The following is a 72089-nucleotide window of genomic DNA, read 5'->3' as shown; positions in this document are numbered from 1 at the left end:
TGCTTGTTATGCAAGAATCGTTGCACTTATGATATTAAAGGAAGAATTTGACTAACTAATCAGCTGGTCTTTTCTCTTACCAGAATCTTTCCGTTGCTTGAATCCTCACCATACTCCAAAGCAGTGTTCATCTCTGAGGTCAGCAATAGCACTTGACATATTTACACAGCATTTGGAAACACTATCCTTCATTTCAGAGTCACAGAGCAAGAGATGTGGAAAAGCATTGCTCTGGGGTCACGAGAGCAGATGTTTAAGGTTAAGGGCTATATATTGTCCATGCTGAGTGCCTATCCTTGAAAAACTCACTTGCCAACCTAATGTTGAAAGTGCCAAAGAATCAAAAAATGTATGTTTTGTTGTTGTTTCTGTTGTTGCACTTGTCATATGTGGGCTCCCTAAAACACAGGACTCAAAGCCTGGGTCCCTCTTGCCCAGGTCTAAGGGATGTCTGGGTTATATGGATTAAATATGCAGATACTAGAGCATATCAGGTATGTAGCAAGTATTCACTAGATGGTAGTCATTGTAATGATGAGTTTTGTCAAGTTTAAAGTGTTTACTCGGACTGAATACTGTATGTGTGCAATATTTTGTGAAACTTAATCAGACTATATCTTAAACATCCATAGTAGAATTAGGAGAAGCTTTTATTTCTATAATAATAATGATTAATTTTGAGATTTCCATTCATTCATTCTTTCATTAAACTAAAACTTACTAGGTACCTACTATATGCAAGGTGCTGTGTTTGGGATTCTGGTAATACAAAGATGTGGCCCCTGATCTGAACATGTTCACAATTTAGAGGAGTGGTTTTCAACCAGAGGCAGTATGGGCCTTCAGGGGACACTTGGCAATGTCTGAAGACATTATTGTTTGTCACAACTGGGGAGAGATTAGAGGATGCTACTGGCATCTAGTGGGTAGAGCCCTGGGATGCTGCTAATTTCCTGTAGTACACAGGTCAGCTCCCAATGCTGACAATAATGAATTATCTGGCTCAAAATATCAATAGTGCCAAGAATGAGAAACACTCGTCTAGTGTGAGAAATAAACTATGTGGTAAGATATAATAGATATGTATACAATGTGCATCTAAAATAAAGTTAAGGTAGCTCTAGGTTTCTCACTGAAGAGCTGTATTCAGTCTTTAACTTACTGGGTCTTCTTGGGCCTGTGTCTGAAGCATGATAGTTTCAGAGTATCATTCAGTCCATTTGAATAATCGTATCTGTAGGTGTGTTGGTAAAATAATGGCACTTCAAAGATGTTCATGTCCGAAACTCTACAGTCTGCAAATATATTATTTAATATGGCATTGGGGAATTAAGATTGCCAATCAGCTGACCTTAAAATAGGAAGATTATCCTGGTTTACCTGTGTGTCACAATGTAATCAAAAAGGTCCTGAAATGTGGAGGGGGAGGCAGAAGAGTCAGTGTCAGAGTGATGTTATGGGAGAAATACTAGACAGACATTATTGGTTTTAAAGATGGAAGGGGGCCATAAGTCAAAGAATGCAGGCAGCCTCAAGAAAGTGGAAAAGGTAAGAAAAAGGATTCTCCCCTCTAGCCTCTAGCAAAGAACTCAGCCCCACTGACACCTTGATTTTAGAAATAGTAAGACGCATTTCAGACTTCTGACTGCCAGAGCTGTTAAGATAATAAATTTGTGCTCTTTTGAGCCACTAAGTTTGTGGAAATTTGTTAGCAGCAAAAAACAAAAAAAAAACAAAAACCCCACAGAATAAAAAACTGACCAAACAACAACAACAAAAAACTAATACAGAAAAACATCTATATATCAATAGAATTTGAGAGAATAGAACACCAGTTAGAACACCAGTTATAATAGAACACCAGTTATCATGTGGGATGTTATTCATTCATTTGGTTATTCATTAAATTGGAATTTGTTGAACCATCCTCCTCATTCTGCCAGCCTGGGTAATGTAAAAACTCTACTGACTGGTACCATTTGGTAGCAGAATGGCTAATTGCATATACCTAATCTATGGGAGGTCATGAAAAAGAGAATGAGCCTATGTGCTTCTTCTATCTCCCTGAACGGAGGAGACATGTGTTAGAGTTCTCACCACTCTGTTAACTGTCTGTATTACCTTGAATGAGTCTCATTACCTCTCTGGACATTGGTTTTCTCAGCTGTAAATTAGCTGGTTGGACTGGTCAGTGAGCTTCTTGAGGAAAAGACCCACTTCCTGACCATATCAGTGTCAATCACAGTAGCCAACACAAAGAAAGTATATAATATTTGTTGAATAAATAAACCATCTTTATGTGTCCATAGTCATCATGTTATCTCTTCCAAAAATACTGCAGTGGAGGGAGATCAAGCCTTGACATTTCTGAAAAAGAGCTAGTCTAGGAAATTTTAATTCCATGGTTTGCCACCAATCACCCACAAATACTCACTGTTTAAGTGACCCTCACAAGGAGTCAAAAAAAATCACAAGATTTTAGAAAGGTAAATGGAATTCTGCAACCCATTTTAAAGACATAAGAAAATGTAGATTTTTGCCTAGAAGTAAAAGGTAAACCCATTTTGATATGGATCTAATCCCTGACATATCGTTTTAATAGAGAAAGAGAAATATCAACTATGTCCCAACAGAGAAAAATCAGTTGGAAAACAAAATAAAGCAAAACAGAAACACTAAATTGTGGAAATATCCATTACAAATATTAACTCCTATTTTTTTTAATCCTTCAATTAAATCCTAACTTATAATGAATGGTACAATTAAAACCCTTCAAAAAGCCTCCTTTGCTATTCAAACTCCAACTGAGCTTCTCTTTGAGTATTCTATATTAGGATCTGAGTTTTGAGGACTAAATATTTTGGCCATTAACTGTATTCTGTTTTCAAATTGCTCCAAATGCTCTGAATGAAAAATTTTAACTCCCTGATGCAGTTCTCTTTTCTTACATTTTTTACAAATTTCCTACAAAACTTTCCATAGCCCTAAGCACATGAAAAATACCTTTTGGTTTAAAGGGAATATTAGTTAAACTGAGCACAGAGGCTTCTCAATATTTTTATCAGATAGGCTTGGAGATTTGATTCCAATTCAGGTGAAACAGTAACAAATATTGAAAATTCAGAGAAAAATAAAATGTCTACAAATCCATTAGTCACTTTAAAGCAACCAAAACAAGTATCAGTGCAAACAAGATGAAAAAAAAGAAAGAAAGAAGAAAGGACCAAATTTCTAGTCTGTGTAAAGAGGAAAAACCTGCTAAAAGGCATCCCCTGTAGATGAGTGTGTCAGATTTGGTGTCACTGTACAGGTCCCACTGCCCTTGGTCTACACAGATGTCATAGATGTAAGAGCTGATGAATAATCCTTTAAACAATAAAGAAAGGCCATTCAGAAGCACATGCTTTCTGTGTTAGGCATTGTACAATTGAAAGCTTCTCTTAAGAGAGCCCTGAAACTTGAAAATAAACATGACCTGCATGTATACTGAAATAGATCTTATTTTAAAACATTTTACAGCCTATGTTCACCAACTCTAACTGCCTTTTCTCCATAATACGTGCCCACATTCATATGATATTGCTCTTAGGAATTTCAACTTAAATCCGGCATGAATTGGTAACTCTTCGTACTGTTAATCCAAATATCATCTAGAGACTGCAGTCATTAGCACTCCTGGTGCTAATGCTAACTCAGCAAATGCTAACTTGTTAGCTTAATGCTAACTCTGAGCCATGCTAACTTGTTTTTGAGAAGCAAAGAAGATGATCTCAATTTATTTCATCTCATTTTGGGATGGTAAGTAGGAAATCAAATATATCAAATCTTTTTACAATCTTTAACTCTTAAAGTAATTGTACTTAAAGCTTGAGGAATTTTCAAATCCAATAAATATATTTTAATCCATGGTTTCCAAATATTGCCCTAAGTCTTTAATTCCTAGCTAAAATGAGAAAGAGAATGCATTTTATATCCTCTAAATTTCATAAAAAATGACAGTTTGCCTTCCCCCTTTATTTCCATTCATTCCTAAAAGTCTTCAAAGTACATTTGGTACTCTGGTTGATTTGGTACACATTTAATGTTTTTACAAAAATTACTTTGTAAAATTCTGCCAAGTTCATAAAACAATGGCAAATTAAGCATAACGTTGCAATGCAACAAAGTTACATAAAAATCAGTGAGCCACTAAGTATCTAGTATTTACTCAGTAATGCTTGAAAGTGTTTAGAAATAATTATTATTGTCTTATATTCTTACCTGGTTTTAACATTTGTAATGTACCTGCAACCAACTTCCAAACATATTATAGAAGAATAATCTGCTAAAATATTAATTTTTGTCCTGTTCTCTTTATTGTATGTAACTCAACTCACTAAAAACAATTTTTTCCCTTATCCTCCATCCTGGAAGAATAGTCAAGCTTTCATTTCCTATATTCCTAAGATTTCCTGGTCCCAAGGGAATTAGGTTTCCAAAGTGAAGAGATCCAAACTGTCTAAAAGGTGAGAGATCCAAGGTTTGAGGGAGGAGGATTTGCCCAAATATAGAGAGCAGGAATGTGATATTTTTTTTCATTTCAAGAGACATAGAGCAAATTCACACCTTCACAATAAGATATTCACTTCTACCTCAATGCACATTTACAACCACAACTCTATTTCTAGGAAACAGTCCATTATTTTCTCTAAGACAGATAATTAAGTGATTCTGACTATACAAATGCTCAAACTCACTGTACTCAAGGTTTCTCTGCCTTGGTCCTGATTGCAATTAATGGCTCAGGTTATGCCTTCTAAAATAAGTTCACTAACTTCAGTATTATTTTACAAGGAGAAATTATTTTCTGATAAATTTATTTTTTATTACCTAACTTTTAAATAGATATACAGAGGCAGTAGCCTTCTTACAACCTCTATCCACAATATAAATATCTTATTTTCTTCCTGGGATGAATACTCAAAAACAAAGAACAGGAATGAAATACATTCAGGTTTTTAGAAATCTCCTACATGGGTGGGATTTCTTATAAGAAAGACAATTTTTTCAATGGGCATATTTCCTAGCATAAGACAATATTCCATAAAGCAAAATGGTACATGACAGCCCAAAGGAAAAAAAAATATTTACTTGGAAAACCACAAATTAGCATTAATCATCTACCTCCTAGGTAAAGCATGTCATTCAGGAAGAATTTAATGAGGACAAACGTAGGGTGCTGAGAAATGCCCTTTTACAAATATCTACACAACAAACATCTTTTGTGCTATCCTAATTTTTTCCCCTAACTTTTCCTTATTTCCAAATAATGACCAATAACTGCCCTTGTTTTCCAGTGTTGAAACTGGATTAACTGATTCAACTGAATCAATTTTTACAAATAAATATATTTTTATTGTCTTCATTATTTCAAGAGAGAAGTCCAAATTTCCCTTCTATTTCTCAATTATCTAAACTGCATCAGTAAAGGCTGGCCTTTGCTAAATATAAATAGACCCAAATATACAGTTAAGGAATTTTGTTAAACAAAGGCCGTTTATTTTTTAGATTTGAGGCAGCTTCTACTTAAAAGCTAAAGACCATATCAGCAAAACCAAAGTAATATGGCATTACTTTCCTTCCCAAATGGATCTAATTTATAAATTTATATGACTTTCCTCATAGCTCACAAACTTTTTAGACAAAATCTGTACCACAAATTCTCTCTGAAATAAAGGACAGCACGTGATGATTTATCATATCTCCTCAGGCTACAATGTGTGGGTTTTACATGTTATATGATGTTCTTAGCTTAAGTAAAATATGTACACTGATTGAACACACTATCTGAACTCCTCATACAACCTTATCAATTCACCACAAGTTATGTATTTTTAAAGAGAGTCATTTTATTTTTTAAGAATGTAGGAATTTTAAGGTTAAGAATGCCAAAAGACAAAGTTAAATATTCATTCAAACCATACTTTTTCCATGTCTCCACTCCACTCCAAAGTACATTCTTGGAGTACCCATTCTGAGAATTGCATAGTGCCTAAGTGCTTAGAGGTTTTTAATTCTAGGAAAACAAGTTGCTAACCTCACTGGTGTATGGTTTTAAATCGTCACCTTATGTATTAATTTACTGCATTAAATTCACACAAGAGGGATGTATGATGTGATGTGAAATATAGAATTTAAAATTTAAAAGTTCCTCATTTATGTACATAAAATCATAAGCAATGTTTAACAAACAAAGGGGAGTTCATGTACTTAATTAAATTGACAGTCAAAAGCTTTATATATTGAGGTTGTCATTATATCTTTTTTATTTTAAAAGATATTCTTCCAGCAATAAATTCTAGTATTCTTTAGCACTACTTCACCCTTTCCAATAAGTGAAGTCTATAAAGAAATCTGAAGGATCTATTTGTTGCTAAATATTACAGAGACATTCTATTTAGCAAAATATCCATTATATTCATGCTTTGCATCCAAGACTTCTTACTTGAATCCTCTCTGCATTGAGAAGTGAACAGCACTTGTTATCTCTTCATCTATAGTGGGTGTTTAACAGTAGGAGTTCATCACTACCCAATTGTGTTAGCCTTTATTCACTCTCCTCTGCAGGTATAGCTATCATCAGCAGAAAGTAGTGGATGGTGGGGAGAAGGGGAATCAGATTTTCGGTGACATTTATTCCCTAAAAATAAAAATATTAATAAGAAAAACAATGCTTACCTATACTGTATATTCAGGAAATTGTTCAGTTTCTTTACTTGGTAGGGGGCTTTCTCTTTGCCTTCAAGAAAAGGATGAGAGACAGAAGTTTACTATGTGATATGACATCACAAAAAAGAGAGAGAGAGAGAAATAGAAGCTTTGGGTATTCTAGTTATTCCTAGAAACAAACAAATAATTTTGAATATATTCTAACTCAATAGCCAAATCTTCCAACACTAGAGATATGAGGCCAGAACAAAACAAAACTACCATTTAGTCAAATCAATATTAAGAAATATTAAGATTCCAAAACCACTCAGCTTTACTTATAGGATGTGTAACATGTAAACATAAGAAAATATTTTAACATTATTTCACCTGTTATCTTTTAAATCATATATTTCATATAGAACCATTTGGATTGATCTTTATTAAACAAAGTTATTTTTAACTTTAAATGGAAAGTAGATTTTAAGAAGAGAACTATCCTGTAATCTCACTGTGAAATTGTGAAAAACCCTAAGTCACATTGGTCATAATCAGAATTGATAAAAATAGAAAATATTTTTCCTGGATCCAAGCTTGTAATACTGTTATAGCCTTCATTTTTTTATATTAAACTTTTATATAAAAAGTTCCCAGATTGGATTCCCATTTAAGATACTGGGATCTTGGGGAGTAGAAAAGTAGAGGTTATAATCAAATAATGCCAGATTTTGAGGACCCAGGAGATAGAAAAATCTACAGTTTGAAGAGGACAAATAAACAAGCAAACAAAAAAAACAAGAGATCAGCAATAAAACAGGTTGTTTTTAAAAATACATGATTAGAAGAAGCTGTAACCACACACCTATGGTCAATTAATCTTCAGCAAAGGAGGCAAGAATATAAAATGGGAAAAAGACAGTCTCTTGAGCAAGTGGTGTTCAGAAAGTTAGACAGCTGCATGTAAATCAATGAAGTCAGAACACACCCTCACACCATGCACAAAAATAAACTCAAAATGGCTTAAAGATTTAAACATAAGGCATGATACCATAAAACTCCTAGAAGAGATCATAGGCAAAACATTCTTTGACATAAATCATACCAGTGTTTTCTTAGGTCAGTCTCCCAAGGCAATAGAAATAAAAAAAAAATAATAAACAAATGGGACCCAATCAAATTTACAAGCTTTTGCACAGCAAAGGAAGCCATAAACAAAACAAAAAGACAATGTACGGAATGGGAGAAAATATTTGCAAATGATGGGACAGACAAAGCTTAATTTCCAAAAAATACAAAGAGCTCATACAGCTCAACAACAAAAAACCAAAACACCCAATTGAAAAATGGGCAGAAGAACAAAATAGACACTTCTTCAAAGAAGACATACAGATGGCCATTAGGTACATGTAAACATTCTCAACATTGCTAATTATTAAAGAAATGCAAATCAAAACTACAGTGAGGTACCACCTCACACTGGTCAGAATGGCCATCATTAAAAAGTCTACAAATAACAAATGCTGGAGAGGGTGTGGAGAAAAGGGAACCCTCCTACACTGTTGGTGAGAATATAAATTGGTGCAGCCATTATGGAAGACAGTATGGAGATTCCTCAAAAACCTAAAAATAGAGTTGCCATATGATCCAGCAGTCCCACTTCTGGGCATATATCCACACAAAACTATAATTCAAAAAGATACATGCACCGCTATGTTCATAGCAGCACTATTTATAATAGGTAAGACATGGAAACAACCTAAATGCCCATCAACATGAATGGATAAAGAAGATGTGGTATATACATATAATGGAACACTACTCAGCCATTAACAAGAAAGAAATAATGCCGTTTGCAGCAACATGGATGGACCTAGAGATTATCACACTAAGTGAAGTAAGTCAGAAATAGAAAGATAAATACCATATGATAGCACTTATATGTGGAATCTAAAATATGACAAAAATGAACTTATCTACAAAACAGAAACAGACTCACAGACATAGTGAACAGACTTGTGGTTGCCAAGGCGGGGGGGAGGGGAGTAAGGGATTGGGGATTTGGGATTAGCAGACGTAAACTATTATATATAGAATTGATAAACAATAAAGTCCTACTGTATAGCACAGGGAACTATATTCAACATCCTGTGATAAGCCATAATGGAAAAGAATATGAAAAAGAATGTATATATATTTATAACTGAATCACTTTGCTGTATAGCAGAAATTAACACAACATTGTAAATCAACTATACTTCAATAAAATTTTAAAAATTAAAAAGAAAAAGTCAAAGGTAGCATCAATGGAATAAATAAATAAATAGAGAGCATTATAAGGCCTATGCAACTGAACTAAAATCAAAGGAAAGTTGTAGTTGACAGCAGCGTCATTTTTCTGCTTCCTCTTTCCATGTTTTGGTTCTACTATTTTCTACACCTTACACAATGTATCCATTCCAGCCAAACAGAAGGAGAAGAGAACATGGAGGGTTGTGCACAGTAGTTTAAAATGGTGCACATTACTTTCATCCACATTCCATTGGCCAGAAATTAGTCACATGGTCACATCAAACTGCAAGGGAACCTGGGATGTGTTGCTAGTTCCATGCCCCAAATGAAGAGAATATAGGTTTTGATAAATGCAAAACAGCTTCTTCCACAAGTCTATATTAAGAACAGCTAAGCCAGTCACACCTCTCCCCTACTCATTACCAAACAGTTTGAATGTCTTTTACTCTATGATATAATCCAATAAATACCTTCTAAATATAAACCATTTGCCTGAGAGGAAACAATGTTCTAATGATATAAGAGCAAATGAAGGTAAAGCCAAGAGATATTAATAGGAAAAGACAGAAAGGAAAACTAGCTTCGCCCAGAAGAGAAATACTCCAAATAGAGCTGAGCTCATCTTAGCAGGCAAGAAAAGCAGGAGGGCGGGGGTAGTTTGGTGCTTGCTTCTCTCCCTCACGTATATCCTAAAAGTTAAACCTTTCTATTTACACATTCTTCTCACACAACTTCATAAAAACACTTAACTAATTTTAGATAGGCAAACAGATAGATATAGATAGATAGATAGATAGATAGATAGATAGATAGATAGATAGATGATAGATAGGTAGATACGCAGGCAGACAGGCATAATTTGGGGATATTCTGTATCTCAATTCTCCAAATTGCTTTGGAGATTTTCCTTCTTGTGAGTCTAGGTGGAAGTTAAAATTTGAAGATGAAAATTTATAAAACTCAATTTTTAAAACTCTTTATATCTATGAGGTAGTTGCAGTATGACCAGATGTCCAAGCAGAATAGCAGTGTTGAGAACAGCAGTATCTAGCATCCTGTGGCAGAAGTGCTCTGAGTGAGCTCTGCTGAGTGATTTTTTTTTTCCTGAATATGTCACTGAAGCTAACTTTCTGCTCTCCTAGTATTTATATGAGCTTTCTAGCACCTTTTAATAAATTTCATTTTAACATATATTAGCCAGAGTCAATTTCTATCTTGTAACTAAGAGCATCAATACAAAAATTGCTTGTAGATGTAGTTGTAAGTACAAACATTGAGATATTATTTGGGGTGGGAAGGACAAGATGTGATTGGTAGATGGAAATCTCGGATTGGTTATCTAGCCAAATTTGGATAAAGTGAAAAATGCCAAATATTAAGAGATGAGACTCTGTTACAGATGGCATGAAGCTGTAAAACTTTTAGTATATTATCATCTGTGCAAAACTTTGGAGGGAACAAGGCCCACTGCCATAGAATAGCAGATACAGGCTGGAGAATCCAATGACTGGAATAAGGTGGTCACTAATAGTACTGATAGCATAACATATAATATGAGTGATAATACTGAAGTTTTAAATTATCAGCTTAAGGTAAAGAGTAAAACTAGAGACTCTGTGTTAAAAGAATCTCTTATTTGCTGTAGCTGAAAGTTGAAATGAAGGAAAAGAAACATAAAACTTGGTCAAATAGATTACTTAATTAAAAGCCTTGACCAGGCTCTTCTATGAAAGTAAGGACATCAGTCAAGAAAAAGTGGAATGCTAAAAATTAAAATGGGGATATATTGAAGGGTTCACAAGCCTCAGACTAAATTCACATGCCCAACCTCACTATGCCTCCCTAGCCAGTTGAAGCAGTTCCTCATCTCCTGCCTATAGAAGCACTTTCTGCATTATTTAAGTTATATATTAACTTTAGTCTGGGAGAGTTGTTTTGTGCAGGGATGTCATTTTTATTATATTTATTTCCACTCTTTTTAAGAATATTTTCATATTCCTTAATGTCTTCAAATCTTTAACTATAGTGAGATACTCGTACACATAGTGGCCAAATGCAAAGGCAGACCTCGAATAAAAAAGGCTTGCACACCAAAATAATTGCAAGATTTTGCTAATTTATATCAATAATATAATAAATTTGGGAGAGGGAGGGAGGACCAAAGGAGAAAATAAAGTAATTTTAGATAGTGCTGAAAATATCACTATATTATATATAAATATAAATATATTTTTATATCTGTGTAAATATGTAAAGAGAGAAATATGTAAACAATGAATATAAAAGATTCTGATTTCAGTGTGCTAGCTGAAGCAGCTGGGAGTGATTGTAACTGTCTGCTTGCTTGGTTGACTGAAATACGGACTCAATGGTGGCCCATACTAAATGAAGTTGAAATGGCAGAAATTTCTTCATATCATATAGAGAAAGCAATCCCAAGACACAGAAAATAAAAATTTTGGAGTTTATTTATCAAGTGTGCTCCTCTTATGCATCCCTTAACCAAGTTCCCCAAGGGCCCATCAAGGGTTTGAGAAAACCATTAGTCAAAGGAGTGTCAATATCTCTGTGAAAACTCTAATGGGTGTACTCCGGGTGCCAGTAAAAGAAAATGCAGTAGAAATGGTTTTCCATGATTTCAGTGGTATACCAGAATCCAGTTTGGCAGAGATCAATTAGCAATACATAACTTCCTGAAGCAAAATGGACATGATTGCTATCCATAATGTACTAGACCACAAAGACAGTGTGGTAGTCAGAATAATGTGAAACTTCAGAATCTGAACCAACAGGTATTTGGTATGGAGTGACTAGGTCTAAAAGAGATGGGCAACCCACTAATGATCTATTTGACATGTACAACTGAGTAAACTTTATTTCTGGGGGACAGACAAGTGACCTTGGCTGCCACAATGTAAAGTCATATTAAATCTCTATTCTAATTCCCATACTTAAGTGAATTCATAAACTCATAGACTCTTAAAGCAGAAGCCAAGGATCCCTCAGGAAGTACCTCCTTACTTTCTCCAAGAGTACCTGTAGCCAATTACAAGGATAGCTATACTTATAAATGGTAAATATCTAAATATTTAGGGATTATTCAGCATTAGCTACAAACCAACAATAATTCCTGGACATACAGAATACAAACAAGTCCATGGGTCAGAGGGAAGTTCATGAGGGTCAGTTATGAAATGGTCATCTTTTATAATTAGAATATTCATGATAGGATCCCCATACCATACTTTTGTTATTTACCCAGATCCTAAATGTCTAGTTAGAATATATGTGTCCCAACAACTAGAAGTATCCCCATTCTTGACCCATGGACAAGTAATATGACGCATGAGACATGACATTTAGTGTTTAGTACCTTGGAGCTACTCTGTTTACCAAAATAGTAAATAACAAAACAAAAAATACTGCATCCCTAAGAAAATCACAAAGAATAGTTCCATCATGAAAGACAAATAATAAATTACACACCCAAAGGAATTAGAAAAAGAAGAACAACAGCAATAAAAAAAAAAAAGCCTAGAGTTAGTTGAAGGAAGGAAATAATAAAATTCAGAGCAGATATAAATAAAATAGAGATTAAAAAACAATAGAAAAGAGTAATTAAACTAAGAGCTGGTTCTCTGAAAACATAAACAAAATTGACAAACTTTAGCTAGACTCACAAAAAGAGAGGGGAGGGGTGAGGGCTCAAATTAATAAAATCAGAAATAAAATGAAAGAAGAGAAATTACAAATGATGCCAAAGAAATCAAAGAATTTTGATTCTTTGACAACAAAGAATCATGAGACTACTATGAACAATTATACTCCAACAAATTGGACAATCTAGAAGAAATGGATAAATTTCTAGAAACATACAATATTCCAACACTGAATCATTAAGAAATAGCAAACAAATAGACCAATTACTAGTAAGGTCATTGAATCAGTAATCAAAAAATCCCCCCCCAATAAAAATCCAGGACCAGAAAGTTTCACTGGTGAATACTACCAAAGATTCAAGGAAGATTTAATACCTACCTTCTAAAACGCTTTCAAAAACTTGAAAGAATGTACCCAAACTCATTTTATAAGGTCAACATTGCCCTAATACCAAAACCAGACAAGGATACCACAAAAAATAGAATTATAGGACAATATCCCCAATGAACATAAATGCAAAAATCCTCAACAAAATATTAGTATCAAGGCATTAAAAGGATCACACACCATGATCGAATAGGATTTATTCCAGGAGTCCAAGGATGGTTCAACATCTGCAAATCAATGTGATACACCATATTAACAAAATGAAGTGTAAAAATCACATGGTCATCTCAATAGATGCATAAAAAGCATGTGACAAAATTCAACACCTATTTATATTAAAAAAAAAACCTCTCAACAAAGTTAATATAGATGAAATGTACCTTAAAATAATAAAGGCCATATATGATAAGCCCACAGGTAACCCACAGGTAACATCATACTCAACGGCAAAAGGCTGAAAGCTCTTCTTTTAAGATCAGGAATAAGACAGTGATGCCACTTTTATTCAACGTGGAATTGAAAGTGCTAGCCTGAGCAATTAGGGAGTAAAAATAAATAAAATTATCCAAATTAGAAAGGAAGAAATAAAACTATCACTATTTGCAGAAAACATGATTATATATATAGAAAACCCTAGAGACTCCACCAAAAACTCCACCTTATAACTAATAAGGGAATTCAGTAAAGTTGCAGAGTACAAAATCAATATACAAAAATCTGTTTCATTTTTATACACTAACAATGAACCACCAGAAAGAGAAATTAAGAGAATCCCATGTACAACTGCATCAAAAAGAATAAAATATCAATATCTAGGAATAAATTTAACCAAGGAGGTAAAAGACTTGTACACTGAAATCTATAAGACATTGACAAAAATATTGAAGACACAAATAAATAGAAAGGTATTTGCACTCTTGGATCGGAAAAGTTAATACTGTAAAAATGTTCATGTCCATACTACCCACAGCAATCTACAGATTTGATGTGATCCCTATCAAAATACCAATGGCATTTTTTCACAGAAATAGAAAAAACAATCCTAAAATTTGTATGGAACCACAAAAGATCCTGAATAGCCAAAGCAATCTTGAGAAAGAAAAACAAATCTAGAGGAATCATACTCTCTGATTTCAAACTATATTACAAAGCTACAGTAATCAAATATTGGCAAAAGAACTGTAACATAGATCAAAGAAACAGAATATAGAGCCCTGAAATAAACCCAGGTGTATATGGTCAATGAATTTATGACAAAGGAGGCAAGAAGAAAAAACAGGGAAAGGACAGTCTCTTCAATATATGATATTGGAAAAACTGGACAGCCACATGCAAAAGAATAAAACTAAACCACTATCTTACACCATAAACAAAAATTAACTCAAAATGAATTAAAGATGTATGTAAGACCAAAAACCATAGAACTCCTAAAAGAAATCATAGGCAGTAAGCTCCTTGACATCACTCTTGGAAATAATTTTTTTCAATCTAACTCCAAAGGCAATGGCAACAAAAGCAAAAATAAACAAATGGGACTACATCAAACTAAAAAAACTTCTGCACAGCAAGCCATCAACAGAATAAAAAGGCAACCTACTGAAGGGGAGAAGATATTTAATAATTATATATATGACAAGGGGCTAATAGCCAAAATATATAAAGAACACATACAAGATGGCAGAGTAGGAGGACTCTGAGCTCATCTCCTCTCTCCCCCCAAAACACATCAGAAATACATCTACATGTGGAGCAATTCTCACTGAAAACAAACTGGAGACTCGCAAAAAGACTCTTATACAACCAAGGATGTAAAGAAGGATCCAAACACAGTTGGGTAAGAATGGAAAAGAAGCAATCAGGTCAGAACCTGTGCCCCTAGGAGGGGATACAGAAGAGAAGGGAAGTTACAGGGGCTTGGAGATAACTCCCTGGTAAGTAAGCAGTGCAAATCACATATTGGGTACCCCAGCCTGGTGTCCGACACCAGGAAGATGAGTCCCCTTAGCTGGTTTGAAAACCAATGGGCTATAAGAAACCTAGACTCCATTCATGAAGAGTATGCATATGCTTACTTACTCCTGGGAATAAGGTGGAAGAAGCAGATTGGAAATGCCCAAGACTCTAGCCAGTTTCCCACAACTGCCCCAGTACTCACCCAGCCTATGCCCAGTGTCTGCTCTGGCCCCTCTAGCTCCAGCACAACTCCACGCTAGGACAAAAGCTGCTGCTGCAGAGGAGAACACACAGATGGGGGTACAGAGCTGGCTCACAACCAGCACTGCATCTGAATGTGGGCTTGCAGAGGTGGCAGATCAAAAGTAGTCTGGAGCTCTGACTGGTGTGCCAGGACCACCCCAGGGCACACCCTGGCCCACACAAGGAGCCCACTTGCTCCAGTGCTACCTTCCTGGGGCAAAGGTGCCATTGCTGAGAAGAGGGAGAACACATACTCAGAGGGAATGGAACCAGTTTGGACCCAAATTTCAGGGTTTCTGCTCCAACACCTTAGGATCCAATCTCAACCCCAATAGGGTGGTGACAGTCACTGAGCACAGGAGAAGCCCCGGCTCACCCATGGCTTTGGCTCCAGCCCCTCCATCTCCAGCCCCACTTCCCACAAAGGGAACACCCTTGGGGAAGACGTGACCCATGCTCACTTCAAATCCAGCATCCATCAATAGATAAATATATATATATATATATATACACACACACATACACACACACATATATACATATATATGTGTGTGTGTGTATATATGCATACAAACATACAATGAAGTATTTCTCAGCCATAAAAAAAAGGAGGAAATTCTGCTATTTGCAACAACATGGATGGACCTGGAAGGTATTACGCTTAGTGAAATAAGTCAGACGGAGAAAGACAAATACTGTATGTTATCACTTACATGTGAAATCTGAAAAATAAAACAAATGAATGAATATAACAAAGCAGAAAGAGAGTCACAGATATATAGAACAAATAATGGTTACCAGTGGGGAGAGGGAAGTGGAGAGAAGCAAGATAGGAGTAGGAAATTAAGAGATAAAAACTACTATGTATAAAATAAATAAGCTACAAGGATATATTGTACAGAACAGGGAATATAGCCAATATTTTATAACACCTTTAAATGGAGTGCAATCTATAAAAATATTGAATCACTATGGTATATGCCTGAAACTAATATAATATTTTAAATCATCTATACTGCAAATAATAAATTTTTTAAAGTATAAATATTATCCCAGAGCCATAAAAATCTTTTATATAAATAAATACATAAAAATAATGAACTCATACAGCTCAATAACAATAAAACAAACAATCTGATTTTAAAATGGGTAGAGGATCTGAACAGATATTTTTCCAAAAAGACCTACAGGTGGCCGACAGGAACATGAGAAAAATGCTTAACATCACTAATTATCAGGGAAATGCAAATTAAAACCATAATACAATTTCACCTCACACTTATCAGAATGTTTGTTATCAAAAAAACAAGAAATAACAAGTGTTGGTGAGGATGTAGAGAAAAGACAACCCTTGTCACTGCTGGTGGGAATGTAAATTGGTACATCCACTATGGAAAACAGTATGGAAGCTCCTTAAAATGTTAAGGACCATTCCTGCCATATGGTCCTGCAATTCTATTTCTGCATATTTACCTTAAGAAAATGAAAACACTAATTTGAAAAGATATGTGTATCCTTATATTCATTGCATTATTATTTACAATAGCCAAGATACAGAAACAACTAAAGTGTCTGCTGATAGATGAACAGACAAAGAAGATGTGAGATAGATAGATGATAGATAGATAGATAGATAGATAGACATGTACACACACACACACACACACACACACACACACAGAGTGCAGTACTACTCAGCCATAAAAAAGAATGAATCTTACCATTTACAACAACATGGGTTGACATTAAGGCTATTATGCTAAATGAAATAAGTCAGAGAAAGACAATTACTGTATGCTTTCACTCATATGTAATCTATAAAACAAAACAAAGAAAAGAAAAAACTCATAGATACAAAAAATAGAATGGCGGTTGCCAGAGTGGAGAGGGGTTTGGGCGGTGGGTGAAATGGGTGAGATGGGTGAAAGGGATCAAGAGGTACAGACTTCCAGATATAAAATAAGTAAGTCGGGCTTTCCTGCTTGCGCAGTGGTTGAGAGACCGCCTGCCGATGCAGGGGACACGGGTTCGTGCCCCGGTCCGGGAAGATCCCACATACGGAGCAGCTGGGCCCATGAGCCATGGCTGCTGAGCCTGTACGTCTGGAACCTGTGCTCCACAACGGGAGAGGCCACAACAGTGAGAGGTCCGCGAAAGTAAGTCACTGGGATGTAATGTAATCACAGTGACTATAGTCAATAATACTGCATTTCAAATTTAAAAGTTGCTAAGAAAGCAAATCTTAAAAGGTCTCATCATAAGAAAAAAAATAATTTGTGTGACTTTGTATGGTGACAGATGGTAACTAGATTTACTGTAGTTATTTTGCAATGTATGCAAATATTGAATCATGCTGTACATCTGAAACTAATATAATGTTGTATGTCAATTATACTTCAATAAAATAAATTTAAGGTTACAAGGTCTTGCATTGTTCATATCACATCCCCATTTAATTCTCCAGTTTGACAAGTATAGAAAAGAAACAGGATTTGGGGAGTACTGGCACATTATATGAAATATAATCAGATTAGGATTCCAATAAACTGTTCAACATAGGGTTCCATCAATTGTTCCAGATGTGATTCCTTTTGATATGGCAAATGGCCTCTTTTCCTAGTCCAAATAAACAGACAAAGCCAGAGGCAATTTGCTTTCTCTTGGTAAGATAATAGTACACTTAACCGGAATTACATCAGAATTACATCAACATGTCCTCTGTCACAAGTTAAGCTGTAGATACCATGGTATTCTCATGATCCCATCACGTATCATACAAGTCCACTACATTAGTAACATGCTACAGAACCTTGAGAGTGCTGGGTAACATTTTCCTTAGACGCCTTGGTAAAACCTATGAGGGCTAGATGGTAGTGGATCACGTGGCCGGCTATCTCAGTAAAATTTCTGGGAATCCAGGAATTTGGAGCATATTGGGACACTCTCCAAAAAATGAAATAGAAATCACTACCATCTTGAGCACTGACCAATGAGATAAAGAATACTTGTCTTCATTGGATTTTGGAGGCCAAAAATACTAAATTTGATGTGCTGCTCTGACTCTTTTGCCAGGTGGTCTCAAAGGCTGTCAGCTTGCGTGAGGCCCAAAATAAGAGAAAGAAATCTGTGTGGCCCAGTATGTAGAGAAAGCAGCTCTGCCATTTGATCTACCAGAAGCTGCAATATTGCTTGAAGTGTTGATGGGCAGAAAGGATGCTATCTGCATACTGTGAAACCCTTAATAGAAAAACCACAGAAGACCTCAAGTTTCTAAAGCAGAGGTCAGCAAACTACAGCCTGCAGGCCAAATTCACCTTGCTGCCTCCTTTTGTAAATAAAGTTTTATGGGAACATAGCCACACAGATTCACTGACATGACTGCTTTTGTGCTACAGCAGCAGTTGAGTAGTTGTGACAGAAGACCACATGGCCCTCAAAATTGAAAATATTTACAATACTCCTCTCAACAAAAAGTTTGCCAGTCCCTTTTTAGGAGCAAAGTTATGCCCTTTTTATCACACAAATATTTTCCTCTTGAAAAATAACTCTTGGCTTACAAATTGCTCCTGGTAGATACTGAATCTTGATCATTGGATACTGAATGACTCTGCAATTATACTTCCCATAATGAAACTGATTTATAGGACCTACCCGATCATAAAGTCAAGAATGCCTAACAGAATTCCATCATTAAGTAGAAGTGGGACCCATTCCAAGGAGATCCTAAAGGCACAAATAAGTTTCATAAGCAAGTAGCTCATACACTCAGTAGGTCTATGTCTACTGCACTGCCATCCTCCCTCAAACCACACCCGTGGATTTATGGAGCATTCACTTGGATCAGTACACTAAGAGAAAATCAGTTGAGCATGGTTTGAAGGTTTTTCTGCCAGAAGCCTACTGCTGTAGCATTAAGCCCTATTTGGAGTGGCTCTAAAGGACAGTAGAGAAGAAATAGCCTTAAAATGAACATAATTTCATGTGCTACATATTGACTTTGCCAGAGGGAGAATGTGCCTCTGGTTAGAATCTGCATCATTTCATGGGCAGTGGCTGATCATTGTCAAATGATTAGAGACTTGAAATTAATAATATTGGAAGATTGATGAAAAGGAAGATTGAAGAAGAAATACATGGATGATTCTTTTGGAACCAGCCCAAGTCATGAGATATTTTTTCCATACAAATGTTCACTAAAAGACTCTCACTACAAAAGGAAGTTATTAATAAGCACATGAAAAGGATAACCTCTCAGTCAACCTTCTTCCTTATCTACTCCAGCTCACTTTCTAGATGAGATTATGAATAAAGCAGTCACAGTGGAAGTTTTGGAAGCTTTGCATAGGTTCAACAACATGGACATCTCCTCACAATAGAAATAGCTAATATTTTTTAAATGCAATATTTTTGTAATAATCTTGCAATAATGAAATTCAGTATTGGTTTCCCACTCTTCTATAATAAGTTAATACAACCTGTCTTAAAATACAAATTTATTATTTTATAATTCTGGATATCAGAAGTCTGCAATGGATCTTACAGGGCTAAAGTCAAGATGTTAGCAGAGCTGTCTTCCTTCTGGAGGCTCTAGGAGAGAATTTGCTCCTTACCTTTTCCAGCTTCTGGAGGCTGCCTATATTCCTTGCATCTCATTGTCTCACATCACTAATCTCTGCTTCTGTCCTTACATCTCTGTCTCTGACTGACTCTCTTGTGTTTGTTTTATAAGGACTCTTGTCATTACATTGGGCCCACCTCATAATCCAGGACAATCTCCCTATTCCAAAATCCTTAATTTAATCACATCTGCAAAGTCTTTTACATCGTGTAAATTAATATATTCATAGCTTCCAGAGATTAAGATGTGGACATCTTTGGGAAGGGAGGACATTATTCAGCCTACCACAATAAATAATTAAAATAGGGATCACATGCAGAATATATAAAGAACATCTATAAATGAATATGCTATATTCCTGGGCAACATTATCAAGTAACTCCAAATTAATTCATAAGTGTTTGCAAACTGATAAAGTCCCAAAGTACAAAATATACACAAATCCTCTAATAATCATTAAGCAAAGGCAATTTGGGAGAAAAAAATAAGTAAAGAATGTGAACAGCAGCTCAGAGAAAAAGAATCACAAATACTGCATACCAAAGGATATTATATCTCACTGACATAACATCAGGTCATCAAGGAAATGCAAATTAAAACCACATTGCTTTTATTTTTATCCAACTGGATTGGAAAAAGTTGGTAAATGATAACACCCAGTGTCACTGAGGGTATGAAGAAACACACATGCTTCAGATGGGAGTGTAACTTGGAACTGACTTTTACAGTATAATATGGAGGTTTCTATTAAAATATATACAAAGGGTATACACATACATCTATCTACTCTTTGATTTAAGAATTCTATTCCTAGTTATCCATTTTACAGAAATACTACTAAATTCACCTCAATGATGTTCACTGCAATATTATAGATAGAAACAACCTATTAGCAGAAAGAAATAATTAAACTCCTATGAAACACCAGTACTATGGAATCCTCTGCAAAAGTTAAAAATGAGATAATCTATAGATAATGACAGAAATATCTTTAAGATATTGTAAAGTTATAAAGGAAGGTACAGAATAATAAATACATTATGAGCCTATTAAAAAAACCCGATATGATAAGTACATAGAACACATAGATATACATAAATGCTTAGATAAGGGTTAAGAAAGATACTCAGCAAACTGTTAAGACTGGTTATCTTGGGGAGGGGAGTTACACTGGAAGAAGATGGTGATTAAAGGGGAACTCATTATATATTTAAAAGTTTAACAATGATAACAACAAAAATATATTGAAGTAATACATAAATTTTTTAAAGAAAAAAATATATTTTATGTGAATCCTGTGATTGAGAAACATTTTTTGATGTGTGGAATGAGGTGCCCCAGCAAAACACAGGACACTGTCTCTCATTTTTTTTGTTTTATTTTCAGCTTTATTAAAATATAATTGACATAAAATATTGTATAAATTAAAGGTATACAATGTGTTGAGTAGATACACATATATATTACAAAATTATTACCACCATAGCATTAACTAACACCTGTATCACATCACAATTTCCTTTTTCTAGTGAGAATATTTAAGATCTACTCTCTCAGCAACTTTCAAGTATAAAATACAGCATAATCACTCTGCTGTACATTAGAGCCCCTGAACTTATTCATCTTATAACTGGAAGTTTGTACTCTTTGACCACTATCACCCCTTTACCCCCACCCCCTAGACTCTGGTAACCACCATTCTAGTCTGTTTCTTTGAGTCTGGCATTCTTATATTCCACATTAAGTGATATCATATAGCATCTGTCTTTCTTTGTTTGACTTATTTCAATCAACATAATGCTTTCAAGACCCCCCCCACATGTTGTCACAAACAACATGATGTCCTTCTTTCTCATGGCTGTATAATATATAATATTATATATAATATTTATTATGATTAACATTATAACAAGTATATAACGTAATATATATTATATATCTGTGTGTATATATATACACACACACACATACTAAATCTTCTTTACTCATTCATCCATTGACAGATACTTAGGTTGTTTCCCTACCTTAGGTGCAAATATTATCTCTCATTTCATAGGTTTCCTTTTATTTTGTTGATTATTTTCTTTATCGTGTAGAAGCTTTTTAATTTTGATGTAGTCACATTTGTTTAGCTTTGCTTTTGTTGCTTTTGCTTTTTGGTGTCAAATAAAAAAAAAATTGTCAAGACCGATGTCAAGGAGCTTAGACCCTATGATTTCTTCTTGGAGTTTTATAGTTTTAGGTCTTATGTTCAAGTTTGAAATAAGGGAGCATGACGCCTCCAGCTTTGTTCTTCTTTCTCAAGATGGCTTTGGCTATATGGGGTCTTTTGTGATCCCAACAAATTTTAGGATTGTTTTTTCTATTTCCATGAAAAATGCCATTGAGATTTTGATAGGGATTATATTGAATCTGTTGACTGCTTTACGTAGTATGGACAGTTTAACAATACTAATTCATGCAATCCATCAGCATGGAATATATTTCCATTTATTTTTGTCTTTTTTTTAATCCATTCAGCCACTCTATGTCTTTTGATTGGAGAACAGTTCAATTAATTTAATGTAATTATTGATAGGTATGGTCTTATTGCCATTTTGTTCATTGTTTTCTGGTTGTTTTTATAATTCCTTTGTTCCTTTCTTCCTCTTGTTCCCTTTTTTTTGACTTGATAATCTTCTGTAGTGGTATGCTTAGATTTCTTTACCTTTTTTTTTTAATAGATCTTTATTGGAGTATAATTGCTTCACTATACCATGTTAGTTTCTGTTGCACCACAAAGTGAATCAACCATATGTATACACATGTCCCCATATCCCCTCCCTCTTGAGCCTCCCTCCCACCCTCCCTATCCCACCCCTCTAGGTCATCGCAAAGCACTGAGCCGATCTCCCTGTGCTATGCTGCTGCTTCCCATCAGCCAACTATTTTACATTTGGTAGTGTGTATATGTCGATGCTACTCTCACTTTGCCCCAGCTTCGCCCTCCCACCCCATGTCATCAAGTCCATTCTCTATGTCTACCTCTTTATTCTTGCCCTGAAAATAGGTTCATCAGTACCATTTTTTCTTTTTTTTTAGATTCCATATATATGCATTAGCATATGGTATTTGTTTTTCTCTTTCTGACTTACTTCACTCTGTATGACAGATTCTAGGTCCATCCACCTCACTACAAATAACTCAACTCCGTTTCTTTTTATGGCTGAGTAATATTCCATTGTATATATGTGCCACATCTTCATCCATTCATCTGTTGATGGACATCTAGGTTGGTTCCCTGTCCTGGCTATTTATACCCTAAGAAAACCATAATTCAAAAAGAGATTCTTTATCTTTTGTGTAGCTACTATAGGTTTTTGCTTTGTGGTTACCACGAGGCTTACAGAAAACATATTCCATTTATAACAGTCAATTTTAAGCTGATAACAACTTAACTTCTAACATATACAGAAGCTCTACATTTATACATTCCCTCCCCCACATTTTATATTTTTTATGTTACAACTTACTTCTTTTTACATTGGTATCTGCTAACAAATTATTATAATTACTGTTGTTTGTAATACTTTTGTATTTTAACCTTCATGCTACAGTTATAAGTGATTTATCCAACACCATTACATCAGAGTATTCTGAATTTAATTATGCATTTACCTTTACCAGTGAGTTTTATACTTTAATATATTTTCTTATTACCAATTAGCATCTTTTTTGTTTCAGCTTGAAGAATTCCTTTTAGCATTTCTTGTAATGCCAATCTAGAGGTGGTAACTCTTTTAGCTTTTCCTTATCTGGAAAACTCTTTATCTCTCCTTTAATTCTGAATGACAACTTTGTCAGGTAGAGTACTATTGGTTGGCAGGTTTTTTGGGTTTTGTTTTGTTTTGTTTTGTTTTTGCAGCACTTTGAATATATCATGCCACTCACTTCTGGCCTGCAAATTTCTGCTGAGAAGTCTGCTGATAGTGTTATGGAGGTTGCCTTGCTAAGTAAACATGTTATCTTTCTCTTGCTGATTTTAAGATTCTCTCCTTGTCTTTAAATTTTAACAACTGAATTCTAATGTGTCTCATTGTTGGTCTCTTTGGATTTGTCTTCATTGGAAGTCTCTTGGGTTCCTGGTTCTGGGTTTTTTCATTTTTTCCCCAGGTTAGGGAAGTTTTCAGGCATTATTTCATTGAATGAGCTTTCTGTTCCTGTCTCTCTCTCTCCTTCTGGGACCTCCATAATAGGTATATTGGTCTGCTTGATAATGTCCTATAAATCCCTTAAGCTAGCTTCACTATTTTTCATTTTTTTCTTTTTGTTCCTTTGAATTCCACTGACCAGCTACTGTAGCCATTAAGATCTGCTTTTTTGTTTGATAGAGTCCTGTGAGGCTCATGAATACAAGCCCTATTGGCTATTAGTGCCACATGATTTGGGGATCCATCCCTCAGCAGTGCACAAACATACTAGATATGTGTACAAGCTTCTTCCATGGAGATACTGGTGAGCTGGAGCAGGCTAGAGAGAGAAGAGTGGGGACGTGTCTACCAGCTTCCCTGTTCTCTGGGGAGGATCTCAGAGATCCTAGAGACCCCTTAGATGCATGCTAAATTAGAAGCCTTACCCTCAGGCAGTAGCTTTTAAAATATGCAAATAAACCCTTTTCAGTGGAAGACTGAGAAATAGGCATTTTTTTGCCTGCTCACTCTGTGTTGAGGCCTGAGGGGATGGCTGGTTGAGAACTACTTCTTTGTTTGCTACAGTCCTATGGGACTTGTGAATGCAAGCCCTCTTGGATATCAGAACCAGCAATCTGTGGACCTGTCCCTTAGGCAGCAACAACTAATATTGGGGCTCAGGCATATGGACAAGCTCCTACAAAGGAGATACTGGTGATTTAGTGTGGGTTAAAGGGAAAAGGAAGAGGAGGTATCTGCTAGCTTCCTCAGCCTTTAAGGAGGATGGAAGTCAGCCACTGGATGTGTGCTAAATTGGAAATTTAACCCTCAGACAGAAGCTTTTAATGTATGCAAACACACCATATTCAGGGAAAGACTGAGAGTTGGGCATTTTTTGCCTGTTCCGTCTGCGCTCAACCTTGGGGGGATAGCCATGGTGAGTCCTCTAAAGCCCATTAAGAGTTGTTTCTTTTCGATATGAACACAAGCCCTGTTGGCTTTCAAAGGTGTTTGGAAGTCCCACCCCTCAGGTGGGAGTCTTACAAGTGGTGCCCCAGGTGTGGGGTCCAAACCTTTCACTCCTCAGGGAAAAGTTGGAAGTTAAGAATTACCTCCTGATTGTATGGTACTGTGCTGGGGGTGGAGTGTTTCCTATCCTTTTGACATGGGTATTTTCTTGTTTGACAAATATATAGCAGTTACTTAGCTAAGAAGGAAAGAAATCATAAAGATCATATCAGAAATAAATGAAAAAGAAATGAAGGAAACAACAGCAAAGATCAATAAAACTAAAAGCTTGTTCTTTGGGCAGATAAATTGATAAACCATTAGCCAGACTCATCAGGAAAAAAGGGAGAAGACTCAAATCAATAGAATTAGAAATGAAAAGGGAGAAGTAACAACTGGCATGGCAGAAATACAAAGGATCATGAGAGATTACTACAAGGAACTATATGCCAATAAAATGGACAACCTGGAAGAAATGGACAAATTCTTAGAAAAGCACAACCTTCTGAGACTGAACCAGGAAGAAATTGAAAATATAAACAGACCAGGCACATGCACTGAAATTGAAACTGTGATTAAAAATCTTCCAACAAACAAAAGCCCAGGACCAGATGGCTTCACAGGCAAATTCTATCAAACATTTAAAGAAGAGCTAACACATATCTTTCTCAAAGTCTTCCAAAATATACCAGAGGGAAGAACACTCCCAAACTCAATCTACGACTCCACCATCACCCTGATACAAAAACCAGACAAAGATGTCACAAAAAAAGAAAGCTACAGGCCGATATCTCTGATGAACATTGTTACAAAAATCCTCAACAAAATACTAGCAAACAGAATCCAACAGCACATTAAAAGGGTCACACACCATGATCAAGTGGGGTTTATCCCAGGAATACAAGGATTTTTCAATATATGCAAATAAATCAATGTGATACACCATATTAACAAACTGAAGGATAAAAACCATATGATAATCTCAATTGATACAGAAAGAGCTTTCAACAAAATTCAACACCTATTTATGATAAAAAAAACAATCCAGAAAGTAGGCACAAAGGGACCTACCTCAATATGATAAATGACATATATGACAAACACACAGCCAACATCATTCTCAATGGTAAAGACTGAAACCATTTCCTCTAAGATCAGGAACAAGACAAGGATGCCCACTCTCACCACTCTTATTCAACATAGTTTTGGAAGTTTTAGCCACAGCAATCAGAGAAGAAAAAGAAATAAAAGGAATCCAAATTGGAAAAGAAGAAGTAAAGCTGTCACTGTTTGCAGATAACATGATACTATACATAGAGAATCCTAAAGATGCTACCAGAAAACTACTAGAGCTAATCAATAAATTTGGCAAAGTAGCAGGATACAAAATTAATGCACAGAAAACTCTTGCATTCCTATACACTAATGATGAAAAATCTGAAAGAGAAATTAAGAAGACACTCCCATTTACCACTGCAACAAGAAGAATAAAATACCTAGGAATAAATCTACCTAAGGAGACAAAAGACCTGCATGCAGAAAACTATAAGACACTGCTGAAAGAAATCAAAGATGATACAAACAGATGGAGAGATATACCATGTTCTTGTTTCGGAAGAATCAATATTGTGAAAATGAGTATACTACCCAAAGCAATCTACAGGTTCAATGCAATCCCTATCAAACTACCACTGGCATTTTTCACAGAACTAGAACAAAAAATTTCACAATTTGTATAGAAACACAAAAGACCCCGAATAAACAAAGCAATATTGAGAAAGAAAAACAGAGCTGGAGGAATCAGGCTCCCTAACTTCAGACTATACTACAAAGCTACAGTAATCAAGACAGTATGGTACTGGCATAAAAACAGAAAGATAGATCAACAGAATAGGATGGAAAGCCCAGTGATAAACCCACGCACCTATGGTCATCTTATCTTAGATAAAGGAGGCAAGAGTATACAATGGAGAAAAGACAGCCTCTTCAATAAGTGGTGCTGGGAAAACTGGACAACTACATATAAAAGAATGAAATTAGAACACTCCCTAACACCAGACACAAAAAGAAACTCAAAATGGATTAAAGACCTAAATGTAAGGCCAGACACTATAAAGCTCTTAGAGGAAAACGTAGGCAGAACACTCTGTGACATAAATCACAGCAAGTTCCTTTTTGACCCACCTCCTAGAGTAATGTAAATAAAAACAAAAATAAACAAATGGGACCTAACGAAACTTAAAAGCTTTTGCACAGTAAAGGAAACCATAAACAAGATGAAAAGACAACACCCTCAGAATGGGAGAATATATTTGCAAATGAAGCAACTGACAAAGGATTAATCTCCAAAATATACAAGCAGCTCATGCAGCTCAATATCAAAAAAACAAACAACCCAATCCAAAATTGGGCAGAAGACCTAAATAGACATTTCTCCAAAGAAGATATACAGATTGCCAACAAACACATGAAAGTGCTCAACATCACTAATCATTAGAGAAATGCAAATCAAAACCACAATGAGGTATCACCTCACACTCGTCAAAATGGCCATCATCAAAAAAATCTACAAACAATAAATGCTGGAGAGGGTGTGGAGAAAAGGGAACCCTCTTGCACTGTTGTTGGGAATGTAAATTGATACAGCCACTATAGAGAACGGTATGGAGGTTCCTTTAAAAACTAAAAATAGAACTAGCATACGACCCAGCAATCCCACTACTGGGCACAAACCCTGAGAAAACCATAATTCAAAAAGAGTCATGTACCACAATGTTCATAGCAGCACTATTTACAATAGCCAGGACACGGAAGCAATCTAAGTGTCCATCGACAGGTGAATGGATAAAGAAGATGTGGCACATATATACCATGGAATATTACTCAGTGATAAAAGGAAACGAAATTGAGTTATTTGTAGTGAGGTAGACGGACCTAGAGTCTGTCATACAGAGTGAATTAAGTCAGAGAGAAAAATAAATACCATATGCTAACACATATATATGGAATTTAAAAAAAAAATGGTTCTTTTGAATCTAGGGGCAGGACAGGAATAAAGAGGCTGATGTAGAGAATGGATTTGAGGACATGGGGAGGGGTAGGGTAAGCTGGGATGAAGTGAGAGAATAGCATTGACATATATACACTACAAAATGTAAAATAGATAGCTAGTGGGAAGCAGCTGCATAGCAAAGGGAGATCAGCTCGGTGCTTTGGGACCACCTAGAGGGGTGGGATAGGGAGGGTGGGAGGGAGATGCAAAAGGGAGCGGATATGGGGATATATGTATACATATAGCTGATTCATTTTGTTATACAGCAGAAACTAACATAACATTGTAAAGCAATTATACTCCAATAAAAATATTAATAAAAAAGAAATCCCAAATCACCCAGAAAACAGAGCAACAAAACAAAAGTATAAACGTTCCTTTAAATCTCTACCGTTGATTGTATAAGGAGGAAAGGACAGGGATGAGCTCTCAAGTCCGTAATTGCTCTTTTAGACAATAAAAGATTTTCCTGACATTAGTACCATGTGCTGAAGATGGCATCTTCTTTCTTCCCCCTATAACTGGAAATCAGTAGTTACACAGAGGCATTGGAATCTACATCTATTTATAGAAACCACCTTTTCACGGCTATTTTTTAAAACACAAAAATAAAAGTTTTGCTGCTTTCACAGTTTTGATCAGTGGGCTGCAGACTCCCTTGTCTCTATTGCCTTTGCTATATGCAGAAATTCACTTTGCCCATTTAGAAAAAAACAAAAGTTTAAATTTTCTGGTGCAAGAATGCATATTTCCACAATATCGGTGCTCTCACTGAAACTGAGGGTAGTCATCAGTTAGATCCATTAAACTACAGCTTAATAAATAATAAACTATAACCTGCCTTCACTGATCAAGTTTGCTTTAATTGTTTTTACAAAAACTTTCAGGTCTTCCAAGCATCATGTAGTCTAAAAAATAAAATGTTTGGCCAAATTGTTTGTCAGGAACTTGGAGTCTGCCATTATCCAGCTCGAGCTCAAGCTGGTTAAGACTGGTTGGGATCACAGACCAACTGAGCATGTGCAAGTGTCCGATCTGACCTTTTGATATCAGAGGACCAAAAACTCCACCCTCAGAACTTGCTAATGCCACCATTCTCTGAACATGCGTCCCATGCAAAAGCCTGTAGCTTAGTTTTGCCCAAGCAGAATGACAATTACCTCACCTTTTTCTTACCTCCAGTTAACTTTCCACATGCTCCCCACACCTCAGACCACCCTGCTTCTTTATCCCATAAATATTCTGAGCCGCCTGAGTTCAAGGAGGTGGATTTGAGATTTGTTCTCCCATCTCTTCACTTGCCTGCTTCATGAATAAACCCTTTCGCTGCTGCAATCCTTGGTGTTTCAACTTTTGGCTTGCTTCGCATAGGCAAACAAACCTAGTTCAGTACATCACCATTTCTCCAGGTTAAGAATGGCTCTTCTACCACAGACAAACCTCATTAATGCATACACTGATAACTCAGAATTTTTAGTAACTCAGATACGTTATGTACTCCTCTGTTAGGAATAAAAGTATATTACATTCAAATGGATTATTAAGAACCAATGAGAATAGGTAAAGAACAGTAGCTGAATTTTATGTCTTTGAATTTTAAAACTCTTTTTTCCATTGACCAAAACCCATTTCTCAAATTGTAAAGAGAAATATAAGGCTTCCACATCAACAATTAAAGTGCTAACTCATATTTCCTATAATACACCAGTAAGGAAATTAGAGGAATGAGGGCAATATAGAGAGTCCCATAGAATCAAGGAATATAATTATCTTTCCTCTGAGCCCATAAGTGAAATCCCTGTAACCCATCAGCCCCCAAATTCCTCCTTTTCTTATCTCTAGAATTTCAAAGGCAGTTAAGATCAGAGTCTGGAATAGGATACAGTATTAGAGTACTCAAGTCTTGCTTCTTCCTTAGGCAATTTACACAGCCTACCTAGGACTTAAGTACCTTATCTGCCAAATAACAATTACTTTGAGGATTAAAAGGAATAATGTACATGAGGCCTAAACACAGCATCTCATATATAAATTCTCTTAGTTACTCCACTCTTTTCTCCCTTCCCTCACTCCAGTTCTCCTTTCTCTGTATTCCTATCAGTTGTTGTTGCATTGCTATCACTCTTCCTGGCTGTGGCTGTGCTACCAGGGGCTTCCTGAGGATTCACATGTAGTAAAATGGTGGCATCAGAGTTCTTACCTGCTGCTACTATTTTACTACCAAGTGGATCCTGAATATAAAGGCAATGCAAGAAGATTTAGGCTTAGGAGAAAAGACCAGATGTTGGATTCCTGAGAGTCTCAGAAAATCTCCTTGTATTTCATTGGTGCCAGTTTGGGTCCATGCCTATGTTTCTAATCAGTTGCTGCGGTCAGGGGACTGAAATTATTAATTGGCTCAGATCTAAATCCCACATTCCACCCCTAGAGAAATTGGGAATGCTCTACCAAACCATATGGACCAAGTAAGGGAAGGAGTAGATCCCCAAATGACTGTTGCCAGAGTAGGGTGAATGGATGCAGAGGAGATACATCCTCATACCTTATATCTCCCCATACTCACTTCTCTTTAGTGGCTATGTAATGCTCTTACTCAAAGTCTTCTAAAAATTCCACAATACAAGTATTTACATATATAATCCAAAGTGTCTGCTGCCTGGATACTCTCAAGCCTTTTAGCTTTGGGGGAACTCATTGCTTTCAAAATTAAATAAAAAGGATTAAGCCCCCATCCCATGTCCTGGGGGAAGTCCAGAACTCTCCCAAAATATCTCACATATTCTGATGGGGAGATGGAATCTCCTCATCATCTCTCATTGGGGCAATACTCATTCCTTACTTTCTCACTTTCTGCAGCTACTATCTTCTTTCCATACCACTTGAGCTCTTGTCTTTTACTCCTCAAACTAGAATGTGGTTTGTAAATGTTATGAAAATTTTAGGTAGAATAGGAAAGGGTCTCGGAAATATGTAGATCAAGGAATAATTCAAAACTGAATTTGAGAATTATTCTTAGAAGTTCCTTGGCCACATGCCAAAGTTGGATATTTCCCTCTATTCCACATTTTAATACTCACAAAACTCTATCTCCCCAACCCATCAGGAAAATTTTTAAATATTCCTTCCCACTATATGCAGAGAAGGTTATCTCCACATCCCCATTCAGTGGAGTGTGTCTTTAATTCATCTGATAATATAAACCTGGTGTAGAATAATGGCAACTTTTTCAATATTTAATTTCCTTATGATGAATTTAATTCCTTAGGTCTATTACTCTACTAAAGCAGGAAACAAAGATATATTAAAACACATTTTATTGGCTCTTTGCAATTTCAAATTTTAAAATTAGAAGAACAATACAAAACACCTGCTACACAGTCCCATGATTCTGCAGCCCTAGAAGTTGTTAGTGGGTTTCTCCCATTGCTTTGATACATAAATTGTGTCTGCCAGTAAAGATTAATTCTCCATCTCAAGGCTTCACCAACTTAAAGAGTTAGAGTATATCCTTTGCCAATTCTGTCCCCATTAATCTCATAGCTGTTGTTCCATTCCTCTTCTTCTGAGCCACAAAACATTATCATCATATCCATGAAAGTTAGTATATTCTCTAAGAGGACACCTACTCCAGTGTCCTGCTTCCACACAGGAAGCTGTTAAATGTAATGCAATATTACTGTTCACATATATCGTAACTAAGATTCAGACATATAGTTGGCTTATAGTAAGTTGCAGGAGAAAGACAAGAACTTTATCTCCTGATTCCTGGCACTGTGCTTTGACTCAGTAGACTCAGTAGACTATAGCAAGCATGCCAATAGATGTGAGTTACGTCTTGGTGTTACTGCTTCCCTCCTACATCTTGGTGTTACTGCTTCCCTCCCAGGTTTTGGCAGTCCTTCATTAATCACAGATGTGTTTCTATCTAGTACTTTCCCTCCACTGTACTTTCTGAAAGTCACAGTGTTTTTTTTTCTTTTGTTTCTGCACCCTGAGGCTGTGCTAAGGCTGCCATCATGGGTCCTAAAATAAATTTCAAGCCACTCTCCAGATGTCTTTCCGAAAAACTCTAAGCCAGTAAGAAAAGATAGCCAATGCCTGATCCACAGTAAACTTCACTGGCTATTTACCAGAAAATCCATATGTTGCTGATCAATACATTTCTTCATATTTGAGGTTCTTTCAAGAGTCCAGCAAATGCATTTTTTTTCTCTTTACACTGATATTGGGTTTGTGTGTCACAGTTTGTGTGTAATGGTTCTTGTATTCAACTGATTGCTATCCTTCTTATACTTTAAAAAAAAACAAAAAAAAACCCTAGAGGTTCTGGGCTGTACTAGGTGCTAAGCAGTAGCTTACACAGAAGAAAGCATGACTTACTACATGACTAGAAGCCCCTCCTATGGAGACAGCACAGTGGCTAAGCCAACTGACTTTCTAGTAGAGCTGCCTATGTTCAAATCCCAATTCTACTACCTAGTAACTGTACAGCCCTGGCAACTCAATTTTCTCATCTTTCAGATTTGGGTTCACAGTACCTACCTCAAAAGAGTGTAGAATTAAATGAGTTAATATATGACTTAAATGAGCTAATATATGAAAAAAGACTTAGGAGAGTGCCTTGGATACATAAGTCATCTTTGAGTGCTTACCACCATTAATTCTTATTAACTGGGTTGAAACAACAACATAGGCTCAATACTACTTTTTAAAGTCTGAAATCATTTTCATTATAAAACACAAAACTTTGCCTCTTTTCCAGGGAAAAATATTCCCTCTCTATTTTTTTCAACCTTAATTCATTCATTTCACAAGTATATATTGAGCACCCAAGTACCGTGCATTAGAAGATGTACCAGGGGTATTGTACTGAACAAGAGAGCTAAGCTCCCATGAAGCATTAGTTCTACAGGAGAAAATATAAATACATACACAAATAAAATGACCAAAATAATATCTGAAGTAATAGATCTGTGTGGAAAATAAAATGGGGTGATTCAATAGGTGGGTGTAGGGGGCAGGGTCATGGTGAGGGAGCTGAGATCTGAATAAGAAGATTGCTCTGTGAAGACTAGGTTGAACACTCTGCAGCAGAGGGAAGAGCTAGTATCAAGGAGCAGAAAGAAGGCCAGTGTGGCTGGAGAGGAAAAAATGGGAGATGATATCACAGATACGGTAAACAGCCAGATTATTTAGAACTTTATAGACACTGGTCGAGTTTACACTTTACCCTAAATGAGATGAGAAGCCATTGGAAGGTTAGCATGAGGAAGGATGTGATCTAATTTATAATTCTAAATGGTCACCTTGGCACCTGGGCAGAAAACGGATCATAGAAGAAAAAAAGAGGAAGGTAGAGCTGCTGAGAGTCTGCTATAGTCAGGTGAGAGATGATTCTAACAGTGGGAATGGGCAGATTCTGGATGTATTTTAGAGTTAGAGCTGCTAGGCTTGGAATGGATGTGAAAGTGGGGATGAGAGACAGATGGAGATAAAGAATGACTCTGGGTTTTGACTTGAGAAACTATATGGGTGCTGATTTTTATTTTATTTTATTTTATTTTTAACATCTTTATTGGAGTATAATTGCTTTACAATGGTATGTTAGTTTCTGCTGTTCTATATAACAAAATGAGTCAGCTATACATATACATACATCCCTGTATCTCTTCCCTCTTGTGTCTCCCTCCCACCCTCTCTATCCCACTCCTCTAGGTGGACACAAAGCACTGAGCTGATCTCCCTGTGCTAAGCAGCTGCTTCCGATGCTGATTTATTGAATTCAGAAGACTTAGGTATAAATATGAGGGAGAAAATCAAGTGTTCTTTTATGATATTTTATTTTGACCACATGTACTGAACAAGTGACATTTATATCTTTGTAGCTTGGAAATATACTTTAAAATTCTGTTTTTAGTCTTCTGAAACTTAAACATTGACAAAACTAATTCTAACTGACCAAAGAGACAAATTCACCTTTCCTTCACTATCTAAATTATGTGTTCCATCTGTACATCTATAACACTAAAATTTAAAGAATGTCTGCAATCCATTTTCCCCAAGAGCTTTCTGTTGATTTTTAGGAAGCATGAACTCAAGAGAACTAAAAACCATACCTGCTTAACTTTCATAGTACCAAGCCCACAGCATGACTAAAACAACATGGAATAAATGAATTTAATTGTGCTGATGACAATAGCAGACAAAACATGTACTACACAGGAGCTAATAAAGTGTAGAACAGCTTATGAGCTGTTTTATACCATTTCTTAAACATTAAATAGTTTCCATTTCAAATGAGTCTTTTTTCTTCTATTTTAGATCTTCAAAAAGAGTACAATCAGTTCTGCTATTGTCTAAAAAACGGGAATTTGTTCCAATGCATTTGATATAGTAGACGATGCAAATTTAATGTTTGCTAATGCACCATTTCATCCATGAACAACATTAGATGAATGCAGAAAATGCACCCAATTGACCCAAACCACATAGGAATACACAAAACACTCATACTCGAACATCTGCCAGCCACCTCAGTTTACCAGCCTGGGTTATGAGACACACCCATCCACATCTGCTACTAGAACTTCCCATCTGATTTCAGATAACACTCATTCTACCACTTCACAGTAACTCACAGGCTGCAACCTTTCTGATGCCCACAGGAAAACATCAGGTTTGGTTCAAGGTAAAGTGCCATATTTATTGAAGTATTTATATATTTCCTAACCACTTAATATGCATAAAACGGTGCTACCACTTTATTCGGTTTCTAATTTTTTTATGTGTCACTGACACAGTTTTTGAGTGTAGTACCGCTAAATGCTTTCTTCCATAAGCCCTGGAACACATATAGCAGAATTGGCTATATTGAAATATATATTTGAAATGTAAGTTCAGTCTTTCTGGGTTAAGTTCCTAAAACTAAGAAAACATCTAAGATCATCAGAATGATTAGAGAAATCTAATTATAGTTTCTCTGAATCATAAAGTGTGTTTAGTAACAATGCTTACAATGAAAAAGCTTTTGCAAGCTTAAGAAGCTCACAACCTTCTGACTGGATACTACATATCAGGTATTATTTCATTCACAAAAGTATGTTCATTTCTATATTATTTGAGTATTTAATTTTTGTACTATCTTTTTATCTTTTTTTTTACATGTCATACTTACTTATAAAAGAGTGAAGAAGTAACTAAAGAGTTCGTTTTAAAAGAGTCAATTTTGTGAAGTAAGTGTGTGTGTGTGTGTGTATTGGGGATAATGTTATAAGTGCAACCTAAATCTATCCTCAAAGAAAAGTGTGAATGTTGCCTAAATGTTGGATATTGATAGTGAATGGAAAAGAGAAAGGGAAGGAAGGGAAGGGAAGGGAAGGGAAGAAATTTTACTCTTTCAATCCCTAAGAAACTAAGAAAACCACTGCTTGAAAAAAATTTTGAGAGTGGAGTAGAAAAGTCTTAGTGTTCATTAAAATACTATGAAGCTCTAATAAGCCAGACATACAAATGTGGCATATTTTATGAAAAAAAGATAAAAGAATAAAATATTAACATCAAGAGTCTTGAAGACCATTTCATTCTGAAGCCCTTGAGCTTTAAGCAGGTGTCCCTTCAAGCTGTACCTAACTAGTTCAGTGTGTGGGTGTGTACCAGAGACTCCTGTCCACTAGGGGCTAGACTTTCACCAATAAACTGCATTTAATTACAGCACTTACATAAAGTCCTATTTAACCGGCATACAGATAGAAAGATTTTTTTGTTAATACTGAAATGTATTTATGTTCTGAGGTAATTTTTTATTGAGTTACAATTAACATACAATATTATATTAGTTTCAGGTATACAACCTAGTGATGTGATATTTTTATACATTACGAGGAGATCATCATGAAAGGTCTAGTTACCATCTGTCACCATACAGAATTATTATAATATTATTGACTATATTCCCTGTGCTGTACATTACATTCCTGTGACTTATTTATTTTAGAGCTGGAAGTTTGTACCTCTTAATCTCACTTATTTCATCCATCCCCTAACCCCCTTCTCTCTGGCAATCACCAGTTTGTTCCCTGTATCTATGAGTCTGTTTGTTTTGTTTTTTAGATTCCACATATATATGAGATCATATGGTATTTGTCTTTCTCTATCTGACTTCTTTCACCTAGCATAATACCCTCTATGTCCATCCAAGCTGTTGTACATGGCAAGATTTCATTTTTTATGGCTAAGTAATATTCCAGTGTGTGTGTGCATCTGTATATACAGCACGTCTTTATCCATTCATTTATTGATGTACCTCAGATCAGTTTAATAGTTCCAAATGAATTTACTCAAATATGTATATTCTCAAATAAAATGCTACTTCAGGAAGTTTATATTGTAATATTAAAACACTTTCATCATTGAAGCATTTATTTTCCATCTTTTTCATCTATCAGCTTTATGAGAACTAAAGACTATCATGTACTAATCATGCTTAATTAACATCAAACAAGTACTCTTGGTGTATCAGTGTTATGCAAATGTATTAGAAACAAAAGAAGACTATAAGTGTTTCTAATTTTTTTGGAATTCACTCATTTATCAAATATTTATTCAGTTATTTCTGGATACTGTGATTTGGGAATGACTTATAGTTTGTGGTTTTTTGGCCAGTTTTCTAAAATAGGGGGGTGAATTTTAAATCATAAAGGTAATTTTTAAATTTAAGATTTATTTATTGAGTGCCTATGGATCCTGCTCTAGCAATATAAAGATGAAGAAGATAAGAACCCTATCTCAAGCTAGTCAGTCTCATTAGAGAGACAGACAGGTAAATAAACAAGGTCCTCCCAAAACAGTGACATTTCCTTTGCTATAAAAAGGGTGGGTAAAGGGCAGGAGTACCATATAATGCAAGGTGTGCAACAGTTAAGATCCATGGCTTTGGAGTCAGAGATACTGGCTCTGCTGCATGATTCTCAGTACATTTTTAGCCACCCTCAGTTTATCCACAGAGAATGAGGAATGGCAATTCCTACCTCACAGAGTTAACTGAAATAATGCATGTAGAACTTTAGTACAGCACTGGCACATACTAACTGTTGAAAAAATGGTATTTTTTTACAATCGAGCACTAGGGAAGCACAGAGTAGGGTACCAAGAACAAACATACTTACTGATCAACATATGATGGACAAAGGAGGGTAGCTCCTCAGTGTACCAAGAGTCATCTACTTTGGATGTTCACCACATTAGAATTTTAGGGTTACACTGAGATAGATAAATATGTACATGTGTGTGTATGTACGTGTGTTTGTGTGTGTATATATATATATATATATATATCTGTAAGAAGCATAACCACTTTATAGCATAGAGTCTATTTTGAAGCTATAAAACCAGTAATATCATAGAACACTCTCAAGAGGAATGAGTTGGTCAAGTTCTGCCAAGGAAGTTCTCACAAGAAGGCATTATGAAATGTCTTTATTCCTCAGAATTTGACTTTAAAATGTTCCCACTGGAGTCCAATGGAAGTTTTATGAGAGTAAAGGATAGAATTAGGTCTTGTATATTTTTAAAGGGTCATTCAAAAAGGCAAAGTCTAAATTTTTTACAGATGGCAGAATAAGGACTGATGCAGTTGGCCAAAACTGACCTTTTATGATTTTCAAAAGCAAATGTTTACTGAAAAAGAACTCTACTATACTACCAATTGGGAAAAAAAAATGCTGGATGCTTACATTGGACAACTCAGTACACATTCACTGCCAAACACATTTACACAAAATCAATAATATTTTCCATGGTACCTGTTTTCAACCTCCTCTCAAAAATTTTGTGCTGTAGTTGTTTTTTCTTAAACACAAATATGTTTCTGAGGAAAAACAACATTTTCAATGAGAATAGGCTTGTGAAAGGACATGCATTTTAGGAACCTTACTGTTAGCTTCACAGTCTCTACCACAATGGTGCAAGGCAAGGGTGAAGATGATCAATTTTGCCAGGTCTTCTGGATAGTGAATTCAGAACTGATTTTAAGTTCTTCCAGAATGGAACTCCTTTTAAACTTCTTTCAAAATACAACTCCCTTTTTTCAAAGAGGTAGAGGGGTTTCAGAAATTTTTATGCCCTTTTGGATATTAAATAAAACTCTTTAAAAATAAAATTTTGATGAGTTGAGTGAAAAAGAAATATTAAAATCCATCAAATGTGGATGGGAAAAATTAAAGTGGTTTGTCACAATATATTTTGGGTTTGATGAATTTTAAAAATTTAGTAGGCAGCACATATACTAAAACTGGAATAGTACAGAGAAGATTATCATGGCCCCATGCAAGGATGACAAGCAAATTAGAGAGGTGTTCCATATTTTAAGAAGTTTTTAAAAACACATGTAATAATAATGGTTTTAAGACTACTACTTGCATCCTACTTGAGAAGAGTTTTGTTTTGTTTTGTTTTGTTTTGGGAATGGACGTGATATCCATTCTGTAATGAATTTAGAGGAGTGCCTAGAAACACATGTAATAAAGATTGTTATATAGTGCTATGTGCGCCAAAGGAAAAAAAAAAAGGTTGGGGGAAAAATTTAAACTGTGAACTCAAATTATAAGTAGGATTACTCATCCCCACAATAGCCATAGTTTAGAACTTTCTTATCTTCTTACTTATTAAGTGGGTTTCAAGTATTCTTTTGATATGCAGATTTTTAAAACATTTTGTTCCATGGCTGATCATCAGAAAATCAGAAACATTGTGATTTTCTTTCTTAGGAGAAAATAAATATAATAGTTATTCAGACACCACTTAATGTATACAAAGTGACACTGGCACCTAATCTAAGTTCCCCCAAATGGCCTTCTTCTGTTAAGAATTGCGCAAGTCTGTATGGTTTTAAAAACAATAATAAGTGGATAGTTTGAAGTGTAAAATAGTACCCCCACTTTGGAGAAAGGTTTGACACTTTCTTATAAAGTTAAATTGCCCTTGTTTTCTGGTCTAGCAATTCCACCCCTAGATCTTTACCAAAAAAATAAAAACACATATCCACAAAGCTTTAGTCATAAGTGGCAAAAACTGGAAACCCAAATTCCATCAAGAGGAGAATGGACAAATTTTTTACATTCATACAGTGGAATACTATTCAGCAGTAAAAAATATAGTAATATACACAACAACATGAATAAGTCTAACAGATGTTATGCTGAGCAAAATAAGCTGAACATAAAAGGGTACACAGTTCCATGAAGGACAATATCAGACAAAACTAAGTCAACAGTTTTAAAAATCAGAAAAGTGTTTGCCTCTGGATAAAGGAGAGGATCAACTGGGAAAAGACATGAAGGTACTTGCTGGAATGATGGCAATATCTGTTCTTCATAGGGGTGTAGGTTAATGGGAGCTACATACATTGATCAAATTGTACACTTAAAATGTGTGCATTTTACTATAGATTAAGTTTATGTTGAAAAAGAATAAATGTATATATTTTTAAAGATTTTTTTAATACATGTCAGGCAAATAAATCAAAAGAAGTATGGCTTCTTTATGTGCATTCCCATATCACTGTTTGTGAACTTAAGTGGTCCTAGCAACAAAATGAACAGATTTAACTCTGCAACTGTGCAGCATTTTTCTAACTGGTCTATTTTCCAGAAGGCAAGGGCTTGTCTTTTTTTTTTTTTAATTTAAATTGTTTGTAATACAGCACATAAATTGCCATTAAACATGGCAATGCAATGAGAACCTCTAGAAGAAACAGGTGGGATCACTTCCCATTTTTTTTCCTTATGACTTTGAGAATAAATCTCCTCCAAATGACACCTTTCTCCTTCAAACACTTCAGTTGTATATTTTATAACTTTTACATATGTCATTTTTACATGACAGTCACAGCTCCCACCTGGAGTTTTGCAACACTGTCCGCATGTTACATTTTTTTTAGAATATGCATGTTTTATTCTGAATAATTTTGCATAATAAAAATGAAAGTACAAAATAATTAACACAAAATATTTTAAAAAGCTAAATAAATCAAGAAAGGAAAAAGCAGAAATGCAATCCATGGCAGAGTCTCCAAAAGTCACATAAAAGTTCGAAAACATCCTTCCAGTTTCACTAATGGAAAGACTTCAAGGTCAAATTGAAATCCCAATGTCAAGGGTCTAAAATAATATATGTACTACATACTACCTAGGCAATTAATATTGATGTTGAGGTATACAGATTCAACAAATTTTTAAAAATTATGTAAATGGTTTAATAGCCACAGAGATTATAACTAACAAGCTGAGAAAAACTTAAAGAATACTGAGATCCCTATTAGACATTTCAAAAAAAGATTGATCTTTTTTATTGACTTGCACATTCATTCATTCACTTGTTTGTTCATTCTATCAACAAATATTTATTGGGCATCTATTATGTACAGGAGGTTCTAAGGGTTTGGAATATGTAGGAGACAAACAGATAAAATTGTCAACTTGTCAATATGAGATAGAATGTTTGATAGTATACTAAGGGTAAAAAGGCAGGGAAACGAGATATAAAATTAAGGGAAGAGGACTGAAATTTTTAATAAAGTAACCAGGAAAAGCCTACTGGTAAAGGTGGATTTTGAGTAAGGACCCAAAAGAAATGAGAGAGCTAGATTTGCCAATACCTGGGAAAGAGCAGCCCAGATAGCAAGAAAACCAATGCAAAGGCCCTGAGATGGGACAACACCTGGCAAGTTTAAGAAGCTGAAAAGCAGCCCTTATAGCTGAAGCAAAGAGAAGAAGGAGAGAAAGGGAGAAGGTAAGAAAAAAAAGCACTGTGAGCTAGATCAAACAGGGCTTTCCAGGCTGTTGTAAAGAGTGGTTTTTATAGTGCTTGGGATGGGGCCACTGAAGGTTGAAAGCAGAGGGATGACATGGTCTCACTTCCATTTTAAGTAGATCTTTCTGGCTTCTCTTTAGAGGATAGAATGGGGAGGGTCAAGGGTGAAAACAGGAAAATCATTTAAGAGGCTATTGCAATAATTCAGATAGAATGAGATATGATAGTAACTTGGAACAGGGTGGAAGCAGTGGAGAGTGGAGAGAAATGGTCGAGTTTTACATATATTTTGAAAGTAGAGTTAAGATCTGTCGGCAGGTCAAATGTGGGGTGTGAGAAAAGGAGTCAAAGATGAATGTAAGGTTTTTGGACTAAGCAAATGAAAGAATATTGATTTCTCAATTTGGGTTAAGTCCTTGGCATATTAATGGAATTATACCCACTTGACAAGAGGAGATTACAGTAGGAAAAAACTTGCTACTAAGAATAAAACAAATAAAAACCCTTTCCCTATGTCTAGGGAACATAAAATACAATAATATTTATGCAATAATCTTTATGCAATCAAATTGTGTTAAATATATCACTAATTTGTAGTGTTCATTATTCAATAAAATTGATATGGAGGTCAATCGTTAGCTCTGAGTCAGAGAGAACTAGGTTGAAATCCAAAGTCCACTACTTTAAGCTGTGGATATTGCGCAAGTTATTTAACTTCTCTAGATCAGTTTCTTCACATCAAAACTAGATATACAAATACCAACTTAGGTTCTTGCTTGAATAATTTAAAATATCTGTCATCTTTTAGGTACCTAATAATAGTAGTTGTGATTATTATTTCCCATTGAGTCAAATTCTCTAATTTACTTCGGCAGTATTTGAATTATTTTAACCTGAGAATCCAGTATATTATTTAAAAAGGACAAATAATAAATATTTATTGTTGGATAAAAAGTTATTTTGAGTATTTATCTACATGAATGATATTTAGAAGATCTGAATTTAGTTTCAAGAACATTTCTTCTTTAGCACATAACTTTGTTTACTACCAGTGGTAAAAGTTAATCTGTGGAAGTAGGCTCACTAAATATCATCCCAGTCATCTCTTCTCTTACCTTCTCTACCATAGAGGTTTCTGTTGCAGCTAAAGGTAAAACATGGCATAGTTCTAACCAATAAAATGTAAGGAAATCTCCTGGGTAAGGCTTCCAGAATGGTTTTTGTTTTCCCAGTAAAAAAAAGGGACAGTCTCAGCTGATACATCTCTTTCTCTCTCTCTCTCTCTCTCTCTCTGTCCCCTTTACATCATTGTCTTTCCCCTTCATCCCTTCCTGAAATGTGGATAAAATGCCTTGACGTCTAGCAGCCATTTGGGGATTATTAGGTAATAACTATGAGAAGAAAATGCAACACTCTGTGCATGGTGATGAAATGAACACAGAGATGAAAATAATATGTACCTCTGAAAAGATCATTGAGATGTACTAATTGTGAACTATCAACCTCCAGACATCCTATTTTGTGAGAAAAAATTAAAACATATTTAAGCCACAGTAGTCAAGTTTACTTTTACTTGTGGCCAAATATATTTCTAACTGATTCACTACTTTTCCTTATATTAGGCAAGCAATATAGATGCCACTTTGTTCCTTTAAATTTTATCTTGACTTTTTTTTCTAGTAAGGTACACTATTATTACTTTCGCATTCTCCTATTTAAATCATGTAAGCTATTTTTGGGAAAAAAATTTTTCTGAAAATACACCCATGTGTTTCTCACAGAATCTTTTAGTAAACTTATGTGAAATATATACATACATGTAACTAATGCTTCTAAATGAAGAAGAATTTTTAAACCAAATTAACATCACAATATAGGAATTTTTAAAATATTCATGTAATTTTTTAAAAAGCTAATAACTGCTCTCAGAGAATTGATAAATATTCCTTAAAGGTTGAAAACAGTTTTTCTCCATTTTAAAAAGGTGCTTTTTTTTTAGTCCGTTTATCATAGAAGGAAATAAATGTAAAGTACACTTTTAACCTAGAGCTGTGTTTCTTCCTCTAAAGGAATAAATATGATGTCAATGGTAGCATTAAGGCATATCGAAATGGTTTCCTAAGAAAATCAAGCTTATGTCCCAAATGGCCACTCTCACTGGCTTTTTCTTTGCTTTCCTTCCTTCCTTTTCTTTCTTCTTTTCTTTTTGGCCCGCTACATGGCAATTGCAAAAAAAGGAATAAAAGCGGAGATAGAAAGTGACCTTAATTTGCCCACATCACGTAAGGTTAGCAACCTATAAGTCCCATTTGCAGTAGTTTTATTTAAAGATAAATACTACATAGGAAGTACATTTTATAGTGATAATACTGATGATGCAAGAGTAATATAGGTTGACTAAGTGAAGAATCACTTTTCTGAAAAGAGAACACTTTAGGCAAAATCTTTAGATATTAAATTATTTACGCATTTCTATTTATAGATGGTCAAAAATGGTTAAAATAGTTCATATGACAAGGAACTTCTGGAAAAGAATATTTCTGGCAGAAGCATCCAAAGTTAGTTATAATGATCAAGGTATTTGTTTATTTGTTCTCTCCATTTGCTATCATCCTCTCAGGCCAAACATTCAACAGTCAAGACTATTAAACTTCATTATAAGAACTCAAATGTATACATCTGAGATTTGATTGAGTACCACAGCAAATGTATTGCTTTCTCTCACGCTCCCTCTCTCTCTCTCTCTCTCTCTCTCTCTCTCACACACACACACACACACAGTACTCTTCGGCAGATTTCTATGTAGTCAAAAGGAATGGGAATGTGTGTGTATATGTGTGCGAGAGGGACAGAAAGACATAAAATGAAAACCTGATGTAAATAAAATGCTAGAAAAAAAAAAAACTCTTCCAAAAAATTTAAGAGAACACTTCCAAACTCATTTTATGTGGCCAGCATTACCCTGATACCAAAGCCAGACAAAGACACCACAAGACAAGAAAACCACAGGCAAATATCCCTGATGAATATAAATGCAAAAATATACAACAAAATACTAGAAAACCAAATCCAAACATATTAAAAGGGTTATGTACCATGACTAAGTGGGATTTATCCTTGGGATGCAAGGATGGTTCAACATACAAAAAACAAGTAATGTGATACACCACATTAACAGAATAAAGGATAAATATCACATGATCATTTCAATAAATTCAGAAAAAGCATTTGGCAAAATTCAACACTCTTTCTCAACAAATTAGGTATAGAAGGAATGTACCTCTACATATAATAAAGGCCATTATGACAAAACCATGGCTAACATCTATCCCAATGATAAAAACTTGGAAGCTTTTCCTCTAAAACATGGAAACATGGCAAGGATATCTACTCTTGCCACTTCTCTCTAACATAGTTCTTGAAGTTCTACTCAGAGTAATTAGTCAATAAGAAAAAACAGGCATCTTAATCATGAAGGAAGAAGCAAAATTTTCCCAGTTTTCAGATGACATGATCTTACATAGAGAAAACCCTAAAGACTCCATTAAAAAAAAAACTGTTAGAACTAATAAACAAATTCAGTAAACCTGCAGGATACAAAACCAACACACAAAAGTCAGTTGAATTTCTATACACTAACAACCAACTATCTGAAAAGGAAATTAGGAAAACAATCCCATTTAAAAGAACATCAAAAAGAAAAAATACTTAGGAATAAACTTAACTAGGTAGGTAAAGATTTGTATACTGAAAACTATAAAACACTGATGAAAGAAATTAAAGAAGAGACAAATAAATGGTAAAACATCTCATGCTCATGGATTGGAAGACTTAGTTTTGTTAAAATGTCTATACTACTCAAAATGATATACAGATTCAATTCAATCCCTATCAAAATCCCAAAGTCATTTTTCACAGAAATAGGAAAAAATTCTAAAATTTATATGGAACCACAAAAGACCACAAACGGCCAAATCGATCATGAGAGAGAACAGAGCTGGAGGTATCACACTTCCTGATTTCAAAATACGTTACAAAACTACAGTAATCAGAAAAAAAAAAAAAAAGCATCGTACAGCTAAAGACAGACATATAGACCAACTCAGAAATAAATCCACACACACATGGTCATCTGATCTTCGACAAGGGAGCCAATATACAATAAAGAAAGGATAGTCTCTCTTTTCAACAAATGGTGCTGGGAAAACTGAATACCACACCCAAAATAATGAAACTGGACCCTTACACCATACACAAAAATCAACTCAAAATCAATTAAAGACTTAAGCATAAGACTCAAAGCTATAAAAATCCTAGAAGAAAACATACAGAAAGTTTCATGACACTGGTATTGACAATGATTTCTTGGATGTGACACCAAAAGCACAGGCAACAAAAACAAAAATAAACAAGTGGGACTACATTAAACTAAAAAACCTCTGCACAGCAGACAATCAACAGAGTGAAAAGACTATGGAATGGGAGGAAATAGTTGGAAACCATATATCTTATAAAGAGTCACTCTCCAAAATATGTAAGGAACTCATATAACTCAATAGTAAAACAACAACAACAATAACTAATAATAATCCCTTAAAAATGGGCTAAAGACGTGAATAGACATTTCTCCAGAGAAAACATACAAATGAGAAACAGGTAAATTAAAATGTGTTTAACATCACTGATAATCAGGGAAATGCATCATATCAAAACCACAATGAGATATCACCTCATACTTGTCAGGAAGGCTATTATCAGAAAAGAAAAAGACAAGTATTGGTAAGGAAGTGGAAAGATTGGAACCCTTGCACAATGTTGGTGGGAATGCAAAATGGTGCAGCTGCTATGGAAAACAGTATGGAGTTTACTCAAAAAATTAAAATTAGAAATGCCATATGAATCAGCAAACCCACTTCTGGATATTTATCCAAAAGAATTACAATTAGGATCTTGAAGAGATATTTGCCCTCCTGTGTTCACTGCAGCAATATTCACAATAGCCAAGATGGTGAAATAACCTAAATGTCCATTGATAAATGAATGGACGAAGAAACTGTGGTATACACATACAATGGAATACTATTCAGCCTTAAAAAAAAAGGAAATTCTTCAATATGCCACAACATGGATAAACCTTGAGGACATTATGCTAAGTGAAACAAGCCAATTACAGAAAGACAAATAAGTGTATGATTCCACTTATATGAGATCTCTAAAACAGTCAAATTCATAGAATCAAAGAATGAAATGGTAGCTGCCAGGGAGTAGGTGGAAGAGGAAATGGGAAATTACTAATCAATGGGGATAAAGTGTCAGTTAAGCACAATGAATAAGCTCTAGAATCTGTTGTACAACATAGTACCTATACTCAGTAATAATATACTGTACACTTATAAAATTAAGTGAGTAGATATTATGTCAAATGTTCTTTCTAAAATAAACCCTTTTTAATGAGATGCTCATCACGATCAAATTTTAAGATACATGGTGATTTCACATATATTCTTTGGAAATGTAAACAATCAAAAAGGATTTTTGCGTAAAATTATAATTTAAGATGTAGGGGCTGAGGCAAGTGTCACTACTTACTGCTAATAAGACAGGAGTAATTCTTTCCACTATGAATTCCTGTTAGAATTTGAGACAAAATGAAAATAACGCAATCCTAATAGATGAAAGTTTCAGAAAGCATAGGAAGCTTTTTTCCTATGGAGCTCTATAAGCCATGTCAACTATTGTCAGACAAAAAGTAGAAAAGGTAAAAAACAAAAAAGTAGAAAAGGTCATGAAAAAGGATCTAAAACCCTCATGCACTGACTATTTAATGTATGTTAGAAACTACATTCTAAAGTTAGTAACAGAAAACCAGGCTTATTTCTCTCTTACATAAAAGAAGTCCAGAAGTTAATAGACAAAGCAGGTATGAAGACTCCACAGTCATGAGTCTAGGGTCCTTCAGTCTTTCTCCTCCACCATTTTTGAGGTTGCTTCAGGATCCAAGAGGATTACTGGAGCTCTAGTCATCACATCTATATCCCAGGAAACAGAAGAAAGGCAGATGGCTAGGGACAGAGAGTTTTCCCAGAAATCCCACCTAACAACTTCCACTAACATTTCATTGTTCATCCCTATCAACAAGGACAGCTGGGTAAGCAGTTTTTAAGTGTTCAAGATTAGTAAGGAAGAAAGAGTGGATGGATATTGAATAGTCCTTTATATGACACCAGTGTTGGAGGCAAAGATTGGTTATATATTTTTGCCTAATAGAATATAAAATTATAACTGTAGTTGTTTTTCCTCATATATGATAATATTAAAAGCAAAGACTAAGTGTTTAGAACATGTCAGGCGATATTCTAATAAGTTACCTGTATTATTTAATTACTTGTATTAATTCATGTACTCTTTATAATAACCCTATAAAATAGGTCTATTTTATCCCCGTTTACAGTCAAGAAACTAAAGCACAGAGTTTAAGCAACTTGTTCAAATTAATAGAGCTGGTAAATGTCAGGGTCAGGATTTAAACCCAAGTAGTCTGCTTGATTCTACTGAACAAAAAAATGTATTATAAGAGAAATAGTGTTTCTAAACAAATACAAACATACAAAAAGTAATTCAGAAAGGTAAATCTGTCCTGAAAATTATAGTATTTCATAAATGTTAGCCATATTTTTTCTGAGTGGTAAGAATCTGGTATTTTCTTCTTTGAACTTTTCTGAATTCTCCAAAATCCCCATGATAGATATGCATTGCTTTTGTAGTAAGAAAGAGAAAATATTTCATAAAATTACAATATCACCAGTACCAAAAGGGGAAAAAGGTAATTGCTAACCATGGCAACAAGTATGTACAATATGAGGTTGAGGGGGCACAGCATTTTACTCTTCATAAATGCTGACCACACCCAACCATCAATGTGTACAGAACTATGTCAACTAAGGCACTTAAATGTAATTCTCTCTAAAGGAAAATGCTATTGATCAACAAGCTTTCTGTAAATAGCCATCAACTTAAACGCACTATGTTTAAACAATGCACATTAAATTCATCTCAGCCAGGCACAAATTCTAATAACAATGTTTACTGGAAACACCAAATTGTGGTTCAACAATCCTTAAAAGATATTTTAATCAAATTGACAAAGAATGATTGAAAAAAAGTCAAAAGATGTGTGAGGGGGAGGGGAGTCTTCTGTGGTCGAAAAGACTAACTTAATGCTAACTTTGTATCACTCTCAATGTGATAATGTGATAAAGATAAAATCTTCATGCTAATGGAAAAGAAAAGAAAAGAAAAAAGGTCTCGTTAACTATGAACAGGGCAGCTGACTAAGCATTGTACAAGAATACACTTTGTTTTATAGGTCTTTTATGCAGAGCCATTACAATATAATCTGTGACAATTGAACCTAAATTTGGGGTTTGGGTCTTTTACATCAACAGCAAAACAAGAGCAATAAAACAAGTCATAAAAAAACCTTTCCAAGAATCGATTCTATTGCAAGACTTATTCAATTATAGGACTCTTAAGAGCTGAGAATGTTTTTAGAAAAAACAAACAGTTCTACCTCACCCCCAAATTACAGACCTTCTAAAAAGAGAATTACCAACAACTGGGGAAATGAACAGAAAATGTTTAAATGCTAGTGGAGCGTTCAAAATATGAGTTACAGCATTCTGTTAGGTTGGGTAGATGGAAGTAGATGGAGAATAAGACTTGAATTGGAGAATGGGAAGTCAACTTGGTCATAAAAAGGCCAATTTCCTTTTCCAAAGTACAGCGAAGGGACAAAGGGAGTTGAGAATGGGTAAATCTCAAAAAGTTCACAGTTCAGGCTCAGTAGGTCTAAGAAATAAAAGTACAGTTGCTTATCTGAATCTTCTACAGACCACTTGAGTTTACAAAACTGATCATGAGCATCTGCCAAAAATAATAGCTTTCTTAGGAGACTGCTGGTTCTTCCAACTCTTGTCCAGGCAGAACTACCAAATCTGAGCTTATCTGATGGTTTCTCTGCACTGTCCTCCTCATCAGAAACCAGAAATCAAAACTTACTTTGATACTTTTCACCTATAAGAGATACTTGTAAAATACTTTGTTTTCTTAAATTGAAAGGTTTTGAAGAGAACTCTCAGTTTATTGTATTTCACAATAAACTTATGTAAAGCTTATAAAGACAGAAGAAACAATATTCCTTTTTTATTTTGATGAATGTCAAAGGGCCATACTTTCTAGGAAAATACTCAGTTGGCACCTAAAGTTAATTCCATAGAATATTTTAAGCTAATTATGATATGTGGTTTCTATGCTCTTTTCATTTTCTTTCTTTAAAAGAAGATATAATGAGAACATAAATTTTTTTTCTTCACTTTATTCTAAACAAATCCATTTTTGATATATATAAAACAAAGCATCACTTACTTTAGAGATTTCTGTGAAGTAATTTTTCTATTTCTTTAGTTGACTGGTAGGGCAAAAATATTGTGTAGGAGGCATGAGGAGATGTCTCTCTCTGTGTCAGAAGAACTGAGCTAAGACCATAAATTTACAACATTCGTAAAAATCCACCTATATTTTCTAATTTTCATGTACTGTTCCATTTTCCTAACTTTTTTTGAGATAGAGATCTTATCCGTTATGCACACATGACGCAAACTTCCCAAAAGGCAAGAAACAGCCCACGTACCTCGCTGTGTGGCTGACAGGGTCTTGGTGCTCCAGCTGGGTGTCAGGCCTGTGCCTCTGAGGTGGGAGAGCCAAGCTCAGGACATTGGTCCACCAGAGACCTCCTGGATGCACATAATAACAAACAGCGAAAGCTCTCCCAGAGATCTCCATCTCAACGCTAAGACCCAGCTACACTCAACAACCAGCAAGCTACAGTGCTGGACATCCTACACCAAACAACTAGAAATACAGGAACACAGGCCCACCCATTAGCAGAGAGGCTGCCTAAAATCATAATAAGGTCAGAGACACCCCAAAACATACCACCAGACGTGGACCTGCCCACCAGAAAGACAAGATCCACTCTCATCCACCAGAACACAGACACCAGTTGCCTCCACCAGGCAGCTACACAACCCACTGAACGAACCTTATCCACTGGAGGCATACACCAAAAACAATGGGAACTACGAACCTGCAGCCCATGAAAAGGAGACGCCAAACACAGTAAGTTAAACAAAATGAGAAGACAGAGAAATACACAGCATATGAAGGAGCAAGGTAAAAACCCACCAGACCAAACAAATGAAGAGGAAATAGGCAATCTACCTGAAAAAGAATTCAGAGTAATGATAGTAAAGATGATCCAAAATCTTCAAAATAGAATGGAGGAAATATAAGAAACATTTAAAAAGAACCTAGAAGAACTAAACAGCAAACAAATAATGAAGAACAAAAAAATACATGAAATTAAAAATCCTCTAGAAGGAATCAATAGCAAAATAACTGAGGTAGAAGAACGGATAAGTGACCTGGAAGATAAAGTAGTGGAAATAACTACCACAGAGCAGAATAAAGAAAAAAGAATTAAAAGAATTGAGGACAGTCTCAGAGAACACTGGGATAACATTAAATGCACGAACATTCGAATTATAGGGGTCCCAGAAGAAGAAGAGAAAAAGAAAGGGACTGAGAAAATATTTGAAGAGATTATAGTTGAAAACTTCCCTAATATGGGAGAGGAAATACTCATTCAAGTCCAGAAACTGCAGAGAGTCCCATACAGGATAAATCCAAGGAGAAACACACCAAGACACATATTACTCAAACTATCAAAAATTAAATACAAAGAAAAAATATTAAAAGCAGCAAGGGAAAAGCAACAAATAACATACAAGGGAATCTCTATAAGGTTAAGAGCTGATCTTTCAGCAGAAACTCTGCAAGCCAGAAGGGAATAGCAAGACATATTTAAAGTGATGAAAGGGAAAATGCTATAACCAAGATTACTATACCCAGCAAGGATCTCATTCAGATTTGATGGAGAAATTAAAACCTTTACAAAAAAGAAAAACTAAGAGAATTCAGCACCACCAAACCAGCTTTACAACAAACGCTAGAGAAACTTCTCTAGGCAGGAAACAGAAGAGAAGGAAAAGACCTATAATAACAAACCTAAAACAATTAAGGAAATGGTAATAGGAACACACATATTGATAACTACCTTAAATGTAAATGGATTAAATGCTCCAACCAAAGACACAGACTGACTGAACGGATACAAAAAGAAGACCCGTGTATACGCTGTCTACAAGAGACCCAGTTCAGGCCTAGGGACACATACAATTTGAAAGTGAGGGGATGGAAAAGGATATCCCATGTAAATGGAAAACAAAAGAAAGCTGAAGTAGCAACTCTCATATCAGAAAAAATAGACTTTAAAATAAAGACTATTAAAAGAGACAATGAAGGATACTACATAATGATCAACTGATCAATCCAAGGAGAAGATATAACAATTGTAAATATTTATGCACCCAACATAGGAGCACTTTAATACATAAGGCAAATGGTAACAGCCATAAAAAGGGAAATCGGAAAAAAAAAAAAAAAAAAGGGAAATCGACAGCAACAAATAGTAGGGGACTTTAACACCCCACTTTCACCAATAGACGGATCATCCAAAATGAAAATAAATAAGGAAACAAAAGCTTTAAATGATACATTAAACAAGATGGACTTAATTGATATTTATAGGACATTCCATCCAAAAACAGCAGATTACACTTTCTTCTCAAGTGCTGTTGGAATGTTCTCTAGGATAGATCATATCTTGGGCACAAATCAAGCCTTGGTAAATTTAAGAATATTGAAAGTGTATCAAGTATCTTTTCCAACCACAAGGGTATGAGACTGGATATCAATTACAGGAAAAAATCTGTAAAACATACAAACACATGGGCTGCCCTGGTGGCGCAGTGGTTGGGAGTCCGCCTGCCGATGCGGGGGACGCAGGTTTGTGCCCTGGTCTGGGAGGATCCCGCATGCAGCGGAGCGGCTGGGCCTCTGAGCTGTGAGCGCTGGGCCTGCGCATCCAGAGCCTGTGCTCTGCAACAGGAGAGGCCGCAGCAGTGAGAGGCCCACGTACCACACACACACACAAAAAAAAAACACGTGGAGGCTAAACAATACACTACTAACTAACCAAGAGATCAATGAAGAAATCAAAGAAGAAATAAAGAAATACCTAGAAACAAATGAAAAGGAAAACACGACAACCCAAAACCTATGGGATGCATCAAAAGCACTTCTAAGAAGGAAATTTATAGCAATACAATCCGACCTCAAGAAACAAGAAACATCTCAAATAAACAACCTAACCTTACACCTAAAGCAATTAGAGAAAGAAGAACAAAAAAACCCTCAAGTTAGCAGAAGGAAATAAATCATACAGATCAGATCAGAAATAAATGAAAAACAATGAAGGAAACAACAGCAACGATCAATAAAATTAAAACGTGGTTCTTTCAGAAGATAAACAAAATTGATAAACCATTAGCTAGACTCATCATGAAAAAAAGGGAGAAGACGCAAAACAATAGAATTAGAAATGAAATGGGAGAAGTAACGACCGACACTGCAGAAATACAAAGGATCATGAGAGATTACTGTAAGCAGCTATATGCCAATAAAATGAACAACCTTGAAGAAATGGACAAATTCTTAGAAAAGCACAACCTTCTGAGACTGAACCAGGAAGAAATAGAAAATATAAACAGGCCAATCGCAAGCACTGAAATACAGACGGTGATTAAAAATCTTCCAAAAAGAAAGGCCAAGGACCAGATGGCTTAGAGGTGAATTCTATCAAACATTTAGAGAAGAGCTAACACCTATCCTTCTCAAACTCTTCCAAAATATAACAGAGGGAGGAACACTCCCAAACTCATTCAAAAAGGCCACCATCACCCTGATACCAAAACCAAAGATGTCACAAAGAAAGAAAACTACAGGCCAATGTCACTGATGAACATAGATGCAAATATCCTCAACAAAATACTAGCAAACAGAATCCAACAGCACATTAAAAGGATCATACACAATGTTCAAGTGGGGTTTATCCCAGGAATGCAAGGATTCTTCAATGTGTGCAAATCAATCAATGTGATACACTATATTAACAAATAGAAGGATAAAAACCATGTGGTTATCTCAATAGATGCAGAAAAAGCTTTTGACAAAATTCAATACCCATTTATGATAAATACCCTCCAGAAAGAAGGCATCGAGGGAATTTACCTCAACATAATAAAGGCCATATATGACAAACCCACAGGCAACATCGTTCTTAATGGTGAAAAACTGAAACCAATTCCACTAAGATCAGGAACCAGACAAGGTTTTCCACTGTCACCACTATTATTCAACATAGATTTGCAAGTTTTAGCTACAGAAATCAGAGAAGGAAAAGAAATAAAAAGAATCCAAATCAGAAAAGAAGTAAAGCTGTCACTGTTTGCAGATGACTTGATACTATACATAGAGAATCCTGAAGATGCTACCAGAAAACTACTAGAGCTAATCAATAAATTGGGTAAAGTAGCAGGATACAAAATTAATGCACAGAAATCTCTTCCATTCCTATACACTAATGATGAAAAATCTGAAAGAGAAATTAAGGAAACACTCCATTTACCACTGCAACAAAAAGAATAAAATACCTAGGAATAAACCTAGCTAAGGAGACAAAAGACCTGTATGCAGAAAACAATAAGACACTGATGAAAGAAATGAAAGATGATACGAACAGAGGGAGAGATATACCATGTTCCTGGATTGGAAGAATCAACATCGTGAAAATGACTATACTACCCAAAGCAACCTACAGATTCAATGCAATCCCTATCAGCTACCAATGGCATATTTCACAGAACTAAAACAAATAATTTCACAATTTGTATGGAGACACAAAAGACCCTGAATAGCCAAAGCAATATTGAGAAAGAAAAATGGAGCTGGAGGAATCATGCTCCCTGACTTCAGACTATACTACAAAGCTACAGTAATCAAGAGAGTATGGTACTGGCTCAAAAACAGAAATACAGATCAATAGAACAGGATGGAAAGCCCAGAGATAAACCCACCCACCTATGGTCACCTTATTTTTGATAAAGGAGGCAAGAATATACAATGGAGAAAAGACAGTCTCTTCAATAAGTGGTGCTGGGAAAACTGGACAGCTACATGTAAAAGAATGAGATTAGAACACTCCCCAACACCATACACAAAAAGAAACTTAAAATGTCTTAAAGAACTAAATGCAAGGCCAGACTCTATAAAACTGGAGAGGAAAACATAGGCAGAACACTCTACGACATAAATCACAGCTAGATCCCTTTTGACCCACCTCCTAGAAAAATGGAAATAAAAACAAAAATAAATAAACGGGACCTAATGAAACTTAGAAGCTTTTGCACAGCAAAGGAAAACATAAACAAGACGAAAAGTCAACCCCCTAAATGGGAGAAAATATTTGCAAATGAAGCAACTGACAAAGGATTAATCTCCAAAATATACAAGCAGCTCATGCAGCTCAATATCAAAAAAACAAACAACCCAATCCAAAATTGGGCAGAGGACCTAAATAGACATTTCTCCAAAGAAGATAAAGCTTGTCAATAAACACATGAAAGGATGCTCAACATCACTAATCATTAGAGAAATGCAAATCAAAACTACAATGAGGTATCACCTCACACTGGTCAGTATGGCCATCATCAAAAAATCTACAAATAATAAATGCTGGAGAGGGTGTGGACAAAAGTGAACCCTCTTGCACTGTTGGTGGGAATGTAAATTGATACAGCCACTATTGAGAACAGTATGGAGGTTCCTTAAAAAACTAAAAATAGAACTACCATACAACCTAGCAATCCCACTACTGGGCATATACCCTGAGAAAACCATAATTCAAAAAGGGTCATGTACCACAAAGTTCATTGCAGCTCTATTTACAATAGCCAGGACATGGGAGCAACCTAAATGTCCATTGACAGATGAATGTTTAAAGAAGGTGTGGCACATATATACCATGGAATATTACTTAGCTGTAAGCAGAAATGAAATTGAGTTATTTGTAGTGAGGTGTATGGACATGGAGACTGTCATAAAGGGTGAAGTAAGTCAGAAAGAGAAAAACAAATATCGTTTGTAACACATATATATGGAATCTAAAAAAAAAAAAGTTTCTGAAGAAGCTAGGAGCAGGACAGGAATAAAGACGCAGCCGTAGAGAATGGACTTGAGGACACAGGGAGGGTGAAGGGTAAGCTGGGATGAAGTGACAGAGTGGCATGGACATATATACACTACCAAATGTAAAATAGATAGCTAGTGGGAAGCAGCCACATAGCACAGGGAGATCAGCTCGGTGCTTTGTGACCACCTAGAGTGGTGGGATGTGGGGGAGGGAGATGCAAGAGAGAGGAGATATGGCGATAAATGTACATGTATAGCTGATTCACTTTGTTATAAAGCAGAAACTAACACACTATTGTAAAGCAATTATACTCCGATAAAGATGTTAAAAAATAATAATCCCTAAGGTGTCCACACCTAGGTCAGTTCACCAATAACTCAGCTGCAGTATACTCTGTCCTCAACCTAATCTGATCTATAAATGAGAGTGCCCTGCTCTTTGTAGTTAAAAAAAGAAAGAAAGAAAGAAAACATCATAGGTGCCTTTTAAATTTCATCATCTTGCCCTTTGTTCATGAGGATGTTAGGTGAGGTGGACGGCAGCAGAGACTGCTAGTTGTCCCCCCAAATATTTTCCCCCTTCTTCCATAATGATTGAAGTCTTCACCATGCAAATGGCTTCCCTGGAGGGAAGACTATATTTCCTAGCCTCCCTTGTAGTGAAGTGAGGCAGGTTACTAAGTTTCGGCCAATGGCATATAAGCAGCCATTTGCTTTGGCAGTCTCTCTGAACCCTCCCTAAGGTGCAGCTACTGAGCATACTGTGCTGCTTTTTTTGTTTGTTTTCCACTAAGCCTGGGCTTTAGAATGTAATTAGGGCCATCTTGGACTCTGAGGATAATGGCTAGTACCTAGAAATAGAGATGAACTATAAGAAGGCTGGATCCCTGAGGATTTGTGAAGAAGATCCACCTGGTAAAACTCCCATATTTTCTATGGATATAAAAACATTTCACAACACCTTCCATGCTGTTTTTTTGAACTTGCTAAGAATTCTCCTGTCTCAGATCTATTGCACTTGCTCTTCCCTATGCTTGTATCTCCTTCCCCAAACATATCTTTATGATTTGGTCCTTTATTCATATGTTCTTATTCAAATGTTTCTTCTCAGGGCAGTTTCCTGGCCAACCATTATATATCATAAACCTACTCCCATTATCTCCTCTCCTCTTTCCCTGCTTTATTTCTTTTCCAGAATTTACTATCTAACATACCATATGTTTTCCTATTTATCTTATTTACTCTTTGTCTCTCCTACTAAACTGTATGATTCAGTGAGGGTGAAAAATTGTATCTGTTTTGTCCATTCATATCCCCAACACCTAAATCAATGACACACATTCCAGTAAATGTTTGTGGAATGAATGAAATCTGAGTCAGAAGTTCAGAGATATCAAAATGAACGAGTGATCGTGATGGTGTGAAATTAATCACATGAGTTCTTCTGATTCATATTAATCACACTAATGCTTTTTGAGCACTTAATCTGTGTCAAGTATTACCATGCTATCTTCACATGTAACATCTCATATAGTCCCAACGAGAGCCTGCCTCAGTAGGTATTAATTAATGTCCCATCTTTACAGAGTAGGAACTTGAGGTATCAAGGAAGTTACTGAAGCAAGTAAGACAAGGATTTTCAGAAAGGACAATGACCAGATTAGGTTGTCTCTACTTCATAAAAAGGGATGAAGTAGGTGAGGTAGGGAGAGAGGCATCTCCACCAGTGTCTAAATAATAATTAAATAAACAATAAGACATAAATATGAAGGCAATTGCCTTGAAAGAGGGCCCTTCTTCCCCTCTATACTCCAGCTAAATAGGTAACCTGACTAAAGAAGATTCATACAAGCAAAGTTCGCATGATGATCCTAAGAAGACAGCAGACACTAATAAAATATATAAACATATTATCTTAGTTTTAACAAGTATGTCTAGGCTAGTCTTGAAAAATCACATAATAGCAGTTGTGCCCTCCATATCTGCACTGGTTAGTAATCTGCTAAACACGCACCTTCTAAGTGAAAATGAATCAAAGTGAGAAAACAAATTAATTTTCAAATTACCCTTGTGTCTTCAGTTACAATAGAACTAAATCATTTACATTTATCCAAAATTTGTAAGCAGTATATTATAAAACAGACATTTGTTGCTCTCTTTACATGAGTTCTTTACAAGTGCCTATGAGTAGACATATCATATAAAAGGAACAAAATGCTGATAGCCCTCTCCAATCAAATAAATAAAGTAATAGCTGAAGTACTCATATTATTATTAACATTATTTCAAAATTCTTCTCCAGTTTCTTTGGATAGGAGCAGAAGGTGTGAAAAGAGAAAAAAATTCAGTCCAAAGTGAATCCAAGTATCTGGTCCCTAATCTACTAGTGAAATAATCAGAGGTAAATTAGTCTCTACTGGTCAGTAGTTTCCCAACCAAAAACATTAAAAAAAAAAAGAATATTTACTTGCAAGGATTGTTACAAGGAATAGAAATAACAATATATGTGAAGTGTCTGTACGTGCCTAGCACAGACTGGGCGCTCAACAAATATTAATCATCATTATAATAGTTATGAAAATTTAGCCCATGAAACTTTATCTTATCCCTCTCCTTTCCTAGGAGTTCAATTATACTTTTCTTCCCCTTCAAATCCACAGAAAAATAGAAAGAAAACAATATGTAACAGATTCTCCTGATTCAGACAACAGGTCGGTTCTTAGAATTTACTCTTCACAGTGCTTTATTTGGTACATTATTCAAGTCCAGTCTCCAGAAATATTAGGCCTTTTTCTTTCGATCAAAGAATCTAATCAACAAATTGTAATTCTATCAAAAGTTCTATAAAAGAAAAGTTGATGGGAAAGTGTATGGAACTTGGAATCTTTGAAAGCGCCTGATCACAGGAAATGTGAAGGCCTCCTTCATAAGCATATGTACTCCCTCACACTCTGAATAATGTTCCAGATGTTTTGGGGCAGCACTCCTCCAGTGCAGCTGGTCTCTGCAGCAGCCTACCTGAGATGTTCTGACACTTCAGTCTTCTAAGAGATGTGCTAAGTAAAATTTCACACAAGATGTTCGTCTGGGCTATCAGCAGTTAGCTGATTAAAATGAAATGATTACTGGTAAATTTGAGATCTAGCCATTTGAATACGTATTCATGGTATGTAAAAGAACAGTAGCAGATATTAGTAAGAAACTTGTTTTTAAACTGCCATTTGTTTTGAAAGTGCCACCATAGCAAAGAACTAAACTCCAAAGAAATTTATTAGATTACGTTTGTAATTGGTTCTTTTGATAATGTAATCATCCTAGACTTTGCCTCAAATTTTCCTTTAACTAATGAGTTCTCGGCCAAATGGCCCGAGATTTAATTCCAAAGAACTAAAGTAGTGAATTCAAGATGCAAGTATTTTATACAATCTAAATAGAAAAGCTGTACTAATGAACATTGCAGCATCTGTAAAATATTGATGTGAAGAGGCAGTTTCTAACTGCTAATTCCTCCACTTGTATACAAAATCCTTTTCTTTCCTATCCAAATATAATGATTCACTCTATCTCCTATATACTGTCAATGTTATTATATCTACTAGGACTTCCTATCAGCAGTTCAACTGGTTCAAGTCTCTGCCAACTTATTAAAAATAAAAACTTTTCTCAAACTTGTGATCCCACATCCCATCCCCCAGCCCCTCTCTAGTTCCCTTTTCCTACCTAAATCTAACATCTTTAAAAGAAAGGCCTACACTCACTGTACCCATATATTCAGAATTCTATGGAAAATGTTATAACAAAGGTCACCAGAAACTTTTTGCTGTCACAAGCCAATGGACTCCTTCCACTCGACGTCTTATTTCTATTGTTTATTTGCTTAAACTCAGAAACGCACTCTTCACTTAGTTTCCATGACAATATACCCTCCTGATTTCCATGCTAGTTCCTTGGATCCTTCTTTTCAGTCTAATTTTCAAGTGTTTCATCCTCCACCTGTTCCTCAGAGGTTGAGCCTTAGTCCTCTTCTGTACAACCCTTCTTGACAAATCATCCACCATTCCCATGGCAACAGTTAGTAATCCCCAGTCATCATTATTTACCACTCCACACCTTCTGTTCTCCCTGCATTTCCTATTTCAGGTAACAGCTTCATCAATCAACTGAACTGCTCAAGTTGGGAATATTAGTTGCTTTGATTCTTTGCTCTCCCTTGTTCCCCTATAATCCAATAGATTCTACTGTTCCTATCTCCTAAATACCTCTTGAAACCATTTACTTCTTTTTTTATCTCTTTATCCAGAATACTATCCTCTCCCTCCTGAAAGACAGCAACAGACTAGTCTGTTTCTACTTTTGTTTTATCTCTATTAATTCTTCACACTGCAATGAGAAAAATCTTTCTAAAACACACAGTATTTCCAAAATCAAGTTACCACCCTGTTTGAAATGCTTCAATGGAAGCCTTTTGCCCTCATAATAAATTCTAAATTACCTAGCATTTTATATTAGACACTCAATGATCCAAGCCAGGTTTAACTCTCCAACCTCATCTCCTCCTTTTCCTCCACAGTCCAGCCAGGCTGCGCTAAACTACTTGCAATTTCATCAGTATGACAGTCTCCTTTGTCTTTCAATGCAACACATGCTGTTCCTTCTGTTGGAATCTTCCCGCTTCCACTTTCTTCTCACCAGCATCTATTCTTTCTTTACTTAGATGCCACCTGTTCCCTTCTCTAACCACCTCCCTCCCAACCTAAGTTAGCTGTTCTTCCTGTGAACTTGAGTATCTCCCTAGGTCTATAGTATAATACCACTTACCTTACTGTGTTTAATTATTTGTCACCTCCCTCCTCAACACCCCACCAGATTGTAAGCTGTTTTACGGCCAGTTCTTTCTTGCATCCCCAGCACACTGTACAGTGTCTGACACAAAGCAGATCCTTGATAATATTCAGTGAGTGCATAAATCCTTAAATGACAGGACTGGACAGTTGGAAATTGGTCCCTAGCTTTATCATATTTCCCACTACTACTCTGTATCAACTCTCCCCCCAACCATAACCAACCAATCAAACAAATGAACAATGCCACTGTATAGTCATGACTTTCTCTGCCTTTTAATTATCTAAGATCTTTCAGCCCAATTCATATTCTATCTCCTTGAGTTCTAAAATGACCTCTCAAATCTAAAGTAGAATTTTGAGACTCCTTATAATGTTTATCAACCCTTTGCCACTTCTTTCAATCTACTTGGATATATAAACATGTTAGTGATTTATATTGACACATATTCTGCCCCCCTTACAGCTAGACCAGAAGCCTTTCAAGGGCAAGAACTCAGATTAATCAGAATTTAATAAAATTACACTGCATGTAACACCACAGCATACATGAGCACTAAATAAACATTTATGATTTTTTTCATTTAATCGGAATTTAATAATTTCCCCCTCTCCAAGTCCTCAAGTCCATTCTCTATGTCTGCGTCTTTATTCCTGTTCTGCCCCTAGATTCTTCAGAAACTTTTTTTTTTTAGATTCCATATATGTGTGTTACCATATGGTATTTGTTTTTCTCTTTCTGACGGCCTTCACTCTGTAGGACAGTCTCTAGGTCCATCCACTTCACTACAAATAACTCAATTTCGTTTCTTTTTATGGCTGAGTAATATTCCATTGTATATATGTGCCACATCTTCTTTATCCATTCATCTGTTGATGGACACTTAGGTTGCTTCCATGTCCTGGCTATTGTAAATAGAACTGCAATGAACATTGTGGTACATGACTCTTTGAATGATGGTTTTCTCAGGGTATATGCCCAGTAGTGGGAGTGCTGAGTCATATGGTAGTTTTACTTTTAGATTTATGAGGAACCTCCATACTGTTCTCAATAGTAGCTGTATCAATTTACATTCCTACCAACAGTGCAAGAGGGTTCCCTTTTCTCCACACCCTCTCCAGCATTTACTGATTGTAGATTTTTTGATGATGGCCATACTGACCAGCGTGAGGTGATACCTCATTGTAGTTTTGATTTGCAGTTCTCTAATGATTAGTGATGTTGAGCATCCTTTCATGAGTTTGTTAGCAATCTCTGTATCTTCTCTGGAGAAATGTCTGTTTGGGTCTTCTGCCCATTTTTTGAATTGGGTTGTTGGTTTTTTTGATAATGAGCTGCATGAGCTGCTTGTATATTTTGGAGATTAATCCTTTGTCAGTTGTTTTGTTTGCAAATATTTTCTCCCATTCTGAGGGTTGTCTATTCATCTTGTTTATGGTTTCCTTTGCTGTGCAAAATGTTTTAGCTTTCATTAGGTCCCATATGTTTATTTTTGTTTTTATATCCATTTCTCAAGGAAGTGGGTCATAAAGGATCTTGCTGTGATTTCTGTTATAGAGTGTTCTGCCTATGTTTTCCTCTAAGAGTTTGATTGTGTCTGGCCTTATATTTAGGTCCCTAATCCATTTTGAGTTTATTTTTATGTATGGTGTTAGGCAGTGCTCTAATTTCATTCTTTACATGTAGCTGTCCAGTTTTCCCAGCACCACTTACTGAAGAAGCTGTCTTCTCTCCACTGTATATTCTTCCCTCCTTTATCAAAGATAAGGTGACCATAGGTGTGTGAGTTTATCTCTGGGCTTTCTATCCTGTTCCATTGATCTAAGTTTCTGTTTTTGTGCAAGTACCATACTGTCTCGATTACCGTGGCTTTGTAGTATAGTCTGAAGTGAGGGAACCTGATTCCTCCAGCTCCATTTGTCTTTCTCAAGGTTGCTTTGGCTATTCGGGGTCTTTTGTGTTTCCATTCAACTTGTGAAATTTTTTGTTCTAGTGCTGTGAAAAATTCCATTGGTAGTTTGATAGGATTGCATTGAATCTGTAGATTGCGTTGGGTAGTATAGTCATTTTCACAATATTGATTCTTCCAATTCAAGAACGTGGTATATCTCTCCATCTCTTTGTATCATCTTTAAGTTCTTTCATCACTGTTTTTAGTTTTCTGTATACAGGTGTTTTGTCTCCTTAAGTAGCTTTATACTTAGGTATTTTATTCTTTTTGTTGCAGTGATAAATGGGAGTGTTACCTTAATTTTCTTTCAGATTTTTCATCATTAGTGTATAGGAAAGCAAGACATTTCTGAGCATTAATTTTGTTTCTTTGTATTTAATTTTTGACAGTTTAATATCTGTCTTGGTGTGTTTCTCCTTGATTTATCCTGTATGGGAGTCTCAGTGCTTCCTGGACTTGTTGAATATTTCCTTACCCATATTAGGAAAGTTTTCTACTATAATCTCTTCAAATGTTTTCTCAGTCCCTTTCTTTTTCTCTTCTTCTGGGACCCCTATAGTTCGAATGTTGGTGCATTTACTGTTGTCCCAGAGGTCTCTGAGGATGTCCTCAGTTCTATTAATTCTTTATTCTGCTCTGTGGTAGTTATTTCCACTATTTTATCTTCCACGTCACTTATCCGTTCTTCTGCATTAGTTATTCTGCTATTGATTCCTTCTACAGAGTTTTTAATTTCATGTATTTTGTTGTTCATCATTGTTTGTTTGCTCTTTAGTTCTTCTAGGTCCTTGTTAAATGTTTCTTGTAGTTTCTCCATTATATTTCCAAGATTTTGGATCATCTTTACTATCATTACTCTGAATTCTTTTTCAGGGAGATTCCCTATTTCCTCTTCATTTGTTTGGTATGGTGGATTTTTACCTTGCTCCTTCATCTGCTGTGTGTTTCTCTGTCTTCTCATTTTGCTTAACTTGAAGTGTTTGGGGTCTCTGTTTCACCGGCTGCAGGTTTGTAGTTCCCATTGTTTTTGGTGTTTGCCCCCAGTGACTAAGGTTTGTTCAGTGGGTTGTGTAGGCTTTCTGGTGGAGGGGACTGGTGCCTGTGTTCTTGTGGATGAGACTGGATCTTGTCTTCTGGTGGGCAGGACCATGTCCGGTGGTGTGTTTTGGGGTGTCTGTGAACTTATTCTGATTTAGGCAGCCTCTGCTAATGGGTGGGTTTGTGTTCCTGTCTTGCTAGTTCTTTGTCATAGGGTGTCCAGCACTGTAGCTTGCTGGTCGTTGAGTGGAGCTGGGTCTTAGTGTGGAGATGGAGATCTCTGGGAGAGCTTTTACCCTTTGACATGGGGCTCGGAGGTATCTGGTGGACCAATGCCCTGAACTCGGCTCTCCCACCTCAGAAGCTGAGGCCTGACACCTGGCCAGAGTACCAAGACCCTGTCAGCAACAGGGCTCAGAAGAAAAGGGAGAAAAAAAAAGAAAGAAAGAAAGAAGATGAATAAATTAATTAAAGTATTAAAATAGAAAAATATTGGGTTTCCCTGGTGGCACAGTGGTTTGAGAGTCCCCCTGCTGATGCAGGGGACACGGGTTCGTGCCCCAGTCCAGGAAGATCCCACATGCCGTGGAGCGGCTAGGCCTGTGAGCCATGGCCGCTGAGCCTGTGCGTCTGGCTCCCGTCTGTGCTCCACAACGGGAGAGGCCACAACAGTGAGAGGCCCGTGTACCACAAAAAAGAAAAATATTATTAAAAATAAAAAGTAATAAAAAATAGAAAGAAGAGCAACTAAACCAAAAAACAAATTCACCAATGATAACAAGCAGTAAAAACTATATTAAAAAAAAAAGGACAGTCAGAACCCTAGGACAATTGGCAAAAGCTAAGCTATACAGACAAAATCACACAAAGAAGCATACACATATACACTGAGAAAAAGGGAAAAAAGAAAATATATATAAAATTTTAAAAAGGAAGAGAGCAACCAAATCAATAAAGAAATCTACCAATGATTACATGCTCTAAATACTAAATTAAGATAAACATAAAACCAAAAACAAATTAGATGTAGAAAGCAAACCCCAAGTCTACAGCTGCTCCCAAAATCCACCGCCTCAATTTTGGGATGATTCGTTGTCTATTCAGGTATCCCACAGATGCAGGGCACATCAAGTTGATTGTGGAGATTTAATCCTCTGCTCCTGAGGCTGCTGGGAGAGATTTCCCTTCCTCTTCTTTGTTCGCATAGCTCCCGGGGTTCAGCTTTGGATTTGGCCCTGGCTCTGCTTGTAGGTCACCTGAGGGCATCTGTTCCCCTCCACGACAGGAAAGGGTTAAAGGAGAGGCTGACTAGCGGGCTCTGGCTCACTCAGGCTCCGGTGAGGAAGGGGTATGCAAGGCGGGTTGAGCCTGCAGCGGCAGAGGCCAGCATGACATTGCAACTGCCTGAGGCATGCTGTGTGTTCTCCCGGAGAAGTTGTCTCAGGATCACGGGACCCTGGCAGTGGTGAGCTGCACAGGCTCCCAGGAGGGGAGGTGTGAACAGTGACCTGTGCTTTCACACAGGCTTCTTGTTGGCTGTAGCAGCAGCCTTAGCATTTCATGCCCGGCTCTGGCAGCCGAGCTGAGCTCGCACCTGTCTCTGGAGTCGTTTAGATGGCTCTACCTTCTGTGGGCACACTGGGAAGGTACTCCCCTCTCCTCACTCACCTGGAATCAAAGGTCTCTTGCCTCTCTGGCAGGTCCAGACTTTTTCTGGACTCTGTCCTGGCTACCTGTGGCGCACTAGCCCCCTTCAGGCTGTGTTCACGTAGCTAACCCCAGTCCTCTCCTGGGATCTGATCTCTGAAGCCTGAACCTCAGCTCCCAGCCCCGATCCGCCCCAGCAGGTGAGCAGACAAGCCTCTCAGGCTGGTAAGTGCTGGTCAGCACTGATCCTCTGTGCAGGAATCTCTCCGTTTTGCCCTCTGCACCCCTATTCTTGCACTCTCCTCCATCACTCCGAAGCTTCCCCCCCACCGACCCCCCATCCCCACCAGTGAAGGGGCTTCATAGTGTGTGGAAACTTTTTCTCCTTCACAGCTCCCTCCCAGAGGTGCAGGTCCCGTCCCTATTCTTTTGTCTCTGTTTTTCCTTTTTTCCTTTGCCCTACCCAGGCATGTGGGTAGTTTCCTGCCTTTTAGGAAGTCTGAGGTCTTCTGCCAGAACAGCTCCTGCCAGTTCTGTAGGAGTTGTTCCACATGTAGATGTAGTTTTGATGCATTTGTGGGTGGAAGGTAATCTCCACGTCTTACTCCTCCGCCATCTTGAAGGCGCCCCTCTATATTTAATTTTTGCTGTGTGTATCTGTTTTAATAAATCCATGCTCTTGGCATGTTATCTGTGGAAAATATTTGAGTCCTGTGTTTAACATGTAGTGTTTCCTCCAACAGAAGATTTGTGTTTGCTTCTTCCAGGACTCTGAGGGCATAACCAACCTGGGATATTTTAAATGTGAATTTTAGCTCCATGTTTTGGTTTTTTCCATTTTGTAATCACACAGCAATACAAATTTCTGCCCCAATTTGCATCAGTTCAAATTTGGAGCCAGAAAAGTCTCCTCTGAGCATTCTTATTTCTCAGAGCCAAGGCTTAGACAGGTATGTTCTTCACTGTCTCTTTTCAAGGAATGTTTTCTTCCAAGTTCACTCTCTGAAAGTGTCATCCTTAGATGAGCCCAGCTTTATGAGAGGTGCCTGGTCTGACATCATAATCTACTGCTTGGTCCTCAGGTTAGATCACCTGACACCTTCATATGACCCAATTAAAGCCAATGTTATGCTATCAATGATAGCAGGTACCCCTGGGTCACTTGCCAGCCCAGGGCCCACTAATTCTATTGATTTATATTTATGTATCATTTCTGATCTCTGAAGATTTCCTCTTTTTTTTTTGGCCAAGTTAGCTACTGTTGTAAAATATTATTTTGTATTTATTTCAGCATTTTAGTTTTGTTATACCTGACACAGTTTCTCTGAATGTTTAAATCATAATAATGCAGAAATAAGCATTTAAAAGGATATCTTTAGTATGAGCATGGATTTCTGCTGATTCAGTGACACTTCTTACCTGTAACACCTTTGCAAGATGACTGACCAGATGTTAAAAAGAAAATTTGTGACTGTGGAACAGAGCAGTTTTCTACAAGTCAATTTTCCCACAGATTATCAGGCCCATGGATTTTGAGACTCTACAATGCTGTTTTAACAAATTCAATTAACCAGTTTGTGCTTTAAATGACAAATCAAAAATATTTCACATTATCATAATAGATTATTGCTTAATTTATTGCAGGAAACATTCCAAGGCCCTAAAACATAGCATTTATTTAGAATCCAAGCAATTAGAATATTTGCCGTAATGAGTATTAATTCTTTGTGGTTGATTAGAACTTCCCTCACAACCACAATGAAAGAAAAAGGAGAGACTCTGCGTTGCTAGGGCAGGTGAAGCAGAAACACAGAAGGTAAACATCTTGGGGACTATTTTCAGAAGGTGATACATTCTTGCAGTGACACCAAGACTGTGGCGGAGTATACAACAACTGACTCCTTGGCATAATGTTTGAGATTTTTCAATGCATTCTAATTTTTGCTGCAAGCATATTAAGGAGATATATGACAATTTTTTAATTGCATGCTGAACTTTTCATGATGGCTCACTTCAATAATTTTTTTAAATTTTAGTTTAATTTAGTTTTAGTTGAAACTCATGTCTCTGAAAATAAATTTGTTTTAGTGAAAGAACTTAAGAGTAGAGATTGGGATCACATATAATACATTCAAAGGATAGTGTTCTTGTAACTTTTCTCCATATAAATTTTGTTCAATATATGTATTCTTTGATCAAATCAATGTTAAACTCAAGTCATCAATTTTTTTTATTATTTATAGTTTAGTTCAAGTGAAATCCTTTTTAAAAATCTCTAAGATGCTACATTTTTAATATTTGCATAAATTTTTCTTCTGCTTTTAGAAATATTTTTAGGAAAAGATATTTTAGCAATTATAATGCAGATACAATGTAAAAAACATACAGAGAAGTACAAAATCACAGTAAAAACCACTCAGATTTTACCATCCATGTACAACATCTGTTCACATTTGCTTCATTTTCACATTTATTTATGTTTATTTATTTATTTTAAAGTTGTTTTATAAAATTGGTCATTCTATATATAATGTTTTATGTCCAGTTATTTTCACATTAAATTCTACTCTTGTCATTAGATACTTTTCCCATGAAAAGTAAATATGTCACAGATGTGTTTAATTTTTAATTTACTTTATAATTTAGGTTTTGCATTTTTTAGTATTATAAATTATGCTGTGATTAAATCCTTAAATTTAGTTCTTTGTCTTCATTCACTGTTATTTCCTAAGATAAATTCCTTGAAGTTTAATAATTAGATCAAAAATACTATTTCTCTTAAATGTTATTTAAATATTTTAATTCATATACATATATATGTGAATATAAATTTTAATATTGTGTGCAAGGATCATTTATTCCCTGATGCCTCATAATGTTAGAAGGAATTGTGGGTGAAATATTCCTTCTTCATGTTAAATATTAATAAGCTCCCTAAGACTTTTATCACCTTATTTTCCTTCTCCTCTTGTACATTTAGTTCATACACAAATTAAAATACCAACAGAGATCTCCCTGTGGGATAATTGAAATGGTATTTCTTTTATTCACCAGTCTCAAAACCAAAGCACTTTTCATGATCACTTTTCAATATTTTATGGCAGGAGGTATGCAGTGCAGGCTATTACCCAACAACCAGTCAATATTAATATACAAAAAGCTTGGCTGGCCAGCTCAAACCCTATGATAAGAATACTTGAATTACAAATTATGTGTATGTAAAATACAAACACAAGATATGAACACTGATGATAGTTTTGTCCAAAATAAATATATATTGCAGCTCTTTTTCTTTGAACTTCCCAAATTAATTAGAAAACTTGTGATAATTTTCCTCATTGCAAATCCCACAATGCCCTCTTCATTCACTATACCATTAAAGCCTTTTTGAGGGATTAGAGAGTGTGCATACTAACCAAGCACACACAATGCAGGTGCAAATTATCAGTAAATTAGCATTTCTCATATACAGAACTCATTTATCTACTTTATGGCATTGAACCAGAAAATAAGAAAAAAAAAGTCATACACACAATCATAATAGATTTTACCTAATCTCATCTAATCAAATGCACATATTTCATGCAAAGACCTCAGATCCTCACTCAGAGCATATTTAGTATTATTTTGGTTAAAATCTAACTAGGGTAGTAATCTTATTTTCCAGTGAGTCACAGATTAGATGAGGCAAATTAGAAGTGCCAGGAGAGTATCAGTACTGGCCTAGAGGTACCTGAGATCATTTAATGCATTTAGTGTTGGAGGAAACATCCCCCCATGTAGACCTCAGCACAGACCCACTGGTTACGTACAATGGAGTTCATACATTGACTCAAAGTCACCATGAAATGCTAAATTATACTCAGTAGTCTTTAAGAGGCACAGAAAATATGTAATCTGTTTCAGAAAGAATCCCGTCAAAACGGTTTGAAGTAATTTTAGGCATTTAAGGACTTGTATGGATCTTATTAACTCATGCTGTGTATGTTTTAATGTCTAACCTATAATATCTGTTTTTAAATCTTCAATGGCATGGTAAATATTCATTAACATTTAGAAATTCTGGCTCTCTGTCTAGTCTTCATCTTAACTGTCTTTCCTAAATCAGAGCTGTTAGTGGTTAAAGTTCTGTAATAAAAAGTATCCAAATGACTTCAGGAGCTAAGTCCAATCACCCAAATAGGAAATAGGCATCATTTTCCAGCTCACAGGTTATTTTCCCAGAGAAACCTTACTGGGTTACACCAATTAACCTCATATCACAGGAGAAGGTATATTTAATGCTAGTCACTATATATTTGTTTAATATATAGTCAACAATATCTGTCCATGACAATGTAGTATCATTTTAGATTATTATTCTGTAGAGAATAACAATTATGAATTTTAAACTCAGTCTGTACATTGTTGTACATAGATGCTTAAGAATAAAATTTTTGACATGAATTGGTGGACGTATGACATTGAGTACAGTTGAAGATAAAGTCATATTTTTTGTCAGTGTGGCCATGTCACAATAGTGACATGGTTATTATAAATTTGTGCTATCAAATTTCATCTGGGTCCTTACTGTTTCTCAGTTAGTGTTTTATTCATTCCTTGTTGATTCTCCAGGTTGGATTCCTAAAGACAAACCTTCATTTTCCTTAGGCTCACCGTGCCCCCAACCTGTCTTCTTTCTTCCTCAACCTCCTCTTAATTTACCTTTTGCTTTTGTAAAAAAAAGGATTACATCCTGAGGCCTTCTGAGTTCCAACAGATTTAGTTAACAACTCCTGATTTTACCAGGAAAATTTCCTCTGAAAATCCTATTCATTGTCAATTGTTATTCACAATGTTTCTAAAAACTAAGACTAACCTGTTGTCAAATATAGGGGGAAAAGAGTCTACCATGATTAGTAAGGCTACACTGAAAAAAAAAAGAAAAACAGAATTTTTATTATTAACTCGCCCTGTGTACGTTTTCATTTCTGACCTATAATAATAATATCTATTTTTAAATCCTAAAAAAATGGTAAATATTCATTAATATTTGGCATTTCTGGCTATTCACCTAGTCTTCACCTTAACTGTCTTTCATAGATCAAAGCTATTACTAGCTCTAATTAGGAGCTCTAGGATCTGTATTACCACTACCCCCCAAAATTAGAAATTCAGCACTCCACTTTGTGGACACTGGTTTTCTAGGTTGTCAGGGTCTTCTTAGACTTTTACCTCCCAAACCTCCAATATCACCAATGTCACATTCATAAATTAGGTGTTCTCTTTCTGTAGCTCTTCAATAACATATTGCTCATTCACAACCTTCAAGAAGGAAGCAAGATATATAGATCCTGCATGATGCAGTTGCTATATGTAATTTGATTGAGTCAGAGCAGAAACAGGAGAGAGGCTGAGAGCAGCACAGGTCTGAGATAATAGCTTTTCATGTCCTTTACCTGGTCTAAGATTCAGAGAACCCAGCAGAGAGGATAGAAATATTGTTTAGTCCAGCAGAGCACAATGTGAAAGCCTATTAGACACTGGGAACTTGAGCTATGGTCCTCCACTTCTCATTGACAAAATTTCTCAAAAATATTGTTTATATTAATTAACTTTACTTCACCTTTTCCTTTAGCCCCATATAATCTGTCTTTAATCTGTACTGTCCTTTTCCAACAATACCCTCAAAAAACTCAACAATGACTTCTTAACAAACCCAATGGCCTATTTTGAAGTCTTTATTCTCCATGACTTCTTGGCAACATATCATTGTTGAAAATTCCTCCCTTGACATTCTTTCCACTCTTATTTTTAGTCTCTCTACACTGGCATTTTCTAAAGTGTTTTCTTCAAATCAGTGGTCCAAAAGATGAAATTCAAAAGAATATTTATGGGCAATTAATTTTGCCAAACACTACTCCCTTGGAAGATCCACAATCCTTATTACCATATTAAAGTCTCTGTGAAGTCTGATAGTAAAAGAAACGTGCACAACTGTGGTAATTACATGATTTCCAACTTTCTGGATTATGGGACCCATTTCATCAAAATATGTATCATTTCATCATGTCTAAGACATAAATGTTTATCATATTTTAACATCTTTGATAGTAGCCTGTATCTAATAACCAATAGCATTTTTAAATCATTGCTGGTTGGTAACAGTCATGATGTAGTAGGTAATGGTCATTTCCTGAGCATATACAAACATGGTTATAACTGTTCATGTATTCATCATAGCAATTGAGTTGTATGTTTTGTTGGTACTTCATAGCTGATTTTTATTGCCTGGTAAAATGGCTCCAAAAAAACGGAGCTGGAGGAATCAGACTCCCTGACTTCAGACTATACTACAAAGCTATAGTAATCAAGACAATATGGTACTGGCACAAAAACAGAAATAGAGATCAATGGAACAGGATAGAAAACCCAGAGGTAAACCCACGCACCTATGGTCAACTAATCTATGACAAAGGTGGCAGGAATATACAATGGACAAAAGACAGTCTCTTTGGGCTTCCCTGGTGGCACAGTGGTTGAGAGTCCACCTGCCGATGCAGGGGACACGGGTTCGTGCCCCAGTCCAGGAAGATCCCACATGCCGCGGAGCAGCTAGTCCCATGAGCCATGGCCGCTGAGCCTGCGCATCCAGAGCCTGTGCTCTGCAACGGGAGAGGCCACAACAGTGAGAGGCCCGCGTACCGCAAAAAAAAAAAAAAAAAGACAGTCTCTTCAATAAGTGGTGCTGGGAAAACTGGACAGTGACATGTAAAAGAATGAAATTAGAACACTCCCAAACACGATACACAAAAATAAACTCAAAATGGATTTGAGACCTAAATGTAAGACCAGGCACCAGAAAACTCTTAGAGGAAAACATAGGAAGAACAATCTTTGACATAAATCACAGCAAGATCTTTTTTGATCCACCTCCTAGAGTAATGGAAATAAAAACAAAAATAAACAAATGGGACCTAATGAAACTTAAAATCTTTTGCTCAGCAAAGGAAACCATAAACAAGATGAAAAGACAACCCTCAGAATGGGAGAAAATATTTGCAATGAATCATTGGACAAAGGATTAATCTCCAAAATATATAAACAGCTCATGCAGCTCAATATTAAAAAACAAACAACCCAATCCAAAAAATGGGCAGAAGACCTAAATAGGCATTTCTCCAACGAAGACATACAGATGGCCAAGAAGCACATGAAAAGCTGCTCAACATCACTAATTATTAGAGAAATACAAATCAAAACTACAATGAGGTATCACCTCACACTAGTTAGAATGAGCATCATCAGAAAATCTACAAACAGTAAATGCTGGAAAGGGTGTGGAGAAAAGGGAACCCTCTTGCACTGTTGGTGGGCATGTAAATTGATACAGCCACTATGGAGAACAGTATGGAGGTTCCTTAAAGAACTAAAAATAGAATTACCATATGACCCAGCAATCCCACTATGGGGCATATACCCAGAGAAAACCATAAATCAAAAAGACACATGCACCCCAATGTTCGTTGCAGCACTCTTTACAATAGCCAG

The 72089-nt window shown here is 35.9% G+C and overlaps 1 pseudogene; it reads left to right on the top strand.

Moving 5' to 3' along the window:
- The first annotated feature begins 38332 nt into the window (after nucleotides 1–38332).
- Nucleotides 38333–38430, top strand: LOC115852953 (U6 spliceosomal RNA; annotated as a pseudogene).
- Nucleotides 38431–72089: the final 33659 nt, after the last annotated feature.

This window comes from Globicephala melas, chromosome 7 (assembly GCF_963455315.2).
Source record: "Globicephala melas chromosome 7, mGloMel1.2, whole genome shotgun sequence".
Classification (NCBI taxonomy): Eukaryota; Metazoa; Chordata; class Mammalia; order Artiodactyla; family Delphinidae; genus Globicephala; species Globicephala melas.
This window is presented reverse-complemented; position numbering and strand designations above follow the sequence as displayed.